The sequence below is a fragment of the Eulemur rufifrons genome, chromosome 17 (genome assembly GCF_041146395.1).
Source record: "Eulemur rufifrons isolate Redbay chromosome 17, OSU_ERuf_1, whole genome shotgun sequence".
Classification (NCBI taxonomy): domain Eukaryota; kingdom Metazoa; phylum Chordata; class Mammalia; order Primates; family Lemuridae; genus Eulemur; species Eulemur rufifrons.
The window spans coordinates 55185040-55245987 of NC_090999.1; the positions used below are offsets into that span (position 1 = coordinate 55185040).

The following is a 60948-nucleotide window of genomic DNA, read 5'->3' on the forward strand; positions in this document are numbered from 1 at the left end:
ATATCTGACAATGACTGAGGAAGTCACTACCTAATGGGGAAGACCTGCAGTAAGCCAACAGATGACTACAGTGTACCCTAGTATGGGCTGTAATAGAAGCAACAAGTTAGAGAGCTCCCAGGATTGAGTAGGTAATACTGGGAGAGTTCAAGAAGGCCCACAGAGAAGGGAACAATTAAGATAACCATCAAAATATGAAAAGGAATCAGCAAGAAGGCAAGAAGGGCAATCCAGGCAAAGAAAAGAGCTGCCAACCTGGTTTGGCACATTCAAAGATCTGACTTTGATAGAATGGGATGGGTCCCATGTAACAGGAATTTAGGAGATGTTGGCTGGCTTATAAATCCAAATTTTATGCCATATTAAAAATCTGCATTTGTTCCTGAGGTAACAGTGAGTCACTGAAGGTTTTTTAGCAGCTGTGTGCTTAGACTTGCATTTTAGGAAGACCATTCTGGGGCAGAGGATGGAAGGGAAACGAAGACCATTTGAAGATCATTATATGACCCCATTGTGAGAAGATGGAATCATCAACTTGTGTGGTGGCAGTGGCAAAAAGGAGGAAGCAAAGAGAGAAGAAGTATTTGAAAAATGGACTCATCTTATGCGTAGATGAGGAAAGGCAGTTGGAGGGGATTCCAAGGTCCCAGGCCTAGCTGTTGGTGGGTGCGGACAGCATTAGCAGAGAGAGAACACGGGAGGGGCTGGTTTGAGACAAGACACTGGTTGTACTGTGGCCCACCACCAGACACGATTCCCACTACGATCAATCTTGCTTGTGTCCAGATTGTTCTTTCGACAATTTTATAGCTGAAATTTTTAAAAAGAAAAAAGTAACCTTCTTAAAGATCTGTCAAAAGGGTACAATACTTGAAGACTGAGTCTATGAACTGTCTGTTCTGAGTTTGGCTTCACTTTCCCTACCTATGTCATTTTTAGAATATTAGTAGGCCCCACAGAAAGAAGCCACTGTTATTTTCCAAATCAGCATCCTGGCCTTACAGGGAAAGAGCCCACCCAGCAGGTTTTTAATTGCTACTATAGCTAACCATCCAAACATCTTTCTTATCTTCTCTCTTTGAATGGTATGACGCATCAGACCACCAGGTAAATAGCCCCAGGTCAGCACCCCAGCAGTCAGAGAGAGCATAGAGAATGGCTCCTCAAGTCTCTCATTTCAAGCTTTTGTAGTTTGTTCTTGCTGAGCAGAAAGTGACTTTTGAATAGTCCAGGTTTGTTGAGATACCACAAGGTTCACCCAGTTGAGATTCAGCCTAACATAAAAATATAAATTGGCTTTCCATGCTAAGAAAAACAAAACTATTGACATTTCCTCAGAGTCTAGTATTTCATCACACGGACTAAAGCCTCTGTCTTAGTTGTAGGTCATGTGTCAACAAGAGAGTTGTTTATTTTTTTTAGCCATGTGTCATATGACCCAACTGCATCATCTATAATAATTTTCTGGAGTGAACTAGACAACCAGGACCCTCTCTCAAACACAAATCCTGAGACAAGGTCAAATTGCGGCTGTGTGTTTCTGAATGGGCCCTTGTAATTTAAATGTCTCATTCCAAGGGGATCTAAGGAAAGTGACATAATCCAGAAGAAGCTTGGAAGTCAGAGTGTTTGTGGGGGTGGCTGCCCACCAACCCTGAGTCTCTGGGGTCAATGGATGTGTCAGGAGCGCTGGGAGCTCAGAACAAGCTTCTTGGGAGGTTTCTTTGAAAGGAAAAGAAAAGTTAAGCTGCAAGTAGGTGGATATGATGAAAAGGTTTTCTTTATATGGTCTTCCTGAGAAAGTATTTTTAAGTAGCTACATTGTGGATGTCTACTATGTTCTCTATTGTGAGAAAAGACAAAGTTGGACTTCTTGAACCAAATACATGGAACAATGGAAGGTGTCCTTTGCTGTTTAAAAAAAAAGTAGAGATTGTTACAAGGGACCCAAAACTTGACATACAAACTGTCACTTCAGTGTTGTGGTCAAACTTTCTCATGAGGGGTGGATCTTAATTTTTATTCCATAATTTTGATCTTTAAATTGTACACTGAGTCAGTTTTTCTGTGTGATACTAAATGGTATCATTCAGATAGCATTCAAGGATGCCTAATATACTTCAATTTAGGATTTGGCTGGTTGTATTATATTCCGAGAGATACAATGCTATATAAAGCCTCTAAGGCATGACTCTTAATGTTAGCTAAATATTCAAGGCTGGATTTTTACTATTTATTATTATTTGAAGAAAATTTATATGTATGATCTTTTGGTTTGGCTAAGAGCATGCTATAGATTCATATTTTATTAATCACATTAAATAGTAGTGTGTACAATAAATATCTTAGAAATGTTCAACTTAGTTTAGGCCTTTCATCCATAAAGTTAAGATTGCTATTAAAGCTACCAATTATTATAAGATTATGATGAGATTAAGGAAGTTTTTAAAGACTGTCTCTGTAAAAGCATATAAGGTCACTGAGTGTAAGGGTCTAATTATCATGGTATAAGGTCCTCTGCCATATCCTAGACTTTACTGCGAACTCTGAATTTATGTTATAAGTGACATACAGTACCAATTTCAATTCCAAAAGATCTAGAAGTTACTCATATTTAATTATTTGTTATATATTGAACCAATTTCTCATCCTCTGTGAGGACTGCCTTGTAAGTTTTATGAGCCTGAAATTTCCCCATGGACCATCACCATGTGTATCCAAGTGTTCTGTGTTACTTAGATCAAGTTGTTCTGTTTAAAGCCATTTAAGTGCCACACAGCTTCCAGTGATTTCACACTATGGGTGGAAGTTTGGATATGGGAGTCCTCGTCGCTTGCCTGGTGGATCTCCATAGGCGTAAAGTCTTGTCCTGCTCTGTTCCTGCCCTCTTTTGACTCCCAAATTCAGGAGTTGTGAAAAGGATACTGATTAATGGATTTGTGTTAAACTGGAAGGAACATTTCAGAAATCTGTGCAGGACATTTTCCTTGCTCTATTCTCACATCCAAGTCCTGTCCCAGTGACTTAGATAGGACATTATGCTTGTTAAATTGTCAAACTCCATATGGTAGAATTGATAGTAATGTATTTTATATTTATTCAGAGCTTTGCTGTTTCAAAATATTTTCTGTATATAGTATCTCCTTTGATTCTAGGAATGATAGATACAGACGATAAAATAAATTTCAGTTTGGTATGAAAGACAGCTCTCCACAAATTGACCTGTCCAGATGAAACAGCAATTTTGGAAAGAAGTGAGTTCTCAACAATAAAGATGTTTGAGTAGACAGTAAAAAGTTGACTCTCAGGGATCTTGTAAAAAGATCCTTTGTTTGGGTGAAAGTTTGGATTAAATGACGTGAGGGAGGTGCACATTAATCCAAATATATTGTCTAGGTAGAAAAAACAACTGAGAAAACAGGCTGCAGTTTCCTTAAAATCTTAGTTTGTTGAGATTATGGAGCTGAACTCCCAAATATAGGTTTAATAATGTAATACATTAAGCACAAGTAGTTGAGCAATTCATCATTTTTTAGGTTTTATTTCAAAAGTTCAACAAGAGACTGAAGGTAGTATAGGTTTAAATCATGGTCTCTGGATCACACCTGGGGTGCGTAGTTTACTCCCCCACAGACCCAATAGGACACAAACTGAAGTGTTAATGGGATTATCTGAAGAATTAAGTGCAAGTGGAAGCAAGATACACTTGAAGACTGAAGATATCACCCAGGTATAGAAAGAACAATGGGAGAGGGAGAGTAGCAGGCTGTAGAAAATGCTGGGGTGGCCAGATGAAGGGAGTGGGATTAAACAAACCACCATGGGGCAGGGCTAGAGTGAGGTCACTGCTCTACTGAATCAGAACCAGAGAAATCAAAGACTAGAACTGGTTTGCATCAGTTCTTCCGTAGAGTTGGAAGAAATACCTCCCTTCATTCCTCCAAGACCAGCTCCAGTAGAATGGGCTAGTGAAATATGGCCTAGTTTACCTTTCTCTTAAGAAATGATCAATCTATGATTTCTGTGAACAAATTTTTAAATGATTTTGTGGTACTAGGGCAGGTGGGGTTAGGAAGGAGTAGAATAAGGAATTGGCAACTGAATATAATAAAGTACAACATCATTCAATGTCAGCTTTTGTTCTTTTAAGAACAGAAAAATAGCCTCTTAAATTTCTTTTTGATTATTTGAATATTATCACACAGAATGCTTATAATAAAGTTAATCAGCAATATATAGAAATTATAATTGTAATGTAATTCAGTAGTTTAAGAAACAGTTGTATGCTATATACCAAGCGTTGTGCTTAAAACAAGTTTTTGAAAACATAATTTTTAAAGACTTCACAACCTAGTGAACACACACACAAATACAATCACATAATTTTAATTCATTTTCAGTTTGATAGTAGTCTTTCATTTTTCCTGGGCCAACACATTTTCTTTTCAATTTCACTAAGGTGAGTTTTCTTAAGATAGAATATAATAAAATATAAAATAATATTTTAATCTTTTGCCATCTTTCATATTGGACTCATCAAACAAAAGGATTGTGAGGAATCTTAGTTTGCCTGACTTGATACATTTCCTGTCTTATGTTTGGATTGTCATTGACAGGAATGCCTTGATAATATTCTTCGAGATTCTAGAGGTTCTTCAAATTTTACCATGTATAAATCTATCACTTGGAAAATGTTTAGGATAGTATATGTTGCTCATTTTCTCCAGGGAAACCTGACTCTAAATTATTAACTATGCTCTATAAAAAGGTTAAACACCTAGCACCCAGATCTTGGTTTTGTTGGTGTTGTTTAACCATTCTCCAATAAAACTGTGGTTCCTTAGATAAACATCTGATTATAGGACTGGGGCAGGAAATATACAAGATGAAGCTGGAGCATCTTGCAGCACTAGAAAGTAAGAAAGTTGACAAAAACAAAACAAACAAAGCAACAAAACAAAAAGAACCCAAAAAGACCACAATGATGGGGGCACATCAAAGAGATACAGAGCCATCTGAAAGAGCTCCTAATGGTCAAAGCTGGAATATTTGAGCAACAAAATAAAGTACTATGAGATTGTAATCCAAAGTATAAAATAAATATTTATGAGTCCAAACTGATATTAAAAATGATTGAATAAAAACATGAGAGGCCAAACTTCTCATGCAAAAGAAATAAATTATGTAGATACCTCAAGGAGGTAAAACATAACTCCCTATTCTTTGTTTGCCCTGTGTATAGTAACTTCCTTCCAAAAAGTACAGTAAGGAAAGGGCAAAAAAGAGTAACTCGAGAGTGTAGACTCCTGACAAACACTACCACAGCCAAGTGGACAAGGTTAACATCAGCAGTCATAAATCATATAGATAGCATGTACTCTTAGTATGATGTGATAAGAATGGCATTTTGCCTCTATGATCTTCCTCCTAAACACCCATAACTTCAGGCTAATAATGAAAAGAAAATTAAACAAATTGCAACTGAGGGACCTTTTACAAAATACCTGACCAGTACACCTCCAAACTATCAAGATTATTTAAAAAAAAAAAATGTGAGGAACCTAAGGAGACATGATTAAACATAACATGGTATCTTAGATGGGATCCTGAAATAGAAAAAGGACATTAGAAAAAAACTAAGAAAATCTGAATAAAGCATGAACTTTACTTAACAATAATATATCAATGTTGGATCATTAGTGGTGACAAATATTCAATACTAATTTAAGACATTAATATTTGGGGACACTGGGCATGAAATATATGTGAGCTTTTTGTACTGTCTTCACAATCTTTTCTATAAATCTAAAATAAAACTTTATTGAAAGAAATCTAAATATACGACCCTATGAGTAAGCAGAAACTCAGTCATCCACCTTTCAAAGTATGAGATCAGGTATTATTTGGACAAGCTCAGTGCTCAGTGATCACTGCATACGGAAAAGATGAATGATTGTACGTCTCAGTGCAACTAAGAGGCACTTTGCTAATAATGCTTTTAAAAAAGATTTTGTAAATACAAAAGGTAATGAGCTACCCATAGTTTGGAGACATTCATTCCTTCTGGTCCCACAGGCATCATTACACAGCCTGGTAAAAAGCAATGGATTAAATCTGCCCTGTCCAATATAGCAGCAATTGGCCACACGTGACTTCTGAGCACTCGAAATGGCTGGACCAAATTGAGATATGCTTTAAGTGCAAAATACGTTCTGGATTTTGAAGACAAAAATATATACATATAATACTTTTTAATACCCCTTATGTGTTGAAATGATTTTTTATTTATTTTAGTATGGCTAATAGTAGCCATTGAAAATTTAAAATTACGTATATGGCTTACATTACATTCCTATTAGACAGTGCTGCATTAAACAGATCTCCCCAAAGCAAACAGGGTCCCTCCCAGAAATTGTCAGACTCTGTTGTGGGTTTCTGGGCTTCTACCACAAATAGCTGGGATTGTGCTACATTAAGGCAATTTCTCTGAGATGATTTTTGCCACCATGAAAAACCACCTGCAGGGACAAGAGACTTTCTTGATTATTTTCCCTTATTTCCCTGAAGATTACCCTTAAAAAGGAATGTTGGAGAGTCACTTCCTGAAGGATTTATGAGGGAGAAAATTTAAATGTATAATGAAATATGTGCCACTATATACACTACTCCTAACACTGGCTTTTATTTTTTGCGGGTTTGCCTTGGAGGTGGAGATGTAGTTTCTTTCAAATTCCATTTGGAACAACATCTTTAAAAGCATGACAATATTCTAAGGCAGTATCCACATTACAAAGCAACTGGCAGAACATGAAATGTTAACAACTTAGTTGTTTGGACTACAGAGGCTATCAGACAACCAACATGAACAATGAACAGGAGACGTCTTACTTGGCTAAATGTAAATTTCCTCTGGGAAGACGAGTGAAGAAGAATGGGTTCCAGCTGGTATGTGGGGAAAATGTATGTGGTGGGTTTTTAAAATTTTTATTTTTAACACAATTTTGTTTTTTAAATTATACTTCCTTGAGTACATTATCTTGAGAAGAAAAAGAAAGAAAAACCAAACAGTATGTTTCAGTTTTACATAAGCAATACAGGAAGATCTCATCATAAATTTTACAAAAGCTTGTCATCATCAGCAAGATAAATCAATTGCCAGTAATTATTTTCACCCTCTGCTCTGAGCGGCTCTTAGAAGGCTCTTAGAAGAAAATTATCCAAAAAGAGATAAGCTCTGTTTTTTCATGTACGAGCCTTGGAAAAAAGGGCTCAGTGTGCCGTTTGCCTCACTCTGATGGGTCAAATAGAGTGTGGGATGTGGGAACAGGATAGTATAAAACCATGGTGTTATACTTTATGATTTGAGTATTCATGCAATGTAATTTATGTTGGCACTGCAGGAGATTTATCCTAAAATTGTAGGAAATAATCTTGACGAGCAATTTGTGTATTTACACATGGTAAGAGACAGATGAGGAAACTGAGGCACAGAAAGCCCAAGCTATTTGTAGTCATATAGTCAGGTAAGGGGTCGTGGACTGGTGTTCTATGATCCCAGCTTCTTTCTATGAGCCTTCCCTGTCTCCTACAACTACCATGCTCAGCAGTCACACCTAACTAGTGTACTAGATTATGAGACACCTCATGCCAGTTTGGGGAAGCACAGGCTGGTTGATTGAGCTTGATTCCTTTCTTTAAGCAGAAAGTAGAGAAGCTGCTTCTACCCTTTTCTGTACTGTCTCCCACTGAGACCATCCCTCTTCAGCATTATGAAAGCTGCTGTCATTGCTTTGTTAAAAGCTCTGTCTGAATGGTGTAACTTTGCTCTAGAGGCTCAATTTGATCGATTCCTATACCTATGTAAAAACCACCAAGCTTCTAAAGCAATCATATTAGGCTCATGGTTGGGAGTTTCTGCACATGAAGAGCAGGAAATGTGTCCACTGCATTTCAGCATCTGTGCAGCACCGACATGCTTGCCGCTCTGCCCTGGGCAGAAGCTGTCTCAGTTTGCCTTCTTTATTCCAGCTCTGAAACCCAAGTCTGGTGGTGTTAAGGGCCAGAGGAGAGGCTCGCGCTGCATTAGGCTAGCCCTGCCAAGCACGGCTGGAGAAGCACATCAGTAATAATTTAGCACTCAGCAGCTGCAAGAACGGAGGTCCCTGCCAAGTGCCAGCCTTTGATTCTCCTCTCTACCAGGCAGTAGCTAGTTCATTTCCTGGGCACCCAGCCACATTTTAGAGAGAGAGCAGGACTGGTGATGGCTGGGACAGCACAGACACACAGACCCCTTAACAAGGCACTACTATGAACTAGCCTGCACCATTAACAGGGTTTAAGAATTAAGCTATTAGCAACGAAGAAGATACAGGGAACGGTTCACTTAAAGAATTGTAGAGCCAGTGATAAAATATAAAGTTCTAAATAAACATATTATAATAAGCAGAACATGATTTAGAACACTCACTTCTTGGGTGGCTTCTCAGTGAGACCTGACTTTAGATACATGAATTCTAGAGCTCAATTTGTTTTCTAATTAAAAAATAAATAAACAACCCCCGCCATTTCCTGTCAGATCCCAGGGTGGTTCTCTGGAGCCAAAGGGGCATCAATCATTGCAAACATAGGGTCGTCAATGGATTGGAATGTGTTGGGGGGAGGTGGCCTGTAGAAGGCACCTCAAATCCCTCTACCCAACCTAAAATCTCATTCACACCTTCCTAGTTTTTAACCCTCAATCTCATCTAGATCAGATCTGTGATTTCAACATCAAACTCCGTTCACAATGGTGCTATTGCAGTGCTCTGTTTTTATTGGAAATGGCAGTCCTATTCCAACAGACCCCTTGGCTTCAGTGTGTGGCAATCTGGGTTTGTGTTTGTTGTCAGCCTAAGGGGTTAAAATTCATTTTAAATAACAGCACGGATGGAATGGCTGCAATCCTTCCTTTCACTTGCCTCAGGAACAGTTTGGCAATTTGCATTTAAAGTCACAGGATCTATTTGGGCTTGAGAGCAAATTTTATTACAATTAGACTTTTTTTTGAAGGTGTAGGAACAACTAAAATGGCCATTTAATAAACATTGAGCCAATAAGGCATGTTGCAGCAAAAATTTTTAATGCTAATGACAGGTTAATGCTGTAATATTTAAAATAGATGACAATGCTATTGCAGGCGACATGTTTTTTTTTTAACCTGTATATGTATTTTTTCAAGAAAGAAAAAACCTTGAAGCATCCAGTGGTCTTAATCTCTTAGGAGTTCTAAGGAATACTTTAGCCAATTAATAAAGCGCCCCTTCACTTGAAGTCTTTGAAAGCCAACATTTGTGGTGAGCAGGGAACATCAGCTAATCACATATTAGGGATGGTTCCTTTGTTCATTGTGTGAAAGTGGTTTCTAGCAGACTTTCTTATATTCCCATACATAATATTTATCTTCTGAAAGCCAAATTAATTCAAACAAGCCAATGTGACCTTTAAATAGTGTTCTTTTTTCTGTCTCTTGGAAAACAATTTAAGGGGTTTCACTATATTAGTGGGATTTCCCCTTTTTTTAGTCTGCAGAAGATTCTTCTTTCATCTTCTTTTTCTTTCTCTCCAGCTACAAAAATGTGCTCATTACAGGCCTGTCAGCTACAAAAGGGAGGAGACTCTATTTCAGCAGGTATGAATCTCAATAGCTGCTTTAATCTCCAGAGAGTTCACTTCTGCTCTATTTAATAAAACCCAACACTTCAGTTATCAAAGTCATTAGGAGGAAGCAGGATTGGAAGAAGGAAAGCCTTAATTTATTTTGGTGTCATATGTAATTATACCATTTATTTCCCCAATCGGCTCTATACTCTTCTACCACCTTTTTTTTTTTTTTTCAGAATATTTCTGAAGAAAAGTCCCTCATATGGGAAATGAAGACCAAGCAGCAACAAAATTAAAAACACTCCTTCAGAAACCAAAATAATTCTATTACCAGGCAATTAGCACCAGGAGTAAGTGCCTGGATGCCATTTATCCCTAAATAAACCAAATCCCCTTGAATATCATTGCCACTTTGTGTATTGTCTTTTTCCCCTCAACTAATCTGAACATATCTGATGAGCCAATTTTGCCCCATGGCATGGTAAAAAAGGGATTTGAGTTTGATAACTTTTAAGGGCTACAAGTGTCTGTGCACTGTGGACATGACTGATAGAGGTTAGAAAATGCTTCTTCTAAAGCTACACTCAGAAATCCAGCATTGGCCGGGCGCGGTGGCTCACGCCTGTAATCCTAGCACTCTGGGAGGCCGAGGCGGGTGGATTGCTCAAGGTCAGGAGTTCGAGACCAGCCTGAGTGAGACCCCGTCTCTACTAAAAATAGAAAGACATTATATGGACAACTAAAAAAAAATATATATAGAAAAAATTAGCCGGGCATAGTGGCGCATGCCTGTAGTCCCAGCTACTCGGGAGGCTGAGGCAGTAGGATCGCTTAAGCCGAGGAGTCTGAGGTTGCTGTGAGCTAAGCTGACGCCACGGCACTCACTCTAGCCTGGGCAACAAAGTGAGACTCTGTCTCAACAAAAAAAAAAAAAAAAAAAAAAAAAAAAAAAAAGAAATCCAGCATTGCATCAGCACATGACAACCAAGCTCAATTAATTAATTACTTCTAGTTAACTAGCTTTTGTTTAAGAAACTGAAAAAGTAAAAACAAAGTTGCAATTATTTGAAAGTACAAATATTCTAAATATCATCAGTGTTAGGTCTGTGGGAAGTGGATTTTAATGGCTCTCCCTTGAGGTCACCCATATCTTGGCCCCGTAGAATTCGGTGGGTGAGCTATGGGGATAATCCTGATTCTGATGATTTATTCAAATGATTTAAAAAATAGAATTATATCATCCTAGAATTTTTGAATCAGAAGAAATCCTGAAAACCCATATAGTTTGGAGATGTTTAACCTGGAGTTCTTAATCTCCTGAATATATAAGCTTAATTGTTTACAAGTATATCCATATTTCTAGGAAGAGGATCCTTAGGTTTTATCAATTTTCTAAGAGATTTATAACCCCCCAAATGTAAAAATTATTAATATATTTCATTCTCCATCTCTAAGAACTTGCTATATCATAATATATTAACATATAAAAATATATAGACTATTCTTCTCTAGTATTCCAGGCTAATCCATCAATTGATGATCATTCTGCAGTCAGCTGCTTGTGTGACATTCTTCACATACAGTTGCTGGTTCAGTGGATTTGATGAATAGAAACAGAAGCTTTGTAACACAAAGCAAAATTTTCTCTAACTTGCCCTTCATCTCCTAGGTCAATTATTTTATTATAGCCATATACATCAACCTGACAATCTTTATACTTTAGAAATCAACACTAATTCTTAATAAATCTCTATCCTATGTGTAAAATATATTTAAAAATTAACTTTAGTACATTCTTTCATATGTTTCATTACCTCACTAAGGTGTGCAGGGCAATCATTTCTATTCTTTATGGAATGAAATCAGAAACGTGAATTTCACTGAGGAGTGAACTGGAAACCTGTAAAGATTATGGATGACATGTGCACCATATGGAAAACATTGTTCAAAATTCCAGTTGTACCTTTCAAGTGTCTCTCACATCTCTACATGGTTTTATTTTTCTAATATAAAAAGGTCAGATCACTGGTATCAGGTGTCCTTTGCCTAGATTTTACCTCCTGCAGCACCAAGAGTCTTTTTTTTTGTATTGTTTTTCTACTTCCCCTGGTGTTACTTTACTCCTCTTCCCTCCCCCATTTCCCTCATCCCATGTATTCTCCTCTTCCTGCTCAGCCTTCCCAACCAGAAAAAGAAAATAAAACTTGTAAAGTCATGGAAAACTCGATCAACGTAAACCATCCCGACACTTATGTGGAAAATAACTAAAGCATAAGTAATTACAATCTGAAGAGTAAAGAGTCAAAGACTCCCAGTAATCTGAAAGTTAAAAGTGGGGGGGAAATCTCACTTTTTAAATTTATGTAAAATGTACAAAGACAATGAAATAGAAGGTAGAGTTGGTGGCCACAAATGGTGGTGGAGTTTCCTCTAGATCTACTCAGGGAAAGGCCACATGTCTGGTATAGCTAAAACTAGTTTCCCTGGTTTTAAACTAGTTTCCCTAGAAGAGAAAGGAGTTATAAGTGTCTCTTACTTTATGTAAATGTATTCCACTGATTTCACCACTTATGGCATTTGTGTGTTGCTTTCCTTTTTTGGCAACACTTCCATTTATCTGGCCTACAGAATTCAGAGGTATATGACATGAAATGGACTGACCCTGGTGTCAAACCATCTAGGTCTCAACCTGGAGCCACCACTTACTAACACTATGGCTAGTCAATCTCATGAAGCTTTGGTTTATTTAGCTACAACATGGGGATAATAAGAGTATCTACTTCATAGGATTATTGTGGGGTCTTAGTAAGATCATAAATGGAAAGCAAAATGTCTGACACACCTTAAGTATGCCATAAACATCACAATTATTAGTAGTTGCTATTTTTATTATTATTAAACTCTGTGACTTGTGCTCTTGAATCAGAAAACACTCTAAAGTGCCCCTTCCATTGTGGTTGCAAATTTTTCATCTTAAAATCCTTCAACATCAGTGGTTCTCAAACCTAGCCTGCATCAGAATCACATACACACGGCTTGCTAAAAACACAGATTGCTAGACTCCACTCTCAAAGTTTCTGATTTAAAAGTCTGGGGTGGGCCCAAGACTTAGCATTTATGACTAGTTTCTGACGGTAATGATGCTGCTAGTCCAGGATCACATTTTGAGCACCAATGTTCTGTATCAGGGATTTGCAAACTTTTTGTATGATGCACCAGATAATATATATTTCAAAAACAGCCATAGACAATGTGTGGCTGTGTTTTGCTCAAAGTTTACACATGCTGAAATCTGAATTTCTTATAATTTTCACATCATAAAATATTGTTCTTTTTTGGTATGTTTTAATCATTTAAAAATATAAAATAATTCTTAGCTTGTGTGTCATATAGAAATCACTGGTGGGCTACATTTGGCCTGTGAGCTATCATTAATCAATCCTTGTTTTGTGCTCTTTACCTGCCCAGTCTGAGGCATGGTCATCTACCTTTTTCCCTGGCTCAGCCTGAGCCTAATAGTTTACCCACTGTCAATAGGATTCACACTGGCAGGTTGGCTGAATTACCGGGGAGCTAGCCTATTTACTTGTTATTCCTACAAAGTGCTGCTCCTGTTATTCCAGCTTATTAGCTGCAGCCTCAGCCTGTCTTAGGGCATGTATTTAGGTATATGTAGTGGAATCAGTTGTCTCTCTGGTACTGATGTCCCTCTTCTTCTGGCAAATGTACACTGATTTTCCTTTGGGGACCTTAATATCCTCTACTGGTAGTGGCTCTGTGATTTGGGAAAGTTAGGCCAATCAGAGCATCTGACTTTCCCTGGTCATAGTCATTAGTTTAGGAATGAGTCCATGACCTTGTTCAGTCCAATAAAAGGTGGAGGGGTTTTTGCCGGAGAAGTATGGAAAAAGAGTCTACCTGCTCTTCCTGGAGAGTTATGGAAGAGACCCTTTCTCTTGCTATAGACTGTACAGTGAGAGAACAAATTCTAGAATTGCTGCAGCCATGAATGCTCTAATGAAAGGAATAAGGGTGAGGCAAAAGAGAAGATATGAAGGACAAATCTGAGAAAAATGCATTAAAAAAACGAGAGTCCTATTCACAGTCTGAACCTCTAGATCAAGCCACACCTGAGTCTGTTAGATTATGCAAGACTGTTCAGTTATATGAAGCAATATATTCTGTTTTATTGATAAAAAGATTCAGGGTAATGCTTTCTCTTACTTGAACCTGAAATCATGATGGCAAATGGAGTTAGTGTAATCTAGAATAAGCATAATAGAAAAGAAAAATAAAGAATGATCAGTATGCTTGTGTTCTAGTTTCAGATGGGCCAATTATTAGTTACATCTCTGAAACACTCTAGGCCCCCAAGTCAAATGAGGGGAGCGAATTAGATTAGTATTTTCAAACATTTTCTAATAGTGAGGCCCTTTCTTCAAATCAAGTCTTATGGAGACTTCAAAGAATTGCTATCTGAATGGGAGCCCAAAACTCTGACTGTTTTCTCCCTTCTGCAACCTCAGGGATTATCTGTGCCTTTGAGGATTACAGTTTGAAAGTAACTGGAAGTGGTGATCTGAAGGCTGGAGTTAGAGTTAAGAATGCAGGTTTGGTGTCCGACAGACATGAGTTCCAGTCCAAACTCTGCTGCATTCACTCTCTATCTGACCATGGATAAGTTATTTAACTTACAAAGCTTACTAATCTTCGTCTTCCTCATCTGTAAACAGAATAATAACAGCCCTGATCTCACTGGGTAGTTTCCAGGACCAGGAGAGCGTGCACTGGGAGTCCCCAGCACAGTTCCCGGCACCTTAAGAGCTCAAAAGTTATCTGTGATTAAGGTTCTTTATAAAATTCTTTGATTTAAGCAGCCATAAAAAAACTTGATAAATCTTTCTCCCCCTTCTTTTCTCTTGTGGGATACACTTCAATTAGGCATTACACCCAGGAGTAAGGGATAAAAGGACAAGTGATGAAACCATTTCTGTGATCTTAATTACCACTAATTTAATGAAACCCTTGGTGTGGCAGAATAAAACGGTTTCTGCCAGTCTGTTATATCAAAAGACCATTTGGGGAGTGGAGGGATTGTCAAGGCAAGCTGGCAGGAATTATAAGCATCCTTTGATTTCCTTTCACATGTTGTTTCTCATTACAGAAAGATGACCTATGACTTATCTAGAAACATCTGGATGCTTCAAGGGATCTTCTAAGAACTCTCTTATGAAAGGACTTGAACAGATACATAGTGCTTGACAAATAAAGCATAATTGGACTTTTCAAGCACTGTTAAATGCCACTTTAGTCAAGTCTTATGGAATTTTTCAGGATTTCAAAGCATCACGAAGATATTGCTTGACTTCATCTAGTTGTCCCTGTCCTGGTAAGAAGATGGGAAATGTTCAGCCGGCTACCTGTTCCAGGGGATGTTATCAGACGGGGTGCTTGGCAATGAGCTCTTTCTGGGTTCTGTTATAGGTACAAAACAATGCTGCAGAATTGTGAAGGTCTCTGGATTCTCCTGTCTGTTCCCCAAAAGGAATGTGTTTAGCATAGTTTTTTTTTTGTTTCAAAGAAGAACAACATTCAGCTGATTTAAGCAAAAAAAAAAAAAAAAGAAAGAAAGAAAGAAAAAAGAAAAGAAAGGAGGGCTTTTGAGGGTTTTCATGATTTTCTCATCATAGTGTTGCCATTAATGTACCTTAACTCCACTTAGTCCAAACGTCCCTATATCTCCAAACCAGATTTCAAATACCTGGGGGAAAGGTCTGATTGCTTGGGTTGGCCACATGTCACCCACACCTGAAAGAATCAACTTCACATGGGGCTATTCTCAGAGAAGCAGGAAAACTCAACGGCTTAGCACTCCACAAGGGCCCAGTACAGAAAACTTGTGCCAACTACACATCTCTCAGACCCATAGGATCCCTGTGAAAGTGCCAGAGTTGAGGGCAGGGACATAACTTCCATTAAAGGAAGAAGTATCTTTTTTGTTGAATTCAATCAGGCTAAAATGTTTTTATTTGCTAAAGAAAAATTCACTACTGAGCTTATACTCGTTTTTTCTTTCTTTCTTTTTTTTTTTTTTAAGCTAATAAACAATAAAAATTTATTTCTCACAGTTCTGGTAGTTGGGAAGCCCATGATCAAGGTGCCAGCAGATTCAGTGTCTGGTGAGCACCCGCTTTCTGGTTCAGAAAGTAAACCAGATGGAAGGGATGGGGGGGATCTTTCAGGGGCTTCTTTTATAAGGGCACGAATCCCATTCACGAGGACTCCGCTCTCATGACTTATCCACCTCCCCAAAGCCCCACCTCTTAATACCATCACATTGAGAGTTCAGATTTCAACATATAAATTTGAGGGGGGTTACAAACATTAAGAACACAGCGCCCTGTTACCGTGGTATGCTAGAACTGGCGCATATTGGCTCTTTTTTTTTTTTTCTTTGTGTTTTGATGGTCAGACCACACCAGATGTTCTGTTGCTTCTGTGTTCAATATCTCATGTACATTGAACAGAAAGGAAGATATAAGCCTTCTAACGTACACCCTGGGGACAGGATGAAGTTAATGGTAGGCACTTGGTAACTTTAAAGAGTCACCTTGGAGTCTGTTTCATACCTGGAGATATCAGTATAACTTATGCTTATCGATAGTAATAGAAACTGCTGCTTATTTACAAAATTGAGTCCTCTCATGAATCCCTTTGCCATACTAGTATTGATACAATAACTGGCTCATCTTTAAGCCTAGCAGGATTTTACAGTGAATGACCCTGAGTAACAAGCCAGGTGGAACTTGTCCTTAGGGGGTGGGGGTGGGGCTGCATCTGAACTCAATTTCCGACAACTTGGATCCCCAAAGTCTCCAGGTGCTGAGAAGCTGGTATCTCCTATTACTGCCTGAATCAACTAACTTGCTTACTTTGCTTGGCAGCTGAATGTAAAACATTTATTCCCCAACCAACGTTGCTTTCATCTTTAACCTGTAAAATGGAAGAGCACTAGGGGCCATGTTCCCTTCCTAGAGCACAGCTGTGCACCAGCCTAACCACACCCTTCTAAAGTCTGTGCAGTAACTGGGTACCCAGGGGCCAGCTCACCTTTTGGCTTCCACATTCTCATCTTTACCAAGTCATGCCACTTGCGTTAACTCTGGACTCTTTGCCCAACACATAGCTATGCCTGAAGTCACATTTAGAAAGGTTACAGAAGTCAATAGACTGGAGGTAGAATCAGGCAAGATTTGCCCCAAATTTCTGTTTTTGTTCCCACAGAGGAGTCAGAGAATTGTCAAAATTCTTAAGGGGAAAAATATTGATGTTTGGCAGATTTCCATGATGTGTTTTTGAGGGAGTTTAACTGTTGCTCCTGAAATGTGTGTATACAGGAGATCGAACATCTTCATAAATAAGAGTATTCCTTTTTTTCCATTTCACATATATTTGCTTCCAAAAAATCTGGGGTGCAAGGACAAGAAAACAATAGCATATTGATTCAGGCGTCTGTGCAGAGCCAGAGCAAAGGTCTTGCAAGTATGATCATCTCCTTGTCATAATTCTGGAAAAAATGCTTCCTCATGTTTTCCTGCCATGTAGCTCAAGTCTCCAAATCCCTGCTCTGATTTAATTTCCATTTTCCAGGTATACTATTACCTGGACAATGCTAGTACTTCTTTACTATCTACCTGAACTCCACTGAAGGGACTATAAAAGCATGATTAGACATTTTGGATGCGAATTTGTTACATTGCTGGCTGCTCAGCATTTAAATCCCTTTCCTGTATCTGAGGACTCTGCCCTTGTGTGAATCTTGGTGGAGGATGAGGCCCTTTGTCCTCTACAGAAATAGAGAGGACCAGAAAATTGCTTTACACATCCCCTTGGCAGCTAGGGGATCTGATCTTGATCAATAAGATCTGAAGAACAGTACAAAACTCTGAACTTGATCAATAAGCATTTTCACTGGAATAAGTTAAAATATTAGTACCAATTCTTCACCCCATTCTGTGTCCATGACCTTTGCTATGTGACTTCACAGCTATTTTCAATAGAGATAGAATGGTTTTCACTGCCCCTTGACTTCAGGCCTGTCATATGACTTGCTTTTGCCAATGGGATATGAGCAGATGTGATGTTGCAGAAGTTTGAAATGTCCTTACACAGTCTGGCTTGCCGTCCACTTCTGCCATCACTGAGAAATGTCGGGCAACTCACTCATGCAGTAAGGATGAGAAACAGGAGTTCAGATGGAACCCACCCAGATGTCTGGAACCAAGCACAGGTAAGCACAGCTTAGATCAGCTAACCCCCAGCTGACCCACAGACAAATGGGCAAGAATAAACTATGGTTATTTTTAAGCCACTGAACTTTGGTTTTGTTATGTAGCACTAATGCGCCAACAATTGACTGGTACACTCAATCTTGGAACTTTGAATCTGTAGCCCTTGCTGCAAAGGAACAGAGATGGTGTGGAATTCATTTCATCCACAGTGATGCCACAGTGAATGTAGTATTCAGGGACAAGTGGTGGAGTGCCAGTGATCAGGTATAATATTCAGCAGTGGCATTAACTTGTTTTGAGCTTTCAGTTACCCAGCTTCCCTATGTTCTCTGATTTCCTTCCCTAATTTGCTGGCCGTCTGGGTTATTTTATGAGATAACTGATATCCTTCTAGTAAATTTATTTTCTGCTTAATTTGGCCTGGGTCAGTGTCTGTTATTTGCAAATAAGAGCCCTGTCTGAATCAGGCTTTAAGTTTCATTGGAAGTAGAGGATTGGGAAGAGCAGAGAGTGAAAGTGGGCGATAGTGGAAAAAGCAGGGACATTAGTCCATGGGTCTACAGTCCCGGTGACAGGGTGTAGAGGAGAATTTCTCTATAGCGTAGGCAGGATTTTCCTTTTATGCCTCTGAGAGCTTTCACCAGTTCCTATTTTCACACAGAATATGTGAGTAATGGGGTAGTGGAGTGTGCTACTATTCAAAAGGAGTGATCAAAGTTTTTTAAACAGTAAACTATGTTCCATCAAAAATCTGCAAACTAATAAATTCTACCTCATTGACCCTATTATTCATTATCTAGTTGTTTATACTTAGACTCCCTTCTAATGTGATAAGAACTCCTAGTAAGGAAAGGTGGAATAAATCATTGAGGAAAAAAGTTTCAATCAATAGACATAAATCCTATATCATACGCTTCTTAAACATGCCATTCACTAACCTGATTTTAGTAACTAACAGAACTATACAGAAAATGTTTTTAAATGTCCAAAGCCATACTTAACTACTACAAAAACTTTCATGCACAGATTTTCTTACTAAGAATTGTCAAGATAAGTATAAACATTTTTTTACTACTTGTTTTTTGTCTGGCTCTTGGATGTGCTTCAGTTTTTCATGAGCCTCAAAGTGTACATAATTGAATGGTGTAATAAATGCCAGATTCTCTAGTATTTTATAAAGTACATAAAGTGAATGTTTGCCATTATTGTACTAAACCAGAAAGTCAGAGAAATTTATATAGTCAACATCTTTGTGCCACGTAATCCCAGAATCATTTCATTTAAGATAGATTAGAATTGAGTCTCATCACTCAAAATATAAACTCATTTACTTGGCATTAATTGTACGTTTAACGCAAGGCATTTATTTCTGGAAATTGAGTCACACTCACTCTTGTATATGTAGAACTTTCATTGACTAGTGTATACATTTTAAGTTTATTATCTTTTGCCTTTACACAAAACCCTTGGCAGACTATTCTTAATGCATGTATTTTGGAGATAACTGAGTCTGTTTCTTGTCAGTTCTAAATTTAAATGATTTGCTTTTCTTGATGGTTGAAAATGCTTGAAGTCAGGGCACTGGGGGTAAATTCAGTCCATTTGTGCCTCTTCAAAGAATTAAGAATTTACATGATAGATGGAAGTTTACTAAATACTGTGTACATTCTGGATTTCCAAAGGCAAATAAGAACTGACCACCCTTAAATACTTTTAATTCATATGAAACATCTAGTTTGAAAAAGTGAGTGTGGGAGAAAGACAAGGGAAATAGAGCAATAGATTCAGACAGAAAATGACAAAGACCTTTCATATTCTCATGGGAATGAAACAAAGAGGAAAAAAAATCAATGAAGCAAGTTGCAATGAATCAGATGGTCTGGAAATATCAAACATGAATTTAAAAAGTATGTTATGAAATTCAAATGTATATACTTGCCATTTATTTTATCATATATTTTTACCATGAAAAATACAGATTTAAAAAAGAAAAGGAAGGGAAAAATCCTTTGTTCCCACCTCCTGGAGAAGAAAAATCATTATTAATGTGTTGGTATATATTTTTATAGTTCTTTTTCTGTAAATGTGTGTGCATGCACATATATATGTACAGGATTTTTTCCACTAAGGGATCACATTCCATAAAGTATCTTGTAATGTGATTTTGTCACTAAATACATTATGTATATCCTTTCACGTTGAAAGTTTACTTCCATATGCATTTAATGGCTGTGTTACTATTTCATTTTTAGAATAAAAAATTAGTAAATTCTAGCAAAAATTTCTATAAATTGATCCCCCACAACTTCCATTATGGCAATGGAACTACAGTTCTACTCCACCCTGAATGAGGAAAACTGAAAGCAAAGGCTGTAAGATAGATGGCCACAGGCCATTCAGGCTACTGCATCCAGGGGTGCTTTTTAGTCTGAATGCTCTATGGCATGCCTACAGCCTCAGCTCACCTTTCAAGCTCCTGCATCTGCTATTACTCTAGTACTTCCCAGATAACCTAGTTTCTTTTGCTCAGCCTGGGGACCATCAGTTTCCACACTGAAAGCTCTGAAAATATAGTTGCTCTTCTCCATTTTGTTCAGTGTCCTGCAATGTTTAATAGAACTGGATTCAGATAAGGTACTTCAGTAGCTGGTTCCCTCACCTAATGCACGTAGGTACTTTATCCAAAGACCCATGGCCGGGGGAGACAATTATTTAAAATGTATCATGCCCTACTCTACAAAAGATTTATAAAACGTGAATGCAAAGCTTTTAAAGGGTGTAATTTTAGGTTACAAGTAGGGTAGAGTGGAAAGATATTTCCAAGTGAACCTGAAATAATCAGAGGTAAGCAGTCAACTCTTTTGCCTACATATACTCATCCTGAACAAAAGATCTGTACACGCAGATCTAAGTAGAAACTTAGGATATCCATTTAACATAAGTACATGTGTGATATAAATTAATCTTAAGAGGACATTGATGGGATTTGTGCTATGCTTTACTTTTAAATATATTATTTCCAGAGTTGAAACAATTTAAGTGTCCAATAACAGGATGTAGGTTAAATAAATTATATTGTATTCTACACTGGAATACTCTTCAATTATTTTAAAAAGACATAATAGCTAAAATCTATAATTTGTGAAAAGATGTTCATAATATATTGTTATGTGAGAGGAAAAAAGGGGTCAACAAATTAGCACGCTCTATTTTATCCCATTTTGTAAAAATATGCTTTATTTATCTATACATGGATATCTTTACATGACTCATTATTGGTTGTTATTTTGGACTGGCAAGATTACGGGAAACCTTTACCTTTTTCTTTTTGTGTATTTGCATTTTTTGAATTTCCTACAATTCATAGATTTTAGTTTTGTAAAGAAAAAATTTAAATTATTCTTAGGAATGAGACTAATGGTGTATGGAAGTTTGTCTTCCACGTGATTCTGAAGGGGATTATTGCAACATCTCTCAAGCACAGGGCTTGTAATTCAGAGGAAAATAGGAAGCATCTCTTGCTTAGTGAGTCATACTGTGCTAGATGCTCATAGTCAAGGGGCAGCTACATGAGTGTGCTGCTTTGGATCACAAGTAAAAACACGTAGAAGGCAGAGAGTAGGGGAAAGACATAATTAAAGGCATGATTATAATAATAGAAGTAATTTTCTATTTTTTTCTCCTTGTCTTCTTTCAAGTTGATGTGGATATTTTCCTTTGCATAGTGTAGACAATTGGTGAGTTGAATTTGCTGATATTGGTAAGACAAACAAGGTTAAGAATTGCATAAAGAAAGGAGTAATAAGTACATGTTCCATGAATGTTTTCTACTGAAGTAACCACTGTCATAATCACAGAATGTCTCCTGTAACTCTTCAAAAAGACCAAAATGAGCTTTCACACAATTTCTGGGAAGGTAAATTCCTGGGTACATTTCACAAATGTAGAACTTCTAGTCACAATGGGATTTCCAAGAACATGCCTGGAAAAAAACAAGTGCTCTTTGTCCATGTTTAAGCAACTGCTGAGAAATAAAGTGGGGACCAGTGAAGAACAACTTGTACTATAAATACAGGAGAGTCATTGGTTTTCAGAGTTGCAAAGGCTTTTGGAGAGGTTCTAACCCAAACCCAAGGAAGATAAGGAGACTTGTCCCTAAGTTCTGCATCTACCATACGGGTTGTGACTCCCTCTCACCCCTTTCCCATCATTTAAATGGAAAAGGAGAACCGCATTCAGTTTCTTTGGCTGAAGTTCTATTCCTCTTATTTTCTCACAATACCTTTGGCATTTGTGCCATAACTGCAACTATATATACTTCAGTGAAAGGAAGAAGTGGGAGTAGGAAATGCAACATGAGCTTTGACTAGATTATGTGGACAAGAATACTAAATAGATGTACTCAGTGGTATTTGTCACCTTTAAAAGAAAGTTAAATATGAGAATTGAGACCTTATTTCAGTTTTAAAGCTCAACACGTTTATTTTCTGAGAGCCAATTTCTCTAGATTTCCATGACTAATTAAAAGATGACAAATTTGGACGGAGCAGAATAGGTCCCTAGGGATTAGATTAGGCAGTGTTATTATGCTTAAGCAGAAAGGAAACTTCTGTAGAACTAGTGATACATGGCTCAGGTAATTGTCAGGTTCTGTAAAATCTGCTGCTCACACATACCGGCACCAGCTCATCAGCATCTTCCAATGACCACTTACTTACTTCCTTGTAATTCCACTGGGTGTGATATCCAGAGTGTCCACGATCATCTATCATTTTGTTGGACTTCTTCATAGCCTCTCGGTTTCCTGGCTGAGTTATTTATGTAATATTATTCCACATGGGAAAGCCCAGCTGTTGAAGTTTTAGAATCAGGAATAGGAACACATTTTTATTAGATCTTTCATCTTGTCTACAGTGTGTTATTCTTGGTTTAAATAATGATAATAGCATGCCAGCTCCTCTGCTATAACTCACTCCCCTCGACGTGCTTTTGGAGGGGAAAATGGTCTTTTCTATTACTGGGGTTCCAGAAGGGAGCTTATGTCAATCTAAATATGAAATCAGTGTGTGGGATTGTATAATCACCTGTTGAGTTTGAACACATCCACCTGGGGTGGGCAATGCAGAGGTAAAAACCATGGAAATAAGTTATGGGGGTAGTAAGAAGAGGACATGAGAAAGAAAAAAGGAGTAGTTTAAAGGATTAGAAAGTTTTGAGCATAGAAGGAAAGTGGTAGAAAAATCCAGATAGAGAAACAGGTTTATAAGGGAAGATGAAGAATTGTTTCAGACATAGTAAGTTTTGAGTTGCTGGGAAGAGATCCAGGTTGAAGGGTCTTAGAGGGCATGATGACTTTGTAACATGTCAACTTGGTCAGGCTGAACCACATTTCCTAGAACTGACCTCCTTGTAAAGTTCCGGTTAGCGTAGAACACAGGAGTTTTGAATGAAATTTATTCCGCAGAGATGAAGTGGCAGTCACTTTGTATTAATAGCTCATTCATCATTTAACAGATCTGTGGACTAACATTTTTAGCATGAAGCAGGAGGTGGACCTACAAGTACTCTTCCCTCTCCTTCTCTCCTTCAGCCCAGACTCCTGGGCCGGATGGATTTAACTTCAAGATGAAGGAAGGGCACTGGCTTCTTTCTGCGGGGCATCCACAGCACCAAGATCAGAGTGACATGAGCTGACGCAGCCTCTACCTTTCCCTTCCCGATTACCTGCCGTGTAGATTTCAGCTCCCACATTAGACACAAAGACAACAGCCTTACAGAGACTACTATACCAGATTCTACAATTGTGTAAGGTCAAATACCTTGCATGGGTTGGCCAGCCTTTTCTATGGCCTGAAGCCCTGCATGATTTGGCTTTTCATTCCAACTTATCCATTGTTTGCCTCACTCAGTATTAGAAACATTAACTAGTTAGTAACATTAACTGGCATTCTTCATGCTAGTTTTCTATCAATTTCTTTACCCGTTCAAGTCCCAAGCTCTTTCCTGTCTCTGGGTCTTTGAATATCAGGTTCCTTCTGCCTCCTTATTCATATTCTGTATCTGCAGTAGGTCTTAGCCTCACCATCAACTTTGTGTACTGGCCTTCTCTGACCACACCACTTAAATCCTTCAGGCTTGTTTTCTTCAGGGTCCTTACTGGGGGTTGTGTATGCTTATTTAATTATTTTGGTTAGCCGGTTTTTCTCTAGAATCTAGGTTCCATGATAACAAGAGCAACCCTGATCTAGCACTGCGTCTGGCACACAGACAACTCTCAAATCAAAGGATTCATCTAGGGATGAAATGAGAGATATGGTGGCCTACATCTTGTGGACTGGGAATGACAGAGAGGTTAATTTTCCATTCTTCGGGGGGCCTTAAAGATTCTCCTGAGTTCTACCCCTATTTCTGTTCTTTATGGCAGGTCTCAATAATTCTCTTGTTAAACTCCTGTTAAGAGATTGAATTAAGACTTCTTTCAAGATGCTTGTGATGGAAATACTTTTAAAAAAGCAAAGAGTAAACTATTTCTACTAAATAAAATCAAAAGGAAAATACTATCCTCTGCTTTTTTGGAGCCCTAATGTTGCAGAGTATTTGCAGTATCTTTATAACTTAATTTCCAAGGTCAAATCTTTTGGTGTTGTCTTGAGCCTACAGATCACTTTTAATACTTAGTTTACTGCAAAGATTCTTTCTTTGATGCTGGCTTTCTTGAAATCCTTCATGCCTTAAATGTTTTCTTATTTCTTTTTAAACAGTTCAGTATCTTTGCACATTACTTGTCCAGTATTTAGCCTAGACAGAGAGTAATCAAAAAAAAAAAAAATTGAAGTGGCTGGTGAATTATAGCTTTTGGCACTTTGGGAACAAACCATAGGCCTCTACACATTTGCTCTCAGGCTGCTTCCCTTGTCAAAGTTCAAACGGTAGTGTTCGGGTATTATGGAGTTCTTGAGTGTTCTCATCCTCCACAAAGCGTGTGAAGTAACTTACCCTTATTTCAATATTTATGTTTTTCTCTCTTCGCTGGCCCACATGAATCTGTTTACGGTTAAGGAAATTATTGTAAACCCTCTGAATTAAAAACAGATTTTGCTTTTCGGGATATATTAAATTCAATTATCTTAAGCAAACACATTCTGAATTTTGACTTGTTAGAAATCAGAAATCTAGTGATTTTCCTATAGTCTTATAGGAAAATACCGGTAGTAAAATGAAGCATTGAAGCTTTACAATATACAGTGAAGGAAACAACTAAGATATGGTCTATATCTTAAATATTTTTTGAGCTCTAAAACTAACTGAAAATTTAGTTGTTGCAATTCATTTGGTTAGGTAAATTTTTTCTAGTAATAGGTCTGACAAAGATTTGTCTTTTTTAAATTCAGTTCTGGGAAGATAACTGTAGGAAGCCCATGTTCCTTATAGCAAGGCAAGTTTTCCTATTTCTCAATAAATAGTATAAATTGGCTGAATAATGTCTCTGATGGGCACTGTTCACAGATTTTGGACAGAAAATGATAGCCACTTGCCAGAATGTTTGGGCATCTGAAGGGTCTCAGTGGAAGACAAAGTTGAAAACAACTGTCAGTAATTAATAATTGTCACTTTCATTCAGAATCAGCTTTTGATCATCTCGGGTGGAATTAAAGACTTCATATCCAAAGCAAACCACCAGAGTCATTTAGGCTATTGAAAGCTTACTTGAAGAAATAGCAATATAATATGTTGAACAGCTTTAAGATACAAAACAATACCCCAAACTAATCTTGACCAGCCATGATTTAAAATGCAGGTAAAAGGAATATAAAATTTTTCTATTCCTATCTTGCTAAAAAGGTGGCTTTTTTTTTTTTTTTTTTTGAGACAGAGTCTCACTCTGTTGCCCGGGCTAGAGTGAGTGCCGTGGCGTCAGTCTAGCTCACAGCAACCTCAAACTCCTGGGCTCAAGCGATCCTCCTGCCTCAGCCTCCCGAGTAGCTGGGACTACAGGCATGCGCCACTATGCCCGGCTAATTTTTTGTGTATATATATTTTAGTTGTCCATATTTCTTTCTATTTTTAGTAGAGACGGGGTCTCGCTCTTGCTCAGGCTGTTCTCGAACTCCTGACCTCGAGCGATCCACCCGCCTCGGCCTCCCAGAGTGCTAGGATTACAGGCGTGAGCCACTGCGCCCGGCCTAAGGTGGCTATTTTTAAAGCCCCACAAACTGCTTTCATTCATCTGACAATAAGACAAAACTAGGAAGTCGAGAGTTCATTTTTTTATTACATACTAGACATATGAGCTAACCAGAAATTAGGATGATTGTATTCTTAGAATCACAGGAAATATATTTCCACCTCCCCTTTTTTCCTGATACTGGAGTAGCATTTCAGATTACTTTGGGATTAGTTGAGGGCAAAGTAAAAGAAACCATGGAAGGCAGTATATAAATAACATAATTATGAGCCCATTTTTCAGAAGGTAGTAGTGATTTTCTTATTGAGAATAAGGTATTCACAATGCTGGTATTAGGTACATGTTTTGAACATCTACTGTTAATTGATCAAAGAAAGCATGGAGTGGTCCCCAAGAATCTTCCATTTTTGTTTTCAGTTTCCTATGATACAGTAACTTGTCAAAGGCTTTGAAAATAAAGTCCTTGCTTACTGGAAATTTTTTTTTGCACCCAGGAAATGTAGATAATGCTACTACCTCTGCTTCTTGTGCAGGTGTGTGCTTTAAAAATCATGGCTGCTTTTGGCATCAATGGAGTATGAGCTATTAAGAGTTCCTAAAAATACTAACTTGACTAGTTAGTTGCCTCTCCCTTACATACTATTCAGGTCAATTTCTGGACAGTATACTATTATATCCCTAGTCCAAAATAGGGTGGGCGTGTACACGTTCAACCTTATTTGTACATACACCAAGGAGGAATTTTTATTTTTTTCCTTAAGTAGTTTTGTGTTAGGTAGGAGGGAAAACATTTTCAACTTCAATTTTGAGGTAGGTAATAGGAATGAAAAATACAAGACTGTCTAGGATCTAATCTCTATTCACCTTTCTAGGTTTTCATGTTAATACTTCCCAAGTGGCACAAGCCAGGTATTTATAGTCCTTAACATACCACTGTGCTTTTGCACAGTATTCTCAAGTTCAGCTTAAACATTGCTCCTCTGGAAGGAAGTTCACATCCTTACTGAATTGTCACCCATCATTGTTTTCTTCTAGAATCCTGGGATTATCTCAAGAATAAATGCTAACACATCGTACTTTGTATACAGAACTTTCTCTCTCACCTACTACATTATGAACTACTACAGGGAAGGAACTGTGCCTTTCTATCTTCAATGATAATATACTGTATGTACTCTTATATGTTTCTAGAAAGAATGGTGAAAGGAATACATTCGATTTACAAGTGCTAATTTTTTTTTCCACAAAATTAGGCAGAGTTCTGTTCACTTTTGACTTTTTAAACTTGGAAAAGCTAGTTCATTCAAACCTCTCTTCTGTTCCAAGATAAAACTAGACTGATATCTTACTTCTTAGATGAAGGAGTCTATTTCAAATTATATATTACCCTTATCCCCAGTATGTAAGAGCATTCAGGATAGTGTCTGGTTCAAAGAACAAGGCATTAATAAGACTCTGGACTTGAACCTCAACTTTTTTAAGCCACAGAGGGAATTCAACAGACTTTGTGGCCTTTTCATTGACCATCTGTTAAGACTGCCTGGAAAGATGTGCCACTGGCACAGCTAAAGTCAGTCTGGAACTCAGCATCAGCACTAAAGAAATTCCAGGAGAGATGGAATCAAGAGATTCCGAAGGCAGAAAGGAGGCTAGGGAGAGCAAATGATCACAGCAAGCTGAGGACTTCAGTGCCCATCATGCCAACCAGCCCTGCAATAAGTCTGCGTGACAGAGGCAGTCCATCCAATGCTTAAGTTGATCTTTAATCCTCTTTAGCATCTCACCACCCCACCAAGACCACAGAGAAATATTTGAATATTCTGTGGGCTTAAAACCACCTACACTGTCCTTTGGTTAGAGAACAGGATTCAGCAGTATTCTTTGAAAAAAAAAAAAATACATTAAAGAAAATGCTAATTGCTTTTCTTCGTAGGATCCTGTGTCTTTCCTCCACCTCCCAAAGAGCTTGTGTTTCAAAAGGTCAGAATGGTTGGGGTTAGAAATAAGCTGCCTCCCACTCAGTTTAGCATCTATACACAGCAAAAAGCTTCATATGTTATCACAAATTTTCCAAAGAAGTTATTTCTTCCTCTACTTTCCACCTATTTCCTCCAAAATGCCAAATTAACAAATGTCTTACTACTGATTGTCTAGAATATTCTTCCCCTTTTCGTATTAGCATTGTGTAAGCAAATAAAAAGATTAGTTGACACAGCTTTTAGAAAATTCAGTTGGCAGCAGAGCTGGACAACAGATGGCCACCTAGAAATCAGACCCAGAAAGGTGACTTACTCAGCATGCGTATGCTGACAAGAGTCCAATATTTGGGATACTGTGAAAATCTTTGACCTAATGTAAAGCCCAAGAGGCAGTTCAGACTAGTAACAATTATCATAACCTGATTCCCTGTCTAAAGCAAAACATACCACTTTAACCAAAGACATGCCAACATATAAAATAAATACACTGACAGCCTATAATAGCTCTTTTGCAGAAAACAAACAACTCCCCCCAGAAACTAAACAAGCAACACATAATAGAGTTTACTTAGATGTTTCCTAGAACTCATTCTAAGTAGTTTAAAGCAGTCTTTAAAAATTGGTAGCTTTTAATTTCATACTTTGTTTCTATAGGTAATATTTAGCTAAGATTTAAGCATCTCTTAGCTTTGAAATTTTAGCTGAATTTCAGTTGAACTTTAAGAAATGTTGACCATAAAGTTATAATTGCCCTATTGTAAAATTTATAAGTCACACTCCCTATATTCCTCTTGCCTAGACTTAAAGTTGTTGAAGGTCTCTCCCTTCACTATCAAAGCCCAAAGACACTTACGCCAGAGCATATGAGTAAGTAGATTTGAAAACTGTTTATCATCTACAAAGTTACACAAGCGATTCCAGTTCAAGTTCACAAAAAAACAAAGTGCTGTATTAAAAAAAAAACCAAACAAACCCAAAATTCAGTTCATTTGGGGGCAATTAAAGTAAATGTTTCATTTTTTGAAGACCTGAGACTTTTAATGCTTCTAGGATTATCATTCTATAATTATTCTGCATTACTCTTCTAATTCTGAGAATGTTCTCTTTTTCACAGAACAACAGCTAACTGGTAAAACTTATGCTTGTGACATTCACCTACACTTGACCAGAGGGATCAGAGGCTACTATGCCAGTGGGTCGTCTCTATCCTCTTATTTTAAATATGAACATTTCCCCAATACCACTTTTAAGTCATACCTCATTTATCTTTTTCCTTAAAAATTGCATGGGCTTATTTTAAATATTTTAAACACCTGTAATAAAGTACAGTTTGCCAGGAGTAGAGGTACACTGGTTAATGATCAAAATGGTGTCCCCAGAGAAAAAGCAAGCATTATTAAATATGAAAGCAATCCTTACCAACACAAATTGAATCATTTTTTTCTCAACAAAAACATTAGTACAAAAAAGGTCTCATTCTATAAAGATTTGTCATTTCCAAATCATAGTGAAAGGAACTTGAGTAATTTACTATTTTCTTTTCCACTGTGTGTCTTAGAGATACCTCACTAAAAATTGGTGTCTGACACAAAGAATGACATTTGCAGAATGTAATATTGTCATGACAGTACTGAGGTTGATTGTTACAGACTATTAAATTCTCTGAGTATTAAATGGTTACATCTTAATCATTTATATAGAACATTGGTCCAATAACAAAAAAATAGAGAACAGCATCTGGAAATTTATCTCATTCCATGTTTGGAGATAAAGGGTTAACTGTTCTTTCCATTATTTTTTGCAGATAAGTCCTTGTTCACATTGAAATCTGATGGCAATTAAATTCTGGCATTTTTCCAAGCTACTGCATGAAGAGGATGCTGAAGGCCATCACTATACAGCATACTGCAACATAAGGACTTTTCCGTTCACCTGTTGAAAAAAAGGGAGATATTTATCTTGACTGAGTGGCTAACCTGCGTATAAGGTTATCAGTCACAATGGGAAAAGTGAGAAATAAGAATCAAGATAAAGTTCTTGCCTATGAGTCCCACATATTTGCGGGTGGAGGCCAAAACAAGGAACTAGATGCAACATAAAATAAATGCAATACAGAATCCAGTGGTCCCCAACCTTTTTGGCACCAGGGTGGGGAGGGGTTATAAATACAGAAGAAGCTTTCCTCGCTTGCCTATTTCCTAAATTTCATGGAAGACAATTTTTCCATGGCCAGGGTGGGGTTGGCGGTGGCAGCACCAGAGCTTTGCTGTCTGATCTGTGGCCCAGGGGTTGGGGACTGCAGGGCTAAACTATACCAATTTATTTCTAAGACCATCTCATTTGCATATATTTAGAAAACTCTGAAAGTGCCATTCCTGTGTCACTGCATAAACTCAGACATTAAACACAATGCAGAATGTAGGACAGACCTAAGAGAAATGATCTCAAACAACTCAGTTGAAGCCAAAGAAATATTGTTTACTTCCTTTAAAAAGAAAAAAATTTCCATCTATGAAAAGAAATCCAACATACAATTGTTAGTCACAATTTCTTTCCGCCTTGGTATTAATTCATGACACTTAAAGGGAAAGGGAGGAAAAGCATTCATGGATGAAAATAAACAGAGGGTGGTTGATAAAACTGCATTTAAAAAAATAGACATAAAATAAAATGCTTTATAAAAAACATCAGAAAAAACTATTTCTGAGATAGATTTTGTATCACGTCCTTCCTAGTATGATTACTCTGAGTTAGAAATGTAGAACTAAAACCACCATTTCTTTATGAGTCAATTTTTCACATGTGCTTAAGGAATACTTATATTTGCAGAATTTCCTTTGCATGAAGTACCTCTGAAGTTGGCTTGTGAAATTGTCGTTTGAGGTTGCTGTGAGCTAGGCTGACGCCACGGCACTCTAGCCTGGGCAATAGAGTGAGACTCTGTCTCAAAAAAAAAAAAAAAAAAAAATTGTCTTACAGACAGAGATCCTGTGACTATGCGTTAACTCAAACTCATCTTGTTCTTTCCTGTTTCTTCAGTAATTGCAAGGCTGTACTAATCCACAGGATATCAGGCATTTATATGCTGCCTTAAGGGCAGCTTAAGAAGAAAGAAACTACATCTAGAAATAATCTTGGTACGCACCTGGTACCCTCTAGCAGAGACATTTTATACTCCCCTCACTTGTGTTTTTCTATGATGTTTAAAATCAACTCTTCCCCAGTAACTAAGTTCCTTATTTCACTTAGAAAGCTTAGTTAACTACCTCTGGAAAACGTTAATCTTGACCCACCTTATTAACTAAAATTCTCTAGGTAAAACTTTTAGACCTTCCTCACTGAGCTCACAGAGCCATATTTTATAAGTTTGCATATTTGTATCTGCTCAATGACAATTTCCATAGAAAACATTATATACATACACAAAAAACAAACATTTGGTGTTTTATGAAAGTGTTTTTTCTATCAATAGACATTTAATGGACTGCGTTCCAGCTCAAGAAAAGTCTATAAAGTGAGAGAAAGTGTTTTTACAACACCACCACCTCAACTGAAAAAAGAAATCTTTTAAAATTTTAAAATTAAAAAGCATCTTGGGTCATAATTTTAAACAATGAAAATTCTTTTGGGGTAAAAAACCGAAGTCATCAAACAAAACAATCCCATTTGTACATAAATTTCGGGAAGGTTTCATAAAGCAAGCTTGTCACTCTTATTAGGGCTAGATACTCTCATTGTCTAATATAGTCTTATTAAATACCTAAAAAAGAAATTAATACTTTCCTAAGTTTTGCATCTGTTGGAAATTAGTTTTTGAGGAAGTTCTTCCCTTCTTCAACCTCCGATTTAGAATGCTGTAATTTACACACGGGTTTCATTTTCCTGTTTTTAATTTTCTTAAAAGAAACTGCCATGTGGTAGAGCTAAACATCTTTGGTTGAACTTGGGTAAGAATGTCACTTCTTGTCTGGTCTTAGGTCTGTATAAGTGAATGTAAACCAGTTGCTGTAATGTGATGTGTAACATGATAAGATGATTTGGCTGGGTCTTTTCCCATTAAAATTGCATCCTTTCTTTGTGGATATATTCTGTGTCAAGATAAGAGAAGAGCATGTGCTTGAGAAAGCAGCATATTAGAATCAACGTTTTCTAAGCCACTTTGCCAAAATGAAAAGGTAATGGTTTTACGTAATTGTCAAGAATGAACACTTTAACTGAATGATTCAACCTATGGCATTTGTATGGTCAAGAGAGGAAAATGGAACTAAATGAACAAGGAAAAAAGAAAAGGCACTATTTATAATTACACATAGAAATAGATTAAACACAGGAAATCATTAAGAAAGCTACAAACTAGATGTCTTAAGCTTTTAACTATACTCTCAAGTAATAATTGTGAACAAAGGGGTCACTTGAGTTGGCTACCGAATGGAGCTGTACACATTTCTCTAATTTATTACATAAAACAGATTTAAAATACCATAATATTTTCTTTATTAGCACCTTAATGATAATACTGAGATGAAAACTCAGCCTCCTAACTCCAGACTTGCTCTTCTACTACGTTCTCTCTTTGCAGATTATTTGAGGTATTTTTGCCACTCTGTTCCTTGGCAATATTTTAAAATTTCTTTTTCAGGGTGACTTGTCTCTGAAGCATACAATTTGTTTTATGTACATATATTTACATTTACCATTAGCTATGAGTATTAGCCATCAAGGGTGCTATTTTGTCTCTTTATCTTTCTTTTCTTGGGTCTTTTTGAAGTGCGTAAGATTTCTTCTGTTATTTCAGGGTTTGCAGCTGTTGTGCATGACCGAGTGCCAGATAAATCTGCACCACAAATCTTTGTAAATCTAGGCCAAGCCTTCTCAACTCCACTGCTATGGACATCTTGAGCTGGATAATTCTGCTGCGAGGGGCTATCCAGTGCATCTCAGGATGTTTAGCGACATCCCTGACCTATACTCAGTATATGTCCCCCAGTCCATTTGTGACAAACTGTGTTGCCAAATGTTCCCTGACAACTACTTATCCAGACTATATTTGTGCTTTTACCAATTTAAAGTCAATGATACTTCTTACAAAAGAAAGATTTCCATCCCTATCACCATAAAAGAGAACAAAGCATGACAAAGAACACTGAGGAAAAACAGTTTAATAAGTAAAAAGCATACTGATTTCTCTGGAAGATAAAGCCTGTCTCAATAGTCTCTATATCAGAAGTAGGGCCTTGAAAGAGGTACTTTTCTGTGAAGCCCTTTATGCTTATACTATCATTTTCTATAGCACGAAACCTTGAAAGGTCAAAGAATCTTATGATCTCATCATCACAGACTTAGAAAGGGCTTCTGGATAATTTAGTATTATGCTTACAACATCCCCCATTAATGGGTCTGGCCTATCATTAAAAGCTCAAGGGAAGAAAACCTACTCTCAAAATTATTTAAATGGCAAATAAATATGAATCTTAGAAGATGCTTTAAAGATTTGAAGACTAGTTTATGCTATGACTGTCTTCATATATATTACATCAATTCCCACATCTTCTTTAGAAAAATCTCTAAGTATGGGCATACCTCATTTTAGTGCATTTTGTAGATCTGCATTTTTTTTTAAAACAATTTGAGGGTTCATGGCAACCCTGTGTTGAACAAGTCCATTTTTACTATTTTTCCAACAGCACATGTTTACTTCATGTCTACATTTTGAAAATTCTCACACTATTTCCGCATTATTATATCTGTTTTGGTGATCTTTGATCAGTGATTTTTGATCATTTTCTTTTGGGGTGCCATGAACCACGCCCACGTAAGACAGCAAACTTAACCGATAAATCTGTGTGTTCTGACTGCTCCACTGGCTGGCCATTCCCCCATCTCTTGGCCTTCCTATTACCTGACTCACAACGTTGCAATTAGGGCAAGTAATAATCCTACAATGGCCTCTAAGTGTGCAAGTGAAAGGAAGAGTTGCACATCTCTCACTTTAAATCAAAAGCTAGAGATGATTAGGCTTAGACAGGAAGGCATGTTGAAAGCCAAGACAGGCCTAAAACTAGGCCACCTTTGCTAAATAGCTAGGTTGTGAATGCAAAGGAAAAGTTCTTGAAAGAAATTAAAAGTGAATACATAAACGGTAAGAAAGTGAAATAGCCTTATTGCTGATATGGAGAAAGGTTTAGTGGTCTGGATAGAAGATCAAACCAGCCATGACATTCCCTTAAATTCGAAGTTGGCAAAGGTTGGTTCATGAGGTTTAAGGAAAGAAACCATCTCCATAACATAAAAGTGCAAGGTAAATCAGCAAGTACTGATGGAGAAACTGCATCATATTATCCAGAAGATCTAGCTAAGAAAGATCATTATGAAGGTGGCTACCCTAAACAATAGATTTTCAATGTAGATAAAATGGTTTTCTATTGGAAGAAGATACCATCTAGGACTTTCACAGCTAGAGAGAAGTCAACGTCTGGCATCAAAGCTTCAAAGGACAGACTCTCTTTTATGAGGGGCCATTGCAGGTAGTGACTTTAAACTGAAGCCAGTGCTCATTTCCCATCCTAAAAATTCTAGAGCCCCTGAGAATTATGCTAAACCTACTTTGCCTGTACTCTAGAGATGGAATGACAAAGTCTAGATGACAGCATATCTGTTCATAGCATGGGTTACTGAATACTTCAGTGGAGAAATAACTGCAATTGTGGTGGAAAGAGCAAGGAGAACTTGAATTAGAAGGGGAGCCTGAAGTGTGCAATCTCATGATAAAACTTGAATGGATGAGGTGTTGCTTCTTATGGATGAGTTTAAAAAAAAAAAAAGGTTTCTTGAGATGGAAGCCACTCCTGGTAAAGATGCTGTAAATATCGTTGAAATGACAACAGAGGATTCAAGACTATTACATAAATTTAGTTGGTGAAGCAGTGAAGGGTTTGAAAGGATTGACTTCAAATTTGACAGAAATTCTACTGTAAGTAAATTGCTATCAAATAGCACTGCATGCTACAGAGAAACCTTTTGGGAAAGGAAAAGTCAATCCAAGCGGCAAACTTCATTGTTGTCTTAAGGAACTACCAACGTCACCTCAAATGTCAGCATTCACCACCCTGATCAATCAGCAGCCATCTGGCAAGACTCTCTGCCAGCAAAAAGATGAAGACTCGTTGAAGGGTCAGATAATCATTACCACTTTTTTTTTTTTTAGCAATTAAATATTTTTAAATTAAGGTATGTACATTGTTTATTCAGACATAATATTATCCCACACTGGATAGACTATAGGATAACGTCAACATAACTTTTATATGCACTGGGAAGCCAAAAAATTTTTGTGTGACTCACTATATTACAGTGGTCTGAACCCATAATGTATCTCTGAGGTATGCCTGCATCATAAGAACTTAGTTTATATTTTCAGTCTCTAATCAATTTTGTTTCCTGTTACGGACCATCTTCTAAATTTTCCACATTTCTGAGAAGGTGAAAACCAAAATAAGACAATACTTTAAAGGGAACGTAGTTTATCTAAGGAAGATGATTCTTAAACACCTCATTCTATTAAAAGGGACTAGTTTGGGGAATTCGGGGTGCTGTCAGATTGGCTAACTAGATTAAATGTCAAATGTAGAAAATTTATTTCTCATTATGAAAGTCTAACAGCTTTATAAAAGAAAAAAGTAGTTATGAATAAATTCAATGTTAGATGAACAATACTAAAACCAAACATTTTTTTATTGGTCAAACAAATATTAATGATTACAAAGAAGACAAGAAATATTCATTTTCAGTGCAAGTGGTATATGTATAAATGCCCTGAAATGCTTTTGTCAGAATTAAGAATGTTAACAAAAGGGTATAATCTATTTTCAAGAACATTGGTGAATTACAGCAATAAAATACCTTTTGATTTATTCACTTTACAATCATTTGTGAGTATACTACTATGTTCTGGGCACAGTGCTCAATGATATATATATGAGTGATGGGATAAGAATATATTATATATCTATGTATAAACACATGTATGATGCTATTAATCTTATGAATAGTTAGATGAAAACCACATTACCTGAATTTTAGTCAGGACAAAGCTCAGCTATGACCACATGTGTTCAATACACAAAACAGTTAAACATTACATGACTTAAATTAGGGCAATAAAATGATTAAGCTTAGATGGCTACTCTGAATGACTTTTATTAGATAGAAGATCCATCTTCAGTTATCAAAAGGATAAACAACATACACAACAGCATGCTTTATACCATGAACATGTGCATAAAACTATATGCTTTTGTTTGAAATCTCCTCAAAACCAGGGATGCATGGTATTGGATATCTGAATTAGAGACTTTCTAAATATTTCCCATCTCTCCGCTAATGAATTATTATCAAGTATCCAACAAATCTAATTTTATATAGCATAAGGCAAAGAGCGTGGTGCAACTTAGAAACTTTTGCAAAAATGTTTTGAGAAGGCTGCCCTTTTAAAACTTACATTTATTTTGTGAGAATGTAATGTTAAGTAAACTGGTCAACAATTTACAGCTGAAGAAATGGCGAGAGTATAGGCACTTACCAATTCTGGCACACTTCCAAAATATACCCAACAGTCTGCACAAAATAAAAAAAAAAAGTGGCTATTTATTACTGGGAATGGTAAATTATTCTCTCAATATTACATAAAGAATTAATTATATACTGGTTTATTAACCTTTAATGTTTTGCTTCAAATCTGAAATCTGCTTATTTGATGTCAAGCTACCATTTATGTATGAAAGTAGGACACAATAGTTTATCAATCATCAATTTTTATATAGAAATTACTATGAACTAGAATATATGTGGTGTCACAGGTCAAACCCAGGGTAAATTAATGTGGGAGTGGCAAAAATTTGCACAAGGGCTTTCTGTATGAAGTACTTTACTTTCAAAAGCAGAAAATGTATATGCCAGTTTAATTAAGCATTAATTTTGAGAAAATGATAAACAAGTTTTAGATAAATTGACATTAAAATACTCATATTGAAAAATGTAATTCTTATAGAATGTAGCTCTATATTTAAATAACCTATAATTATGGAATCCAATCGTATTAATAGTATTTACTTATGTGTCATTTAATAAGGAGAAATAAAAATAAAATGTGCCTATGTTTTCAATATAAGTAGAAAACTTCCTAGTTTTTAGGGGACACTGTAGATGAGTTCGTTAAATATGGCATTTAAAAACAGATATTCTAGAATTAAGATGTTCATTTCAGTTCTATGAATGACTATATTGTGAATTACATATTATATGAATATACTATTTATTTGGCATGTATAAAAAGCACTACCTTTAAGAAAAAAGTGAGTAATCAATGAATAGAGATATCTGAAAAAAATAAAAACATTATAGACACCATTTTGTTGGCCAGACAAAAGAAAAGAATTATGAATGGCATTACATATGGTTAAAAATTAAGATAAATTAACATTATTTGTTGCATAAATTAGGATTATTAGCTCAAGAAAATCTCCATACTTAAATTTTAGGGAAATTTATAGTATACTTTTTTTTTTGTCTGAAGGAATGGCTGGCTAATGAGTCATTATATCTGAATGGGTAAGAATGAAAGAAAATACTGCTTCAATTAAGTTCTATTTATGTTCCTCCTTCGAAGTATAATAACTTCCTGACTTCAAAGCAAAAGGTCTCTTAGTTTAGATTAAATGGAATTAGCAAAAATAAAAGTTTATTTCAAAGGATGAACATTTTGACAGGTAAAAAAATTTTACTGTAGGAATAAAAGGACAAAAGCCATACATTCCTGAAACTAACATAATATAAAGGCCAGATTATGCTTAAATTCAGTCCTGCTTACTGGTTGCATAACTGTGAGCAAATTAATTTCTCTCTTTAGCAATAGCACCTACCCTCACAGGGTTGTTATGAAGATTAAATGAGCGATTACACAGAAAATTCTCAGAATGGTGATTAACATGTTCTGTGTCCAGTAATTCACAGGGTAAATGCATATGTGACAGTAACTCCAGATATCACTTAAAATTGTCTTACATTTCTTCTTCAAAAAATGGAAGACAATAGGTTAGGCATTTGCAAAGCCGTGGTTCCTTGATTCTAGAACTTATTGATTATAACCAGCATTAATAATTTAAAGCTACTCTGGTTGCAGGAGCAAGCTGAGGGACCCAGAGCAGGACACCTACAGCCCCTTCACAGGAAGCTTAGAGCTCCACAGAACACAGTCTGCAACCAGAAGATAGATCAAAAAGTCAAGGTCTGTTCAGGTCCAATATTTTAGAAGTAACTTAAAATATTGTTAAGACATTGGCACAACACAGCTAACATATTAAAAGCATATCAAAGAAATAAAGAATTCTAACTTGGCAACTCAGAGACTTATCAGTACCACTTTGGCTTTTCCCCCCACATATTTCTCTACCTACATATTTCTGTAATATTCCAAATGATATTTATTAAAAAAATAGGAACTGTTACTTGATAAGAAAAAATGCAATTATGCTGCTTAGTTACTATAGCTATATATCAATAAGTATAATACCTGCTGATAATGCTATCGGGTCTATAAAACTAGAAAAAAAGTACAAAGGATTTTTCTTCTGCTGCTTAGTTCTACATTATTTGAAGCAGCAAAAAATGAAGTTAAATAGCGAAATCATTAAGAACTTATTTTATCCAATCTATCTAGATATCTATACCAAAGCATAGTATATTCTCTCTATAATGAAAGAAAAATTTATCATGAGTCTCATAAAAACATACATTGTAACAGAAAAGGACAGGGCCTGTAAAAATTTTTTCTATAGAAAATATCTTATGTACAAATCAAAATATTAGGTTATTAAATATGAAATGTCTGATTTCCTTAAGTACTAAGTTTGACATTTCACTCTGACACTTATAGTTTTATTTTTATTGTGGAGGTACATCCTCATTCTTTCAGACACAGAGTTTGGCTTGTGATTATCTTTCAAAAATTTTTTTAGAGCAATTTTTGTGATACCATGGATTAGTCAGAAATTTGTCTTATTTTTGAATATGAACTCTGTTGTGGAACCCAATGCAGCATAGACAGCTCAAAATATCAACAAAGTGTTTAGGAAGGATGTGGCTAATGAATGCACAGGACATAGATGGTTTGAGAAGTTCCATTCTGGTGATTTTAATCTTGAAAATAAGCCACATGAGTGACCTGAGACCAAGATGGATAATGAGCTGAAAGCTATAGTGGAAGCAAATCCATCTCAACCTACACATGAATTAGCAGCAAGGTTTGACGTTACTATTCCAACAATATTGGACCATTTAAAACAAATAGGCAAGGTAAAGAAGCGGTATAGATGGGTACTGCATGAATTAAATGAGCATCAGAAGAGAAAGCATCTGGAAGCTTGCCTTTCTTTGCTGTCGCAATATATAGGCAAACCATTTCTACACAGTATTGTTATATGTGATGAAAATGGATTTTTTTTTTGACAATCGCAAGCATTCAGCACAATGGCTACATAACGCGAAGTGCTTAAACACAGTCCAAAATCAAGTTTGGTCACCCAGCACTGGTATTATCTACCACAGCTTCATGAAACCTGGTCAATTGATTATAGCAAATGTCTACCGTAACCAACTGGATGAAATAATGAGGATGCTTGTGATTAAAGCAACCAAGATCAGTCAACAGAGATAGGCCAATCATCTTGTAAGACAACACTTGACCACATGTCACACAATGCTGTTCAAACATTGTTTGAACTCTCTGTTATCCACCATATTCCCCAGACCGTGCACAACAGACTACCACTTCTTCCAGGCTTTGGACCACTTCTTTCAAGGAAAAATATTCAATTCTTAACAAGCTGTGGAAAACACCTTTTGAGCTTTTATTGGCACTCACTCTCCAGGCTTCTTCGCTGCTGGCATAAATAAGCTACCGTTAAGATGGCAAAACTGTGTCGATAGTTTAGGTGCATACTTTGGTTAACTGTACTGCTTCTTGTTTGAGATATAATAAACTACCTTTTCATTTGAAATTGGACATTTCATATTTAATGACCTAATAAAATGGCACTTAACATTTATATAAGTAGAAACAAAGATTTAAAGAAAAGCTTTAAATATAGTTGACTGTATTAATATATATTTTAAAATGTAAAAATAGACATGCTTTTTAAAAATCTTTATGTAGGAGAAATATACTACCACTCAACCTCTACTGTAAGGCTGGCAGCCCTGAGAACTCTTTTTTTAATGTAGCGTGTTATGAATGTATTCCTGCTCCCAAAGGAATAAGGAGCAGACATTTCCAAATGCAACCTACTTTCTTTCAAAAGAGAATTTTCATAAGAGAATCAGAAAAGTACAAATATTATATTCTACTATGTGATAATTCTTTAATGAAATAAATATGTAAGTGTCATTTAGATAGACATTATTAGAAATCCAAGCAACTAATCAATGGGAATAAGTATTTATTGATTTCTACTATATGATTTAACGGTAATTTAAGAGTCAGGAATGGAAGGAGAAGGGAAGGAGGAAATGAAAACGAGTGCTTGGGTAGAAAGACTTCATGTACAACTAAGCAACAAATAAGATGCTATAATGTCAACAAATGGATGAAATACTGATTGAGTGCAATGAGAGCTTAGCAAAAAAGGTGGAACGAAGAGAAGACAATTGTCTATAAAGGAAATGGGCATCGTCAGAAAAACTGATAGACAAATAACATCTGTTTTTACATTCAGTAGGTTAAATAAAATCCCCCATATGCTTTTTACAGTTTAACACATTTCAGATCACTTTTGAAATTTATTTTTTGATTTAGTAAGATACTGTGAATGTAAAGTTTTTGAATATTTAAAAACAGAGGGTGCAAATAACGTAAAAAAGTTATCACAAAACCAAATTACACATAGGAATTAAATTACCTAATAACTTTTACGGTAATTTACATTCGATGTCAATAAAAACTAATTTAGATGATCAGATATCGTTAGTAACATACCCAGTTTTATTTCTGTCCAGGACGCTGGGTGCCAAGGATCGGATATAAGCACAGGTACATATAAGCAGCAAGATTACAGTCAACAGACTCTGAAAATTGAAAATAGCAGACTAAAAAGAAAAAAAAAAAAAGATTAGTATCACAAGAAAACCTGCACAGGTAAAAAATTGCCTGACAATTCCATATTAAGAATCATGTTTTTATTTCCTCAAAAAGGCAAACAGAATGACACCTCCAACAACGCTTAAGACCAGAATCATGAAGACTTCTAAAGTCTCCAACTTCTGCTGACAGATGGCTATATGACATTAGCAGAGTCATTAGCCTAAGTCTCTGCTTTATATCTGTAAAGCTGGCTGGAGAATGGGGAGATACACTAAACGTTGACAAAAGTTTCTAATTCTGAACTTTTTCTAGGATAAATATACTTTAAATTTAAACTATCCTGTTCCATGGGGTGACAAATACTAGGCTATTATATTAGACTTCGGTGAAAGAAATCACCTACTCTTTCACTGTGATTCTTTAAGTTATTCATTACAGGTTGAGCATCCCTAATCTAATATCTGAAATATGAAATGTCCCAAAATTTGAATTTTTGCGTGTGCTGACATTATACTCAAAAGTCATGCTCAAAAGAAATGCTCACTGGACCATTTTGGATTTCACATCAGGGCTGCTTAACTGGTAAGTTTAATAAAAATATTCCAAAAAAAAAAAAAAAAAAAGCCTCTGAAATCTGCAACACTTCTGGTCCCAAGCATTTCGGATAAATACTCTACTGTAATATGTATTTAATAGCTCAATTCTTATTTTAAAAGCTAAAATCTAACACAGAAATTTTAAGAAAATGTAAGTTTCCACAGTCAAACAAAATCATAGGTTTCCAGTCAAAGTAAAATGGAAGTGAACTTACTCTATTCAAAATTCAGCTCAAGTGTACCTTTTTCCAAGAAGTCTCCTTGAATCTATCTGCCTCCCTTCTCCTACTTCATGTAGAACTCTCTTTTCTATTTCTATGGCAAACTGATATCTTTATTATAACACTCATCCCTGAAGGGTGGACATTATGTTATCAGACTCTGACTCTCCAGGACCTGAGCATGTGCCTGCCTCACAGGAGTCTAGTAAGAGATGGTTGAACAAGGTGCAGGAATATATAATAAAGGGTATTTCCAACACATACAGGTAGATAAAACATGTCAATCTCATATAACGGCCAGCAATATGTTTACTTGGTAAACTTCGAAGCACTTTCTAAAACAATCAGGAATAAGAGAAAGTACGAAAAATTTTAAAAACGCAAAACTGGTACTTGAGGATGACTGTTTAGCCCAAAAGCCCAAAAGAATCTAGTGAAAAACGATTATAGACATTAAGGAAATTGAGTACGGTGGCTGGGGACACAATTAAAATATATACATCTACAGCCTTCATAATTTAATTAAATTAACATCTAGATTAAAGACATAATGGAAAAAAGACTCCTTTTATGATAGCATCTAGAACAAAAAGCTAAAATATCTAGGAATAAGTTTAATAAGAAACATGCAACATTGGCATCAAAGAAAAAAACTCACCAAACCTTAAAATAAGGAAGAACATAAATGTAGAACCACACGCTATAGTTTGGATATGGTTTGTTTGTCCTCACCAAAACTCATATTGAAATTTGAACCCCAGTGTGGTGGTATTGGGAAGTGAAGCCTAGTGGGAGGAATTTGGGTTATGGGGGCAGATCCCTTAGGAATGGTACTGTGCTGTTCTCCAGTTAGTGAGTTCACTCAGGAATAAATTAGTTCCCAAGAGTGGATTGTTATAAAGCCAAGATGCCCCTCAGGTTTCCCTGACTTCACATGAGTCCACTTCCCTTTTGACCCCTCTCCACTAGGTTGTGATGGAGCACAAAAGCCCTGGCCAGAAGCCAAGACCATGCCCTTGAGCTTCTCAGCCAGCAGAACACTGAGATAAATAAACCTCTTTTCTTTATAAATTATCCAATCTTAGGTATTCTTTCATAGCAACATAAAATGGACTAAGACAACTGATATACCAGGCTTTTACATTGGAAGACAACACTGTAAAGATAACCCATAAATTTAAGGTGAACCTACATTATTACAAGTTATTTTTGAAACAGACAACTGATTCTGAAGTCCATATGGAAAATAAATAAGCAAGAATAGCCAGGAGAATCTTAAAAGCACATCTGTAGATATGTACACCTTTATGCAAAGAAAGTGAAGGAATACAGTAATTATTGCTGCATAATTTTGTATCTAATTCTCAACTTTTCTGGATTTCTCAAATTTTCCAGGTGTCACTATTATGGTCCAAAAAAGATAAACACAAATAATTGGTAACTACCATTTTAATATCTATTTTTTAATGCAAATAATTCATGCATATAGCAAAAGTAAAATTTAATGTGCCTTGATTTTTAATTAAGTTGGGTTTTAATTTCACATTAAAACTGTGAAAGTGATATGTATCTTATGACTTAAATCAATGAGTTAACTAATGACAATTCTGGATAGAAAATACAGTATCTCACATTGCTTAATTTCAAAGGCCATATTTTGAACATGCATATGATTAATGAATAATATTGGTTAATAACCTCATGAAATATAAATTTCATTCCCTCCCAGCCAACATAATTAAACGTGTATTTAGTTTCTACTAAAGAGAATGAGGCTAGACACTGGGGATTTAAAAATGCATATGGTATGATTCCTTCCCTTCAAGAGTTTATGGCTTGCAATAACAATTATTGATATTCACTGAGTGCTTTTTATTATTTATCCTCATGTAACTGAGGTAGAAATTATTACCCTTATTTTATAGATGAGACTACTGAGGCACATAGCAGTTATAATCAAGTTATAACAGAATGCATATTTTAGACAGTAAACAGCAACTCACAGTAGCACGTGCAAGTGATGGCTTGCACCATGCAGACAAAGACTGCTGTTTTCATAAGGAAAAGTTAGAAAAAGCTTCAAGGAGACAGCAGGAAGAGTCAAACCTTGAAAAGGCATAATTCAGATGAGCAAAGAAGAGAGAGCAAGCTCCGGATGAGACAAAAACCTGGGGAAAATCCTCCCCACAGAGTAAGTTTGCATTTTCAGGGAGTGACTTGTATTTGTATTAAGCAAAAGATACCTGTAGTAAAGTGGTTGGAAAAAAAATTTGCAAAGTAGGTTTATTATCTTCCTAATGGAGTATCCAAATTCATGATTTTGCAATGTGTTCTTTCCTTCCCCAGATGCCTTTAAAAAAAAAAAAAAAAAAAAAACACATGCTTAAAGGATATGATGTCCAGGACTGGTTTCTAAATAATCTAGTATGTGTGAGGTAGGAGAGGGTTAGGGCTCATGATAAAATGCTGAGAATATTAGGGTTCATTATATCCTTCTTTCTACCTTTGTATGTTTGAATTTTTTTATAATAAAAAATAAAAAGGCACTCAGACATGCCCATTATTAAAGAAATGGAGTGTATATATATACATTTGTGTGTGAAACCATTTACAAATGAAAACCATTTACAAGAATGAAATATATGATATATACAACTTTGTTCTGGGGGTTTATAGACTCTAAAATTTAAACAAATAATCTTAGGTGGTAAAATCTTTTAGATGTACTTAGACTCTAGTCAGAAGAGTGTTTTTAACTTATGGACATTAGCCTGCCACCTATAGCAGTCCCCTTAATGCTTAGCATCTGTTGTCTGGTGATATAAAATTTTAGTCTCAGGTTTAAAAGAAACAGATGTCCCTGTTCAGAAGAAAAATAACTGAAATTTTCAATAGAAAGATGTTATTAAAGGGAAGGAAGGAAGGTAAGAAAAAGGTAAGGATATTTAATCACAAAATAGAGTAAAAGGTAATAAAAAAGGTGATAAGTAAAATTCATTTGCCGTGTTTAAATTTTATCAGATCTTTTAAATCATGAAATTTTTTAAAGTACTCTGTGATTTTTGCACACGCCATCTTTTCTTGCTTGCTTGGTGAATTGAACTACTCATCCTTCCAGTCTCAACTCAAGATTCACCTCATCCATGAAATCTTCCCTATTCTTACTTTCCACAGCAAGCAGAGTCAGGATCTTTGTATGTGTATGTGTTACACACATACCTTCCTATGAGAGCACCCATCAAATTGTACTATAACTGTGTCCTCTATTTTATTGAGGTTCTCATTAGTCCTCTGTGACTATTAAATGAAATAGTACACAGTAGTCACTGAAAAAATGCTTAATGAATGGAATACAATTGACAATAATAAACATATGACAAATGCAAGTGCATATTTGGATACCAAATTAATAATGAATATTATTAAAAAAATTAGTGTAGATTAGACCGCTGAATACAATATTTTGTTAACTATTCAAGCATACTGCTTTGCATTATATTTACTTCTCAATATTTTCGAAAATTAATTAGGAAGATTCAAATTTCCTTATGTTTATGTTAAGGGCCCAGGTTGTAGGGTAAAATAAAGGCCTAATTTCCACTCAGTATCCATATCTTATGTCACCCTCCTGGAACTCAGATGTTCTTTCTATCAAGCAGTCAGCTTTGAAGATGCTTGCACACTGGATAGTGTATGTCTTTCTGACTTCTTTTAATTCAAAAGAGACACAATTTTCAAAGGGTCTGAGTGACTGAGTAGGCAAATTAGCTGGCAGAGAATTCTAGAACCTTAGTATAATTCTTAAGTCTAAGGCTTACCTAATTTTCAGTGGCAGCATACAGTGTAATAGCTAATAATCTTCATTTTTTGCTATAGGTTAGGACACTAATGTTTTAAGACTACACAAAATTAAAAGCTAAATTAACAAAAAATATAAATAAGGTACTTACATGATAAAGACCAATTGTTCATTTTAGAGATGCCAGATTTCTATCAATACTATCAACAAGAAAATAAATTTTCTTATGTTATGCACAGTATTAAAACATGGCCCAAGTCTTACCAAGAATGACTTAGTAAGATTACTGAGATATTCACACATATGAAGAACAAGAGAGAAGATGCAATTAGCTTTACAAAAATGAGTTGTCTTGTATCTTATAACTGCTTATGTCCAATCTATAGTTGGCCCTCCTTATCCATGGGATCTGCATCTGTGGATTCAACCAACCATGGATTGAACATATTTGGAAAAAAAATTGTATCTTTACTGAACATGTACAGACTTATTTTTTTCTCAATATTCCCTAAACAATACAGTATGACAACTATTCACATAGCATTTACATTATATTAGGTATCATAAATAATCTAGAAATGATTTAAAGTATAGGGGAGGATGTATATAGGTTATATGCAAATACTGTGTCATTTTATATCAAGGACTTGAACATCCACAGATTTTAGGATTCAAGGGAGGTCCTGAAACCAATCCCTCAGGGATATTGAGATGACTGTATACTATTTAATATACAGTTGTAGCATACTGTCTGTTAAAACAGTGAATAATATAGTGAATAGTTAGCTAAACTTATTAAACTGGAGAGCATGCTCTTTTTATAATCCCCTGGGATTGTCATGGGGTGTGCTCTCTGAAGCTCTCCATCAATTAACTCAAAACTAGTGTGAACAAAGCAGTCCATATTTAGAGGCAGACCTTGGTCATATCATCTGACATATTTCATGCGGCACTTAATTTTAGATTCTTCCTCTCATACTGACACTCTACTTTAGGATTTAATAAATGAATAGAAATATGCATAATATCAGATTTATAGTATTCCCATAGCTAGTCCTTAGAACTCCAAATAATGAAGGCGGGTGTTATATGGCCATCTTTGTATATCTTTGTAAATTCATATTAATCTAGGTTTGGGTCTCCCTAAAGAAATAATTGCTTATTTTTCTGTCATGTGAGTAAAATAAGCTGACTTTGAAAAGGAAAAAAGAGTTCTCCAGAGAAAGCAGATCTTTCTCCACAGTTTTTAGCCAACTGTCCTCAAATAATAATCAAGGGACAGAATTTTCAACTAAGAATACTAAAGCTTCATAGAGTATTTTTAACATTGATGTACATTGTTCTTGACTAAAGATGTTATGCCAATAGTTGATATTTTACATGTGCAATTGTGATTTAAAAAATAAGAGTATATAACAACAAACTAATATATCTTAAATTCAGAAGCACCTTATACTTTTCGATGTCTTTGTTTCTGAAAATACCAGATTTTCCTCTTGGGAACAGTACTATATAGCAAAGACTTTATCTCTGACAAAGACTGAACATCAAAAATCGAAGGTGTGAATTCCACAATGTCATAAAAGCACAATTAAAGCCTCTATAATCTTTTAAAATAGTAATCATAGGGCCCATAATACATTATGCATCAGGTCTAAACTAATTTGCTAGTTATTAATGATTAATGATTTTTGTATTTATTTTATTTTAAATACATGGCCAATATAAGCCATTTGGATAATACAGATTTATCAAAAGTAAAATATAAAAACCTTTCACCCTGCTCTCTTCCCATTCCCTGGAGTAAGCAGAAAACGACCTGGTACATTAAAAGACACCAGCTCTTTTTCTGTGCATAAGCATGCATTCATGCAGGTTTTTAAAAAGGGAATAGTACTATTTGTATCTTTTTCTATGACTTCCCTTTAAAAAACAAAAGCCCCCAAAAACTTCAGAACGAACAACTCTCCATTTTAGTACACAGAGAATCTATTCATTGTTTTTAGCAGTCTAGGATAGTGAGATGGGTAAAGGCAACAGGCTCTAGAGCCAGACTGCCTAGGTTTGCATTCTGGGTCTACTCTTTACTACTGGTATCTTGGCCATGTTTACTTTATCTCTGACTTAGTTTCCTACTAGTAAAAAAAGATATTATTTTACTAATGCAGCTTGTCTTCAAATTTCTATTAAGAACAACGTGCAATAGCCAAATTAATCTGTTCTTGCACCTAGGAGAGGACTTTTTTGGTGGGTTGGAAGGGGAGTCTTAGAATTGCTGCCTCAAAAATTCACATTTAAATTTTGATAGGTCCCACCTACTAGCTTGCACTCCATAAATGTTGTACCAATTTGTATTTTCACACACAGTGGTTTTAATGAATTTAACATATTAACTGTCATGAGAGTTGTATTTAACTCACTCTAGTTTTGACCCTGGGGCCACTTTAAGCATGTATAGAATCTTACTTGTTGATGTACTTATCATTACAATTAATATTGACAATTTAATTCTAAAAATGTGGATTAAATGAATACAAGTCAATAAATTTTGTTACTCTATTTATGTTTACCTTTAAATTACACTCAAAGTTTTTATTCTATTTTTGTAATAAAACACTGTGGCCCCAAGGAAGTTTCTGTGTTTTTTTTTTTTTTTTGTGTGTATGGCAATGTGTTAAAAGCACTTTTGTGACAAAATTTAGATAGTTCACATTTCTTAAAAGAGTTGTGGCAGGTACTGGAAATAAAACTTTCCTCCCTAATGTAATATTAGTTTCCTATTGCTGATGTAACAAATAACCACAAACTTATGGCTTAAAAAAACACAAATTTATCTTATAGTTCTAGATGTCTGAAATCTAAAATGGGTTTGGTAGTTCCTTCTCAAGGCTCTGGGGAGGAATCTGTGTCCTCATCTTTTCTAGCTTCTAGAGGACACCCACATTCCTCGGCTAGTGACCCTGTATCATTCTGACCTTGAAAGGCAAATCTTTTGTGATATGACCCTAATAATATCTCCCTCTTATAAGGATCCTTGTGATTAAATTGCTCTCCCCTCCCCATAATATGGGATAATCTGTCCATATCAAAATTCTTACTTAAATCACATATGCAAAGTTCCTTTTGACACATACGGTAACACATGCACAAGTTGGGAGGGGCATTCTGTCTACCACACCTACAAATATTTCCTTTTTATAAAGAAGTATCCAATAACAGATCCTTGACTCAGGCTGCCTGTGGCACCCTCTGGAGCACAACTCCAAATACAACTGGAATTGGAATTGTAACCTTTGGAGTTGCAGAACATAGCAGCCCTGTCTTGACCTTCAACCATTACTCTGAGAGTTGTGCTCATTCTTCTAAAACATGGCAATGGAGGCCCCCAAACCGCTTTTCTCCAAACGCTCTTTTATTATCCCTCTGCACTGCAGATCTATCCTACCAATCAGCTAATCAGAGCTCCTGATACGCTTGAAACAACTAGTGTTATTTCACAAAGTTAATTTACCCAAACCAGAAGGATATAAACTTGATGAGTCAGTTACTTTACATAAGCATTTTGAAGTAAATTAAAATTAGTTAGGTCTTTTGAAATAAAATAACTGTCAGACTTTCATTTGGCCACAACTATAGTAGATGCAATATTTTATCAGCAAAGAGCTCTAAACATGAAATTACTTGCAATGTTGACAAGACTTTAAAAAAATTATCTATTCAAATCCATTTAAAAAGTTAGGATTTTTTTTTTCCAGATTCAATTTTATCACACTTTGTTTACTAAGATATAATTTCTTACTTTCAGAGCCATTCCTGAATGCTACAACTATTACATATTCATTAAGTTTAGAGATTAGGAATGGAGGGATAAAAAAAAGGAATGATCCAAGAAATATAAGGTACAAAAAGAAAAAAAAAACAGTGAGAAAAGCAGAAGAAATATACACATCAATTAATATGTGAAACATGCTTTGCCTAGAGAGGGCTCAATGACTGGTACTAACTTTGACTAAACCTACAGTATTTTCACTAGTCTGGGATCTCTTGGGCTCCATGTAGCTTATTTATTTTTAGTATTACCAAACAAACTGTTCAATAAATTTGTTGATTAAGGGTTATCTTTATGCATAACACTGTCTTGGAACTTCAAATGTTGACTTCCTACCATGTGGGAAATAAATTTTTTTACATATTAGTTCTTCCAGCTTAACTGAAATACTTTAAAACAAGAATTGAATACTAAAGACAAGTTTTTAAAACTCCAAATACTAACAATCTTACTTGTATTAATACCTACTTCTTTTACATGAAACTAGTTTATCCCTTTCTGGCAGTGGAAGGGAACACAGATATGATACACCTGACCTAATTGTGATAAAAATTATATAGCACTGGAAAAGTGGGTTAGCCCTTTAGCATTTACATATAAATCTAGGTCAGGTCAGCATTTCCCAACTAGCCTCTTAAAATGGAAAACATGAAAATGCAAGGATAAATGTTAGCCTGCACATGAATGCACAAACACACATATACTCCATTTGTCCAAAGTAAGTGACCAGAAATGGTTGAAAAGATTTCTACTAATACACAAAAAATTAACATTTTCTTTACCGCATAAATTCAAACTTAGTTGCTTATTATATGGTTGCATGATACTGTACCAAATAGACAAGTTACATTGGTTTACTATGAAAGCAAGAAACCAGGCTTGCTTAATGTTTAGACAAGAATACATCACTCATCTCTTCAGCACCAGTGGCCACTAAACATTTGGATTAATGAAATAATCCAAGTATATAATTTTGTCCTTAGATAAATCAACATCTTTACTTGTCAGTTTAATTTCATTTGTAAAATGAAGGGGGTGGATTAAATAACCGTTTGTTCTCACTGGTCCCGTTTCAAAAATGTATAAAGGGACGGCTTCTACTTATACTTTCCACTTGAGAAAGTACTAGGAAGGACAAAAAGCAAATTCTGCCATGAAAAAAAGTACTTTGACCATACAATCAGGAAAAGACAAAGACTGACAAAATGGATAAACTTCTGAATATAGGGGACCAGACATGGCATGAAACAGTTGCTCATTAGAATCACTTGGAGCTTTAAAAACAGATCAATGCCCTGAAATTTGGACTTAACTGGGCATCTATAGTTTCTTAAAACTCCCTGTAAGTTTTTATTTGCAATCCGGTTACAAGTGCTTTGCTGGAGAGGCTCAGCATCCACGGATCAGATTCCTATTATTCTAATGCAGTGGTTTTCAAAGTGTAGTTCATGAAATCCTTTCATGGGTTCATGAAGTCAAAACTATTTTTATAATACTAAGAAGATATCTACCTTTCTACTGTGATGCCATTTTCATTAATGATGCAAAAGCCATAGTAGCAACAGAATTATTATCTTAACCTCCCACCCCCTGGCATATAAACCTTGACTTTTCTCTCTCTTTTTTTTTGAATTAATGGCATTACTGCATGGTAGAAAGGGCACAGGATTTGGTGTCAAAGCTGTTAAATTTAAATTGTAGCTTTGTCTTTTACAAGCAGTATGATCTTGGGCAAGTCACTTAGCTCATTGCATCTGTTTCTTCACACATAAAATGTAGCCAACAGATGTAAGTCTTTAACAAAACCTTGTATGTAAAGCACCTATCAGAGTAGGTACTTAAGCAATATAGTAAGTCCTCACTTAACACTGTCCACAGGTCCTGTCCTTGGAAATGGCAACTTTAAGCCAAACAATGTATAATTAAACTAATTTTATCATAGGCTAACTGATATAAACAAGAGTTAAGTTCCTAGGACCTATTTCTAGTCACAAAAACATCACCAAACTTCTAAACAAAGACCAAAACACACTTAATATTAAACACTGAAATAAATGTGAGCTATGTACACATTTAAGAAAAATTAATAAAAACAAGATTATTCACCCACTTATTCCCAACGGCCTATGCTGGCAGCTCAGGGGCCAGGGCAAGCACCAGTCCTAGCCAGGATGCCATCCAATTGCAGGGCACACTCACACAGACACCCCTACTCCCTCATACTGGGACCACACAGACACACCAATGAACCTAACATGCACATTTTTGGGATGTCGGAGGAAACTAGAGTATGTGGAGAAAACCCAGGCAGACATGGGGAGAACGTGCAAACTCCACAAAGTGGCCTTGATTGGGATTTGAATTTTTTCCTCATCAACGTTATTCCAGGACCTGCTGTATTTCCTTCCATAGAAGCTGAAGTGGTGCTTCATCACCCCTCACTAAGTACCTCAGAATGATTTTCCTCATTATCCTTTCCTTCCAACCTGTTACTGTCAAGATTTGAGGCATTCTGATTACCTGGTTCACCATCTATTACTTGGTTTACTACATTTGTTTTCAAGCTGGTCTCCCAGATTCTTTCTCCATTTAAATATACTGTCCATGTTGTTACTGGCTGGTTTTCTAAAATGTACACCTTTATTTCCCTGCTTCGAAGCCTTTATCAAGTAAGCAATTAAATATCATGAAAATATAAAGTCCTTGGTATGGCACAAAGCTCTTCTAGATCTGGCCCTACTCTTTCCTTCTAGCCTCACTTCTCACCATTCTGCTCTACTGAACCTCTTTCTATTAATGCCACAATGAGCCTCCAAGCAACTATTCAACTTCATGCCTTTTGTTTCCTCCCATTTCCTTTATCTAAAAAATAGAGAACACTGTCCCAGCTCTGGCTAATGACTCCTGCCCTAATACTGACTCTTTAACATACAAGTCAGAGTGTTACTTCCTTGGGGATGTCTCCCCAGCAGTTCCCAGCCAGAATTACTCCTTCCTCAAATTTTCTACATATTTCTGCTACAAGATGAGAGAAAACATTTCACACTTTTTTTGAGACTCAGTTTAATTATAAAACATGGACAATAACTCCAACTTTGCAGGGTTTATGGGCATTAAATGAGAATATCTGTAAATCACTTAACACATCAAGACGACATGAAAAATCAACTTCCCTATGGTTAACCAAGTAAAGAATGGAAACTGGTAATGATTCTAACCCTGTTTGGCTCCCTCTAAAGCCCATGTTCTTTCCACTACACATGTTGTCTCAGCAACGCACGAGAATTACTTATTTAATAATCTCCCCAACTAGACTGTGAAGTCCACGAAGATACTGAGCACGTTTCTATCCCCAGAATCTCATTCATCTTGAATACTAACTCTAATTGGCATTGCGGATGTAGAGATTAAAAGACTTTGTCTTTAAGAACTCCACCTACAGAGAGAGAAGTATAAGCAACACCATCTTGATGTTTTCTGTGATAAGTGCTCTGTTAGAGGGATACTGGAGATATACACATTGACTAGGGATGCCCATATAGCTACCTAAAGAGAGTAGAAGAAAATAGAAGGGGTCAGGGAAGGCTTCTTGGAAAGAGATGATACTTGAGCTGAATCTTGAAGGATTTTAGGAGTTGGGGAAAACAAGGCATTCTTTTTTTTTTTTTTTTTTTTCCTTTTTCTTTCTGGGAACCTTGTAGAACAGGCAGAGTCTCACTCTGTTGTGCTGGGTAGAGTGCAGTGGCACCATCATAGCTCACTGCAACCTCAAATTCCTGGGCTCAAGCAATCTTCCTGCTTCGGCCTCCCGAGTAGCTGGGACTACAGATGCCACGGCGCCAGGCTCTTTTTTTTTTTTTTTTTTTTTTTTTTTTAAATAAAGATTTTTATTTTTAAATAAAGATTTTTATTTTTAAATAAAATTTTTAGACCCGGGGTCTTGCTCTTGCTCAGGTTGGTCTCAAACACCTAAGCTCAAGCAATCCTCCTGCCTCGGCCTCCCAGAATGCTAAGATTACAGGTGTGAGCCACTGCACCTGGCCTAAGGCATTCCGAAATTCTTTAAAAGTATTAATTCATAAGTGATACAATTACTGTTTATGCTGATAGTTGTAGATTATTGCTACTGCTAAACATTTTTGTCCTTGAAATGTTTTTGAAAAATGGATTCATTAAAGTACAGTAATTTAGATTATTAAATCATTACCACTGGGTTCCCTCACAAATAAACGAAGTTTAGGTACAAACTCAAAAGTTTGTAGCCCATTTTTTAATTACTAATTTGGCCTTTTTGAAACTTCACTATGTAGCTCTGCCAATCACAATGTACTTTTGACATCTTTCTAAAGCTCACAAGAACAAAGTAGGAATGAAAACTTAATTACCTGGCAGTTGTTTCTAACATACATCCATGTCTGATTGCCATATTTATATTTGAGGGCAACAAATCATGAAGATATCCTCACTTAGGTTGGGTTACTATTGACAACGGCATGAAGATTTCTGGCATCTGGACCCTAAAATAAGTTGGAAACCTGGCTTCACTACCTACTAGGGGTTATAATCCCAGGCAAGTCAGTTTCCTTGTGCTTCACTTCCTTCACATATAAACATCTAGTCAGAAGCTCTTGTAAGCTTGAAATAAGACAGTGCTTGTAAACTTATTCTTTTTAACAGAGCAGAAGTGCTAATAAATGAAACCTTTTGTTACTTTTGGAAAAACAGGCATGGCAAGACAGCTTAAACACTGTTGATCTTAAGCACAGTATATACATCTTGCTTTTAGCTAGTTCATATGACAGCAAGATGATAAACAGACTTTATCTTTGACTTGTACTATCAGTAAAATAATTCAACTTCAGCTTCTAGAAAGATATGTAAGAATTAAGAGTGACAGTCTTGTCTTCCTACTCTTTTTCAATTGAAAAAGGAGCAAATTTCGTAAGTTAAATAACAGCTCATTAATGACACTCTTAAGAGCAGGTGTATCCTATCCTGTGGTAGGTGGGGAAAGAAGCTAAAAAAGAATATCCTTAGCAAGAGAAGGAATAATGTGCCAATAAACTGTTATTTCCTCTATTTGATGGTAAACTTGTTCAGGGAAGAGACTGTGACCCATGCCCCACCTGTAATCAAAGAAGCTGGCATAAAGCAGGCAATGATTAATGAGTTTTTGATTAAATGTATAAGGGTTTGTGTGCTGTATGGGATTCTGCAGCAATTTCTGCGAACACAAACTCAGTAATTTTTCATCATGGAGATTCTTAGCTTTTGGTGGTGGGTCATAGATGATTTAGAGACTGTAACAGGCATGCATCCTTTCCCCAGAAATATATGCAACATTCAGCATGGAGACTTCATAAATTCACCTTGAGGGCCTAGAGTAAAGGCAGTTGGCGTTTACCATAACAAAGGCAAAATACCTTCAGACACAGATTCGGGGATTTTACTGTTACTACCAACTTTACAACTGCTCCTTGACCACACTGGCTTTTACTTCTTTTTCTCAGCCTGGAAATGTAAGCATTTCTTTTGCTAACTTTTGTGACTTACAGTTTAAGCTTTTATGAGACGTCTAAACTATCAAAGGAACCTGCAATAATACGAAATAACACATGCACACATAAAACCTTAATAATGGGGAAGTGGAAGGGGAGAAAGGCCCAAGGCTAGACACCACTCTGAGAAGTACATAAAGCTCCTAAAGAGAAGCCCACTGGTGCAGAGAACTCCAACCATTAAAACCTTTAGTTTGTAAAGTAGCATCTTTCAGGTTCAGAGAATGATGCAGGAAGGGCCTGAAAGGCCATTAATTCTAAAGGTTAAGATGAGGGTGTGGAGCTTGGTGCCAAAACAAACACACAAACAAACAGCCAACAGAACAATTAAATAATGCTGGGTCAAGCTCCACAGGGCGACTTAAGAAGACGCAAAAAACAAACACCACAAACAGTGGAAATTCGAGAAACTCCAATGCCTTAAGGGTCAATGGCCACAGCCAATCTACGTAGCCGACAGATTAGGCTACACTAGTGCATTTCTTCTAAACAAAGCAGGAAAGTAGCCTCTGCGGGAGAGGCCGGACTCCGCAACCTCGCGGTCTTCCTTGGACAGTCGGCCCAGAGTCTCCCTGGTTAAGTGTGCAGGGACCACATGGCTACATGGCCCGTGCAAGCTCTGATCCCCGCGAGAGCCAAGTTACCGAGAGGGCTTCCTGGCCCGCGCACCCCGGGCCGCCGCACAACCCCTCAGCGCTAGCCCGGGCCCACAACCTCTTCACGAAGCTCAGCCGTAACCCGGCATCCCCAATTCTTACCATAGTGAGGCCGGCGATGCCCCAGCCACATCACCCTTCCGGGCCCAGGGCGGAAGAGGCGTGCACACACCGCCTGCTCTTCTCGCCCTCTTCTCCCGTCCGGTTGGGCTCGCCACGGCACCTCCTCCCCAGCCGCGCGACTCAGACGCTAGGATAGGCTCCTCTCTACCGGAAAAGGCGGGATTTAGTAGATGCCCCGCGGACCTGCGGAAGCAGCTGACACTCTCATTGGCTGCGGAGGTTTAATCTGCGAAAGCGGGTCTTTCCGGGGAGACCGGAAGTGGAATGTCGGAGAGGTAGGGTCCGGAAGTGGGGCTGTCTCTTTAAATAATAGTTATCTGTTGTCCTGTTTTTTTAATTTTTTTTTTCTATTTTCTTTCTTTTTCTTTTTTGAATACCCTGTTATTTACCTCTATAATTCTACAATGCGCGAATCCTCCTCAATGTATGAGCCTTATGCCTGTGGGCTCTTGGGGATGCTAGGGTTCTCCGGCATCATTCAAGGGCATTCACCTGTTGAACCCCATTTTTTAGTTTGTCCCGTTGCACCTCAGGGATTCTTGGGAATGCAAAGTACTTTTGAAATGCTCTGTATTGCTTGTGGGATTAGGAGGACAATTGAATCCAGAGGGTTGTGTTGAGTAGGTTGTTTGATCATTTCCACAACATCAGCTTTCTCTCCTTCCAGTCCCCAGCATCTGGTAAACTGTCGATGGGTTCCACCTGGGGCTGAAACGTACTAGGCCCTTTGGGCTCAGGAAATAACTTTATGTGGTAATCAGTGGAAAGGAACTGTCTTTTCAGGAGTGCAGCAATTGATTAGCTACTCTAGAGAAATGATCAACTAGTAAAACTAATGACAAGCCAACTTTTACTTTGACTCACTAGTAACAGTATTTAGCTCTTTCTAATTTTAATAATCTCATTAAGTGAGGTTCTGTCTACGCCCCCCACCCCCACCCCACCAGCCCTCTAGTTTTTCTTTCTACATTTTATAGAGAGAGAAACAGCCACTTTGATGTGTTTGAGCTTGCATAGTTCTTGGAATTTTTCAGAAGTGAGAGTATTTCACTCTTTACTTCTTTAAGTGGTTCAGAAAATTATAGCAACCCTTTGGCTCCAAATGTGTGTTTTTATTTTCTCTCAGGCAGCAGAAGGTTCTTTTCACAATGTTATCAAGTTTTTATTGCTTTATTGACGCAGAAGATGGATAGAGAAAAAGGGAAGGTAACTCATGTGAGGTGTTGGTTGGTGAGTTGTATTTGGCCATACTTTCTATACAGCAACACAATGATTAGAAGATTTGGGATTCTGCTAGTGTGTTTACAATGTTAACTACTGCACACAAAGGTTTGGTTTTGTTTTAAACCATAACTAACTTGAATTTTTAGTCCATTATACTGAATTGTCAAGAGTTGGTCAAATACACAAATTAGCAAGTATTTACTGAGCTCTTGCTTTATTCGTGGGATCATGAGATTGCAGCATAGGAACAAAGATGGTCTATTTCTTTAAGGATTTTAATGAGGATGTAGAAGGGTGGAGTAAAAAATGTATAAAAATGTACAGTACTCTACACCTATTGAAAAAACAAGTCATTTAATCAGCTCTCTTGTTAGGCCTTATAAGTTTTGCCTCAAATTAAACAAACATGGTTTAATTAAGGAAGTTATGTCGTACAATTTATCAAGCTTGGCTTCTGGAATAATAAATATGTCCATAGACATTATAACTACCTTTGCTTTCATGTTAAGATTGTCTTGATCTTTGTGACACGTCAGAGTAATACTTCTGTCTGAAGCTGTTCTTCAGGCTACCTGTGAAGAAGATCAGGAAGCTGAAGCTGTTAGAGATCCTAATTGATTTGCTCTATGTATGGATTATAACCAATATTAGGCTGTGGCTTCTTATGTACCTGAGCTTCAAAATAGTAGAAAACGACGTTTGCCAGTTATTTTTAAGTTATCCATAGAGAAACACAAGTGCCAATAGATGAGACTGAACATATATATGTATAATGTTTATTGTATTCTTATAAAGCATAAAATAAAGTTAATCTGACATGTGGTGAGATTTGGGGAGAGGTGGTAGTTGAGCTGCATGGTCGTTAAGCACATAAACCCTCTGCTTTTGGTTTTCACTGATAGTGCACCAGTTTAAGTACTATATCACTATTTCAAAAGTCTTCCTGGTAGCTCTGGTATGGATTCTCATTTCAAACCATCTCGGATCGTTTTCTTACTAAAAATAAAATTTGACTTTGTCATTTCTTTATTCAAAAATTATCATCTCTCTTGCATGTAAAAGAATATTTCCAACTTTGGTTTCATGGATTTTTAGAACTGTATGTAAATATAGTAGATATTTATATTTTTATGTGGAATGAGTACACAGGTTTCTCAGTATCGTGAGGTTTAAATGACTTAATACAAGTAATCATCTAGCTAAATATTTGGCATATAGCAAGCACTCAGGAAGTGTTGACTATTATTGCGTGCATGGCTTTCTCCTTCACTAAATTAAAAGTCCCCAGAGAGGGGGGATTATAATGGAGGAATGACTGACTTGCATATATTAGGCATTAAGTAGAGTAGTTGCCCCTCATCCAAGGTTTTGATTTTCACATTTTCTGTTCCATCAACCATGGAAAATGTTAAATGGAAAAGTTCAGAAATAACTCATGAGTTTTAAATGGTGTGCCATTCTGAACAGTGACGAAATCTTGCTCCGTCCCACTCCATCCTGCTGGGGTGGTGAATTATCCCTTTATCCAGCATTTCCCTGCTGTATATACTGCCCACCTGTTAGTCATATAGTAGCTGGCTTGGTTATTAGATCCACTGCAGAGATATCATAGTGCTTGTGTTCAAGTAATCCTTATTTTAGTTAATAATGTCCTGAAAGCGCAAGAGTCATGATGCTAGTAATTTGGATATGCCAAAGAGAAGCTGTCAAGTGCTTCCTTTAAGTGAAAAGGTGAAAGTTCTCAACTTAAGGGAAGAGAAAATAATTGTATGTTAAGGCTGCTAACATCTATGGTAAGAATACATCTTTTATCTGTGACATTGTGAAGAAGAAAAAAGAAATTAGTGCTAGTTTCGCTGTTTCAGCTCAAATTGCAAAAGTTACGCCGATAGTGTGTGATAAGTGCTTAGTTAAGATGAAGGCATTACATTTGTGGGTGGAAGACATGAACAGAAATATGTTCTGATTGACAGCAATTGGATTCAGTAGTATCTGGTTTCAGGCCTCCACTGGAGGTACTGAAACACATCACACTCAGGTGAGGGGTGGCCTACTGTAAAAGTTTTTTGAATTAAATTGGTATTGCATTTTTACCACGAGACCAGTTTCTCCCCATTTTCTCTATTTAACTTTGTGTCTAGTAAGTATGAATGATAGTGTTGATGGTTCCTTTTACATTATTTACCTCTCTTCATTCACTTTTATTCACATATATTAAAAGACAACGGTTCTGCTTATTTTCTCTGATCCTTGACTAGCCTCCCTGACCTGCTGTTGAGGTTCTTTGTGTCTAGTATTTGTCCTTTTTTTCTTACCCCTCTTTTTTTATTCTCTTCCCCCATGGCTTTTCATGTAAGAACTAAATGTACAACATGGGGACTAAAGTTGATGAAATTGTACTGTGTTAGGGATTTTTGTTAAATAAGTAGATTTTTAGCTGCTCTTGTCACAAAAATAGTAACTATGTGAGATGATGGATCTTAATCTACTTCACTGAAATAACCATTTTATTATCTATATGTATCCCATAATGTCATGTTATAAACCTCAAATATACATAATAAAATTTATTTTAAAAATGTTGCAACAAGAAAAAGAGTTTTGTTTTATCTATGTGTTATTCCTTTCACCTTAAGAAATGTTCCCCTTAACCTTTCTCCATTATCAACTCCATTTAGTTGCTCTTCTCTGCAACAAAAATCCTCTGAAGAGTTCTCTATGCTCCATGTCCCAGTTCCTCTTTTTCTATTCTTTCTTAAGCTTACTCTAACATAGCTATTGCTCCCACACTGCACCAAGTTGCTCTTGTTAGTGTCACCAGTGATCTCTAGGGGTGTTGATCATTCTCACTTCTCATCATATTTGACCTGTCAGTAAACTTGGACACAGTTAATCACTCCCTTCTCCATGATGTATTTTTTTCACTTGATTTCCAGTGCATGATACATTCTTGGTTTTCCTTCTACCTTTTTGGTGGCACCTTCTCATTCTCCTTTGCTGGAACCTTCTAGTCTTATTGATTCTGTAGTGTGAAAGTACTCTAGGGTTCCATCTTTTCTTCTCTTTTTTTCCTGTCTATGCCTCCTTTTGATGATATCAAGTCTTAGGACTTTTAAATATCACCTGTATACCAAAGCTTTCTGCATTTATATTCCTAATCCCTTCTCTTTCTGAATTTTTATCTGATTTGTTCTCTTATGCCAAATTCTAAAACATTTGTCTGAGGCATAGAGCTAGGTTTTGGTTGAATGAATGAACTTGACTGGGTATTTGAATTTGTAATTCCTAATTTGCAGTGTGAAACACAGAATTATTTATCATTTTCATATATTATATTGTGTCTTGACAACTAAGCATTTGCTCATGCAGACTCTTCTGCCTGGAATGCCCTTCCTTATCTTTTTCCTCTACCTCTAAACACTTTTCACCTATCCATTTCTCCTTTAAGATTCCTATTAGATATAGCTCAAGGAAGCCTTCCCTAGAATGTCAGGCTAGGTTAAGTGCTACTTTTCAGAGGGGCTCCAAGCCTGCTTATGTACTTTACAAGCTTGTATTATACTTCTCTTTGGGTGTCTCTATCTCATTAGAGAGCTGGGAATGTGTCTTACTCATCTTTGGGACGTCAAAGCCTGGTACATAGGAAGTAAACAATGTTTTAATGCATTAATGGCATGACCAAAGACACTCAGCTATGAAGCATAGTTTTGATTTCA

The 60948-nt window shown here is 36.5% G+C and overlaps 1 protein-coding gene and 1 non-coding gene across 2 annotated transcripts; both read right to left on the reverse strand.

Annotated features, from left to right (window-relative positions):
* Nucleotides 1-26202: 26202 nt before the first annotated feature.
* TMEM167A (transmembrane protein 167A) lies at nt 26203-56029 on the reverse strand. Its single transcript, XM_069491958.1, has 4 exons — nt 55988-56029; nt 41122-41231; nt 36673-36707; nt 26203-30026 (listed from the first exon to the last, which is right to left on the reverse strand). The coding sequence occupies exons 1-4, from the start codon at nt 55988-55990 to the stop codon at nt 29956-29958; spliced, it is 219 nt and encodes a 72-aa protein (XP_069348059.1). The 5' UTR covers nt 55991-56029; the 3' UTR covers nt 26203-29955.
* LOC138398555 (small nucleolar RNA U109) lies at nt 40295-40429 on the reverse strand. The gene has a single exon (XR_011236029.1). It is a non-coding gene; the product is annotated as a small nucleolar RNA U109 (small nucleolar RNA).
* Nucleotides 56030-60948: the final 4919 nt, after the last annotated feature.

Coding starts and splice junctions, on each gene's coding strand:
- TMEM167A (XM_069491958.1), bottom strand. Junction 36,708..41,121: donor CTGGACAGAAATAAAACTGG/GTATGTTACTAA, acceptor TATTTTGTGCAG/ACTGTTGGGTATATTTTGGA. Junction 30,027..36,672: donor TTGGAAGTGTGCCAGAATTG/GTAAGTGCCTAT, acceptor TTTTTTCAACAG/GTGAACGGAAAAGTCCTTAT.